Source organism: Alosa pseudoharengus, unplaced genomic scaffold (assembly GCF_046254945.1).
Source record: "Alosa pseudoharengus isolate Yale_2024_CS ecotype anadromous, Long Island Sound unplaced genomic scaffold, YU_APseudo_1.1 YU_APseudo_1.1_scf_13, whole genome shotgun sequence".
NCBI lineage: Eukaryota > Metazoa > Chordata > Actinopteri > Clupeiformes > Clupeidae > Alosa > Alosa pseudoharengus.
Window position 1 is genome coordinate 7,475,746 of NW_027468598.1, and position 54,070 is coordinate 7,529,815.

General features: G+C 41.4%; 3 protein-coding genes, 2 long non-coding RNA genes and 1 pseudogene across 6 annotated transcripts; 4 read left to right on the forward strand and 2 right to left on the reverse strand.

Moving 5' to 3' along the window:
* Positions 1–769: 769 nt before the first annotated feature.
* On the forward strand, positions 770–4,435 carry LOC143122257 (extracellular calcium-sensing receptor-like). The gene is made up of 6 exons (XM_076283113.1): positions 770–906; positions 985–1,276; positions 1,950–2,756; positions 2,845–3,066; positions 3,175–3,298; positions 3,537–4,435. Exons 1-6 carry the CDS (start codon positions 788–790, stop codon positions 4,433–4,435), a joined length of 2,463 nt encoding a protein of 820 aa, XP_076139228.1. The 5' UTR covers positions 770–787.
* Positions 4,436–7,978: 3,543 nt separating this feature from the next.
* Positions 7,979–9,597, forward strand: LOC143121082 (uncharacterized). The gene is made up of 3 exons (XR_012986399.1): positions 7,979–8,548; positions 9,197–9,341; positions 9,507–9,597. It is a non-coding gene; the product is annotated as an uncharacterized LOC143121082 (long non-coding RNA).
* Positions 9,598–9,742: 145 nt separating this feature from the next.
* LOC143121081 (uncharacterized) lies at positions 9,743–10,852 on the reverse strand. Of its 2 annotated transcripts, XR_012986398.1 has the most exons (4): positions 10,778–10,852; positions 10,481–10,548; positions 10,216–10,274; positions 9,743–9,834 (listed from the first exon to the last, which is right to left on the reverse strand). It is a non-coding gene; the product is annotated as an uncharacterized LOC143121081 (long non-coding RNA). The 2 variants fall into 2 exon arrangements; XR_012986397.1 differs by lacking the exon at positions 10,778–10,852 and having other exon boundaries at positions 10,481–10,630.
* Positions 10,853–25,966: 15,114 nt separating this feature from the next.
* Positions 25,967–29,219, forward strand: LOC143121551 (extracellular calcium-sensing receptor-like; annotated as a pseudogene).
* Positions 29,220–35,922: 6,703 nt separating this feature from the next.
* On the reverse strand, positions 35,923–39,402 carry LOC143122258 (extracellular calcium-sensing receptor-like). Its single transcript, XM_076283114.1, has 6 exons — positions 39,248–39,402; positions 38,849–39,146; positions 37,873–38,706; positions 37,458–37,679; positions 36,941–37,064; positions 35,923–36,818 (listed from the first exon to the last, which is right to left on the reverse strand). Exons 1-6 carry the CDS (start codon positions 39,400–39,402, stop codon positions 35,923–35,925), a joined length of 2,529 nt encoding a protein of 842 aa, XP_076139229.1.
* Positions 39,403–40,397: 995 nt separating this feature from the next.
* LOC143121552 (extracellular calcium-sensing receptor) lies at positions 40,398–43,830 on the forward strand. Its single transcript, XM_076281967.1, has 6 exons — positions 40,398–40,600; positions 40,832–41,120; positions 41,247–42,056; positions 42,175–42,399; positions 42,718–42,841; positions 42,932–43,830. The coding sequence occupies exons 1-6, from the start codon at positions 40,398–40,400 to the stop codon at positions 43,828–43,830; spliced, it is 2,550 nt and encodes an 849-aa protein (XP_076138082.1).
* The last annotated feature ends 10,240 nt before the right edge of the window (positions 43,831–54,070 follow it).

Consider the following 54,070-nt stretch of genomic DNA (forward strand, 5'->3'; position numbering starts at 1 on the left):
AACCAGCTATTAGGCTAACTGAAATAAAACCATCCCAATCTCTAGGTATGTTGAAGGGTATGTGATGATGTGGGGGTTATTTTAATTCCAAAAGCCAAGGGAACTTTATCAGGATGTATAGTACCCTGGATCCATGAAATAAATGGCCTTTAAAAATAAAAATCTGCCTGCTTCTATGGGAGTTTAATATAGGGGTATGAATACTTATGCACCCTGTATTTTAATGAAGAACATTTATTTATTTACGATACATTATTCATTAACAAAGAAAATTGGTGTCTTTAAAGACTGGGTTTTTCCTCATTTTTTTAAATTCAGGCATTAAGATCCATTTCCAAAAGATGTTTTTTTTTTATTCTTCTTTTTAGTCAACTTTAGCATGGGGCTGAATACTTTTTATAGGCACTGTAATTGGTTGACCCACAATGCAAAAGGCAAAAGTTTAGGTGCATCATTACTCATTGCCAGAGTCTCTCGTTGTGCAAATGCTTCAGCAAGAACTCCCAGGGTAGTGCGTTCCCATAAATAATGGAAAATATGATGTTGCAAAAACTACTGTAATGACTATGATACTGTATTACACCTGGTGCCTCTAGGGACTATGTCATCCTCTGCATCCAATTAAAACACTTCCTGTGAAGGTTATCTCGGTGAATAAAAGTATAACTGAAATTAAACTCACAACATATGACTGTGATGAATGATCATGTCTGGACATGGAACTCAAATATGCCTCCTTCTTTGGCTGCAGTCAGGCTTTGCATGTAAGTTACTGGGTGAATTTGGCATGCCTAGTTTAGCAAAGGATGGTGATATAGTGATTGGAGGTATTTTCCCTGTGTTTAACAAACAAAATCACGTAAATGCTTCATTTGAAAAACAGCCTCCAATGGTGACGTGTGACAGGTAAGACAAGAATTCTTGATAAATATTTTATAATGATGTTGAATTCAAATGCATTTACACTATATACTGTTTCCTCAGATTTGACAGCCGTGCGTTTCGTTGGACCCAGGTGATGATCTTTGCGATTAATGAAATCAACAATGATGACACTTTACTGCCAAATATCTCTCTAGGATACAAGATCTTTGACTCATGCTCTTCCCCGACTAACACATTACGTGCCGCTCTTTCACTATTGAGTGAGACAGATGGAATTAAGTCTCGGCCTACAGCTCAATGTCAGCCTCCTATTACAGCATTAATAGCAGATGCAGGGTCATCTCAGTCTGTAGCTCTTGCTGGAACATTTGGACCTTTTAACCTGCCGATGGTAATAGACCTACTTAATAAATAATGTAATATTCTGTTGTAGACATTTAGTATCATATTTCAGTATGCTGTTTTGTGTGGTTTAAAGTTCTCTGGCACAGGGCTGGGGCTGTGTCAGATTTGAGAACTACTGTATAATTACAGGCTATGTCTGTAGGGGAAAATATTCTTGTTTGTATTTATTAACTGTTGCATGCAAGAAAATTGCTATATTAAGGAACTCTATATTTTGTATTAATCAAGAACTACTCTGTTAATAATAATCTTTGTTTGACACTGGCTCCGTGAAGTGACAGCTCAGTAATGCACACATGTATTTAATACAGTGATCTAGATTTCGGCAACTTCAATTTAGGGTCCAGGATTACATTTTCAATCCCAAACAAATCTCGCTTATTGTAGTCCAGTATTTATTGTGTAAGTTCTGGTAAAAAACATGTTCATTTGTTCATTTGCAACTCCTTCTCCCCAGTCTTTCTCATGACCTTATTTTATTTTAAGTCTTTGATCACAGTTACTGAACAAGTATGTTGTATCAAAGTAAAGTATGCATGATATAAAACAAATGCATGCTCTGAAATGTTCTTCAATTTGTGAAACATTTACTTTACACATCAGTTTTACAACATATGCATGGCATGAAACTAATATTTTCTGTGTTTTATTTTTTGCAGGTAAGCTACTTCTCAACTTGTGCCTGCCTGAGTGACAAAAGTAAATACCCAACATTTTTCAGAACAATACCGAGTGACTTCCACCAAGCAAAGGCTTTGGCTTTTCTGGTGAAAAAATTTGGATGGGAATGGATAGGAACCTTACAATCTGATAATGACTATGGTAGAAATGGACTGTCAGCATTCATTACTGAAGTGAAGACGCTTGGAGTTTGCATTGCATTTACTGGCACTGTTGGTCGAACTTACCCTCAGAGTAAAATACTTAAGGTTGTTCATATGATCAAAATGTCAAATGTACAAGTTATTCTTGCCTTCACCCCTGAGGGGGATCTTTATCCAGTAATGAAGGAGATGGTGAGACAAAACATAACTGGAATACAGTGGATTGCAAGTGAAGCCTGGATAACAGCATCTCAGCCATCCACTCCTGAATATTTTAAATCATTTGGAGGCACGATCGGTGTTTCAGTGCGCAAGATGGCGATTCCAAAACTACGAAACTTCCTTACTAACATCAGTCCCTATTCTACTCCGGGAGCTGCTTTTATTGGTAGTTTTTGGGAAACTCTTGTGGGTTGTAGGCAATTTCACCATCTCAGTACAGCATCTAGTAGCCCTGTCTGCAGAGGAGATGAGGTTCCTGATTTTACAAGTGTTTTCTTCAATGTCACACAACTGAGAGTGTCCTACAATGTTTACAAGGCGGTGTATGCTATTGCACATGGCATACATGAGTTGATATTTTGCAATCAAAGTTCTCCTCCAGAGAAGTGTTTGAACGTGTCACAGATCAGTCCAAAGCTGGTGAGCTTATTTAATATCATATCATCAGGAAAACTACAAAACATTACATTGTTCAGACATTACATTTGCAATTGTTTTTCTTTCGCAGGTCACCGCTCAACTTAGAAAAGTAAAGTTTGTAGATGAATTTGGAGAGACTGTGTTTTTTGATAGCAATGGTGATCTTCCTCCTTCCTACGATATCATCAACTGGCAGCTAAGGCACGGAGAGGTCCAGCATGTCACTGTGGGATATTTCAGCACGTCTGCTAATGCAGCCTATAAGCTTTTCATACAGGAGGAGAACATTATATGGAGTATGGGGAAAATGGTATGGAAAATGCATTCTTCTGAAACCCACTCTCATGTCACTGAAACAATACCTCTCATCCAAGGTTTCATGTCTCTAAAAACATCCCTTGGTCTATTTTTTGGCCAGGTTCCAAAAGCTGTGTGCTCAGAGGTATGTCCTGTTGGCACAAGAAGAGCACCCATTAAAGGAAGGCCCAGCTGCTGTTTTGACTGTGTTCCATGTGCTGATGGCACTATCACTAATCATTCAGGTATGCTGCATTAACATTAGAACCTGCTGATTATTAGGTTACTATGGATATAACCTATGTAGTAACTTGTGCTTTACCAGTTAATATTTCTAAGATCATCAGGGCCATTTTTTTCAAATGAAGCCAATAATTGATTAAAATACAACAGCAGCACAAAACAGAAAGTTAGTATGACTGTGTGGAGACAAAAGATGTATTTATTTTTCTAAAAATGACAATATTATTGCTTGTTGTTCAGGAGCATTGGACTGCACCCCCTGCCCTGAGGAGTACTGGTCCAATGAGGAGAGGAGTAGCTGTGTATTAAAATATATCGAAGTCTTGTCCTTTAAGGACACACTGGGAACCATTCTGACAGCCGTGTCTTTATTTGGGGCCTCCCTTACTTTAGCAACCACAGTCATTTTCCTTGTGTTCAGGCACACACCCTTAGTGAGGGCAAATAATGCAGAACTGAGTGCCCTGTTGCTGCTCTCCCTCTTCCTCTGCTTCCTCTGCCCTCTCACCTTTATAGCTGAGCCCACTGCCTGGTCCTGCATGCTGCGCCACACAGCATTTGGCGTGACCTTTGCCCTTTGCATCTCTTGTGTTTTAGGGAAAACATTGGTTGTGGTTACAGCTTTCCGTGCCACTTTGCCAGGTGCAACTAAATTTGGGCCTGTGCAACAGAGGATCATTGTATATTCATGCACTGGGATTCAGGTTCTTATTTGTATACTCTGGCTAAGTATTGCACCACCATATCCCCAAATAAGGCACAACAATAGAAAGATTATTGTGGAATGCAACACAGGGTCAGACACAGCATTTTATGCTGTGTTGGGGTACATAGGCTTTTTAGCAGGTATATGCCTAGTTGTGGCTTTCTTGGCAAGGAAATTACCAGATAATTTCAATGAGGCCAAATTCATTACTTTCAGTATGCTTGTATTCTGTGCTGTGTGGATCACATTCATTCCAGCATATGTCAGCTCACCGGGAAAATATACTGTGGCAGTGGAAATATTTGCTATTTTGTCCTCTGCATTTGGTTTACTTGTTTGCATTTTTGCCCCAAAATGTTATATTATAATATTTAAACCTGAGAAGAACACTAAAAAACATATAATGGGGAAAGTACCTAAGAGTGAACATTAATAAGTGCACTGTAATTGGGCAGTGCTGGGTATAACACATTGCAAATACATTACTGTAATCACATTACACATTACTGTTCCTAAATTCTAGCATGAACACGCCTACTTAAATCTCCTGCTAGTCAGTGCTAGCAGGAGATGCTAGTCTGGAACACCATAATTCACTAACATCGGTTGGCAGAAGACTGGGGCCAATGAACGACGAGAGGGGATGACGCTATAGTTTTGAAATCGATAATGGCTGTGGTAAAAGGTAGTATCAAAGCCTGTAAATATAAAAAATAATTGCAGTCGGAAGAATGTGCACATTTATTTACAGCAAAGAGAGACCTATACACTGTGTCCTGACTGCCAATGTTGTTTATTGTCAGTTTGTAAAGTTTAGGTGAAGTAGGAAGTAACATTAAGAGTCCCTGATCAATGTGATTGGTTAGGCTAGACCAATGATTTCAAAGTTAACCCTATGTCTACACTGTCACCGTGTTGAAGAGGTTTTGCAATCATGAGTCCCCAGAAGTGAATGAGTCTGGTTTTAACGAGGCTAGCTAAATTCATCAATCACATTAAAGTGACTGTTACAGTCACTGATCATGTTATAGTTAAAAGGATGAACTTTAGTAGTACTTTATTAAAGATTTTGCTAAATTTCTAAACTGTTGCTTAAAGGTTCTCTAAGTCTTGTTACGCGTTGTCTAAACTAGAATTTTTTTTTGTGAACGTGTTTTGACATACAGCAAACATCTCCCCAACAATCTGCCTGTCCCCTGAATACGCTGTATAAAATCCGGCCCCTGTAGACAGCCCAGGCCCCAAAAAATGGCAACAAAAGTCTAGTCCAGGCTGGACCATGAAACATAACAAACTGTGTTCCAGCCAATCACCAACGACATGTGCGCTTCAGGAAGATTAACAGCTTCGGGAAGAACGGAAGAGAGGGGCGAGCTAGCTCTCTGTTTTGTTTGATAATACTTCAAACGTCAATAGAAGTGACATCACCCAACAGTGCTTAGAGAACCTTTAAGCAGTTCTTGAGATATAGAAATGTGTAAAATTATAGCGCTCCCTTCCGAGAATAGTTATTTTTTAAGAGGTTTGAACTTGAGGCACTACATCACAAATGAGTTATAATAGTCTGTGTTGATGTGCCTCCTTCAGACCAACATACCACAGAAATGTTGTAAACTTTAAGGGTAGACATCATATCAGCCTAGTGGGGCTACAAGCACAGCAAGTTTCATGTACGCTGGTGTTCAGATCGGCAATGTCTCCAGAAACAACCAACAACCAAAAATCTGCAAAAAGCTTTGGCAAAGCTGACTTTGCTGCACTAGTGCTAGGCTACCCTCATTAGAAACTAGATGTACCGCAGAGCGGTACAAAATATGACCGCCGCCCAGTCCAGCACATTTTTTCCACAAAAATAAATCACGCTGAAAGGCCTATATGATTCTAACTGTATCACTAAATTGCATTAGCCACACTCAATTCTCACTGGTATCTGCTAGACAACAAGTACCAAAACATGATTAGTTCATAGATTTCACATGTAAAATTAATTTTATACAACCCCACCCCCATCTTGCCTGTTCATAATTCTGAGAAATTCTTGAATTGTGTGCATGTGTGCGTGTACACGTTTATGTTTATGTGTGTGTGTGTGTGTGTGTGTGTGCGTGCTTGTGTGTTTGCCTGCGTATGTGTGTTTGTGCATGTGCATCTTGCCTGTTCATAATTCTGAGAAATTCTTGAATTGTGTGCGTGTACACGTTTATGTTTATGTGTGTGTGTGTGTGTGTGTGCGTGCTTGTGTGTTTGCCTGCGTATGTGTGTTTGTGCATGTGCATGCATGCGTACATATGTGTACTGTGTGAGTATGTGTCATACGTATGATTACTGTGAATGTATGTGTGTGCGTGTGTATCTGTTTATGCACATGTGTGCACATGGAATGGGTTAACATGACCCCTGGAGGCAAACATACGGAAAAAATTGGTCATCCTAGGCCCTACGGTTCTCAAGATATTCACAGAAAACTGTGTCTGCCCTACCCTCCTTTCGGGGGGTCCAGTACAGCGGGGGGGCTACAGATCAAAACGAAAAACGACGGTTCCATGCTATCCATGTGGGGTTACATGCCTACCAAGTTTCGTCTACCCCGGTCTTTCAGTGTCCAGGGAATCCTTGTTGGTGTACGGTCACTAAATGTACACATAAATTATTTTATTGTAAGGCCCCCCATGAACGAAAGTTCACAAAACGTGGCATGCATTTGGAGGGTGTCATAATGATCCTACACTTTCAATTTCGTGCAGTTTTGACCATGTCAGCCAGAGATATTGTGATGAAAACACCACATTTTTTGCTTTTTAATTTTTAACTAGGTGGCGCTATACATGAAATAAGTGGTAATGGGATGTGTTGACATGCCCCCTTAAAGGGGACATATTATGCAAATTTCCCTTTTTGCATCCTTTTGTACCTCCATTTGGGTCTCTACTGCTCCTAACAACACTCCACGCGTGCAAAAAAGCCATCCATGCATTTTCTGTGAGTCAGTTGAACGATTTTGGTGTCAGGAATCATAGGCTTCTATGAGCCATTTTCTGGCTCCCTTAACCTGACGTCAAAATAAGGGAATTTGCATAGAACCACCCTGGCGCCACCCCTCACCTCTCAACCCTCATATAGCCCCACCCACCCAATTAGTTGAAGATCGCCATTAGTTTGCTGGTTTAACGAGCATGGACACCAAGCTCAATGACTACAAGCAAGAGCAAGTCACACATGAAGGGCTGTATTTTCGGTCACCAGCGCATGGCGTAAAGTTCGTTATTCACCGGCGCGAAGTTGAATTCGTTATTTTGCACCTTTATTTTTTAAGCATTGCGCCCAGGGGTGTGGCAATTAACAACCTAGGGAGGGACCTGGCGCATTGTCTAAAAATCGCTATCATACACCACCTAAACCTGGTCAGAAGTCAATGGCGAGTTGTTCATATGCTATTTTAAGAGCGCATGTCAACAGTCATATTGGCAGGTGCACGCACCATCCTTCTATCATTCATGAACGCACACCAGCGCACGTCCATGCAAAGCATTACAAATTGCACAATTACAATGGTAAAAATAATTAGAATAAAGATATTACGAAATACTGTACATCTCATGATGAGTAGTTATTCACCATCATTTGCAAATTGGTAATGACGGTTAAAAGTGATTAGGGGAGAGGCGAGAGACAAGTATGGAGCACAGCTGAAGACGCACTGTCACGAGATATAAGCAACTCCTCTGCAGGATAAATGTTGTTTTATTTAGTCATTTGAGCAACATTAGGGTAAGTGTTGCTTTTTCCAGCCTATGTTTTCTATGGTAACCCATTGTCAGTCAATAGTGAAAGTAACTGCATATAACTGTCTTGTCGTTGACTGACTCCTTGGTGAAGTTAGTTTCACTTTGCCAATGAGTTCAAATAATAGACGAGCGCAAATGCGTGAAGGCTATGCTAGGTTTTAGTAAAGCATGGTTTAAGAATGACTATTCCATACGGTCTTGCAAGCAGCCTCCTTCAAATGCGCCGTTGAATGCCAAAATACCGATGCATTTATTTGACATATCGCGCGTTGCGCCGTTAAAGGGAATGACAGATGTCATTCTCATTGGTTTAAAATGATGTTACGCCCCAAACACACCCATATGACTGATTAAAAGACCTAGGAACACCTTGTTACGCCATGCGCTCCACTTTTGAGAACGAAACCCCTCCCAATGTGAACTGGACATCCTACTAAATTTGAATAGACTTTTGACGAGTGACGATGCACTTTAGAATGTCATGATAGGGCCCGAAGTGTTGTGTTGTTGGCTGCACAGAACAACACAAATCCTTGCACTTTCTCCCAGCCAAAGACGACAGAAGAACCGAGTGGCTCCACTTCATTGTCGATGGCCATGTTCCAGCAACAGTAGGCAAACATTTTGTGGTGTGTGCGAACCACTTCAAGACAGACTGCTTTGAAAACTTAGGACAGTACACTGCAGGATTAGCCATCAAACTTCGTTTGACAGAGGGATCTGTACCTACTGTTCGTGGCAAGTCACAAGATGAGAGACATGTAAGTACTTTCAAATAATGACTTTTGTGTTTCTATCGCAGTTAAGCATGAACTAACGTTAGGCTGTTCGTGTTTTGCCATTTAGCACAAGCTAACGCAAACATTACGGCTAACTTTAGCCCTGCATCTGCTTGGAGTGAGCATTTCCTCCATTCCAAATTGCAAATGCAGCACACAGCCGATCGAGTCATATTTGACAATCCCAGTCAATAATATCTGAAAGTAATGATTTGAAAATGTTGTCTAGACGCTAGACCTCCATTAAATAATGTCATGTTATCCACAATTGAGGCGACCAACAGCTAAAAGCCCTTAGTATAAGCTAATGTTAGCTTGTAGCCTCACTTTATAACGTTATTCAGTGTTTGCACATTTCCCCTATCCCCTATCTATTTCATTTAAGCTGCGGGTTTGTCACAATTTGTAGTCGTTTTGTCCTTACTGATAAGGAGTTAGATATGGTCATGTTATCTACAATGAAGGTGGCCAGTAAGCTCTTGGTCTAGGCTAATGTTTGCTGTTGTAAATAAAGCGAGATATAGTACTGACAGTGCAAGAAGTTGTAGCCTCAGTTTTTAGCTCAAAGTAAACGTGCATATTATGTGCATGCCATTATTTTCATGTTTGGTTTTCTCTTTACTGCGTAAGACTCTACCTGGCTGCTCTGCATTACAATGAGGATGCTGCACGAGACCAGGCCACCTTATCCTCTGGGGACCCTCTCTACAGGATGCATTTCCCAAAGTACAGGGAGAGTGCAGGGTGAAACCCATCAAAACCGAGACAACATTCCGTAAGTTACATAATTTTTTATTTATCAACAATAAAATATCTGTTCATTTTGCATGCTATTGCACTATGGTGTCTTTACAATGAACAAAACAATAAATAAATGTACAATGAAATACTTTACAAACTATGTACATAGTTACAGAAGTGTTTGTGAAATATTGCACAGGGTATGTCGAACACTTGATGGGCTTCATCATGGGCGAGGTCTTTGTGGACCAAGAAGCATACAGGAAGGAACTCCTGAAAATAAGCATTCCTCCGGACCTGTCCTCAGAGTTTGAGCACCCAGAGAAGGCGGAGGAGGTGATCGCCAACTATGTGTCTTGCTTCAATCCAGGGGAGGCAGTTTGAAGCCCACGTATTGTCCTTGGCTGTCAGGAAACTCCCGACGAACACGCAGGACCACACATGACGGGATGACGACCCTTATTCTGCATCCAAGGAATCCCCAACACCAACTGACAAAGCTCCTGTAGGCAAGCTATCTGTAACGACTAAAAAAAAAAAAAAAACATTGCAGTAGTTAGCAGGTTACATAATCTGTCAGTTCTGTCAAAAGTGCAAAGTGCACAAAGTGCAATTGTCATATTGCATATGTCATGTTTTATTTCTGTTTTGTGTAATAAATATATTGTAATTTTATTTATATTTAAATGTGTCACGAGTGTATGTTTGATACCTGCTGAATTTGCAGACAATAGCCATACATAAAAAGAAAGAAAACAACAATTGGGGCATGTGTTGGTGTGTAAGGCCATTAGTGACCTATGAACATTAGTAAGACTAACATCTGCTTTTGCTGATAAAAATGGTTGCCTGTCACTTCTCATAAACACTGGGGAAAACTAATAAGTAGCTTAATAAATAACACATACTGCTCTATTCCCCGTAGCCGTAAGGCCCCATGGTCAGCTCTGTATATGTTCAGTGCGTTCTGAAGAGAATAAACATTCAGGCACATCTGCTGCAGACGTCGTGTGATCAATAATGGTATGGTAAGGGGAGTGCTATGCTAGCACAGTCCCTAGCATTATTCGTAAATGATTGAGTAATATGGCAGCATACTCGCTAGCTCATTTATAAATAAGTTAGTAACACGGTAAGATATTTGCAGGCCTTTCTGTATCTTAGAAAAGTTACCTGTGTAATCTCCTGGCAGCATATACTCTGCCTCAGTTGGCACTGCCCAACAATTTCCACAAGCACACCTATATAATAATTAAAATAATAATAATAATAAAAGCTAATCAAGTGCTGTGAATCTAGTGAAGTTTCAAATACAAGCAAATGTTAAATATTGTAAAAAGCCTGGCTTTGTCACGAAAAATTACATTACGTTTACTTCGTAACAGGCTGAACAGGGTGAAGGCTAATAGCCAAGACTAATTTGGCACGTAGGAGAGATAGCAAATACATTGATTTAAAAAGTTAACAAACCATTTAGAAACTGCTTGCAGCATTCGTGAAGGTGTTTCTGCAGGTGGCTCCTCTTCATCTTGATCTGGGTCCGACTCTGGGTCGATAATGTTGGGCTAGAGTGCGCCTCTGTATTCTGTCATTTTCACCCAAGCAGTTGAGGTTTTCACGTGAAGAAAACGAACAGCGTAAACATCTGACAGGTGGGGCGTGGTCAGCAGTAGCTTATTTGCATAAAAGTGATAGAGTCCTTAAACGGCTCATTCTGAAAGGGACTGAAGCTGGCAAGAATTAGGCTGCAGAGATCTCTTTATGTGAGATTGATTTTGTGCAAAAAACTTTATGAACATGTTTTGTATAGCCCATAGACCTATTCTCCTTTAATACCAACATACAAAAAAAAGGTGGACCTCCTAGGCCCTACGGTTCTCGAGATATTCACAGAAAACTGTCTCCGGCCACCTAAAGGGCAGTTGGTGTATAGTAACATAAATTAATTTATTGTGTGGCACCCCATGAACGGAATTCCACAAAACTTGGCGTGCATTCAGAGGGTGTCATTATGATCCTACACTTCCAATTTCGTGCAGTTTTGACTATGTTAGGTCACAGATACCTGCGATTACAACACCTCATTTTTACTTTTTTGTGTTTAACTAGGTGGCGCTATACATGAAATGAGTGGTTATGGAATGGGTTGACATGGCCCCTTGAGATCAACATACAAAAAAAAATGGTCCTCCTAAACCTTACGGTTCTCGAGATATTCACAGAAAACTGTGTCTGCCCTACCCTCCTTTCGGGGGGTGCAGTCCAGCGGGGGGGCTACAGATCAAAACGAAAAACGATGGTTCCATGCTATCCATATGGGGTTACATGCCCACCAAGTTTCGTCTACCCCGGTCTTTCAGTGTCCCGGGAATCATTGACGGAAATTTGGACATGCGAAAAAGAAAAAAAAAAAAAAGAAAAGCTGACTAAACCTATATGACCGCCGCTTCGCTGCGCGGCGGTCATAATAAGATAGTCTAGTCAAATGTATGTGGTAGGGCATTTTAAAACGTCTGAAAAGCTACAATGACTGTCAATTTAATTGTTTGGAACAACAGAGAAAGCACTATGGTTTATTCTTCGTTAAAGTGTCCAGAACTCACAGTGTTATTCTTTTCATCTTTCTGGCAAGATCATTACATCTGATGCATTCATCTTTATTTCAGGGGATTGCACAATGCTATGTTCAACAAAGCAGTGGTATTACTTGGTAATGCAGTTTTAATCAAACATTTCATTAATTTACTTCAGTCTAACTCTGGCCTTGAGTTGTCTCTGAGATAATGTTGTCAAGGCCAAGGTCAGTTCTTAGCCTTTTGGTGTTAAAATGAATGGTCAAAAGTGTGATTGGACACCAATAGTCAATTAACAGGGATAATACGGTAATTACTTGTTTCGTCATTGTCATCTCTCTCTGAGTTTTTTATGCAAACAGCTCAATGGAAGCTCAATATCTTCCAAATATTAACTTTCACATAATAGCTCTCAATTGTTCAGTCCATAACTGCGGTAAGCACAGAATCCTCACTACTCATTGATTTCACTCCTTGTAACACTGTAATAATGCCACTAAAAGGTAAAGCTAGCTTTGGCCACGCAGAATTGAAATAAACGTGTCTTCCTGTCCTAGATGTTAGTATGTTAGTGTCTCTACAGCCTTCTACTACTATTTTATAACAATCAGTTGTAAACTTTAAAAATGTATCAAGAGTACCAAGATGAGTATATTTTTAGTCCAGGCTGCATGTTCCCATGAATGAATAAAACTAGATGTACCGCAGAGCGGTACAAAATATGACCGCCGCCCAGTCCAGCACATTTTTTCCACAAAAATAAATCACGCTGAAAGGCCTATATGTTTCTAACTGTCTCACTAAATTGCATTATCCACACTCAATTCTCACTGATATCTGCTAGACAACAAGTACCAAAACATGATTAGTTCACAGATTTCACATGTAAAATTCATTTTATACAACCCCACCTCCATCTTGCCTGTTCATAATTCTGAGAAATTCTTGAATTGTGTGCATGTGTGCATGTACATGTTTATGTTATGCATGTGTGTGTGTGTGTGTGTGTGTGTGTGTGTGTGTGTGCGTGCTTGTGTGTGTGCCTGCGAATGTGCCTGTGCATGCAAGCGTACATATGTCTACTGTGTGAGTATGTGTCATACGTATGATTACTGTGAATGTATGTGTGTGTGTGTGTATCTGTTTGTGCACATGTGTGCACATGAAATGGGTTAACATGACCCCTGGAGGCAAACATACGGAAAAAAATGGTCATCCTAGGCCCTACAGTTCTCAAGATATTCACAGAGAACTGTGTCTGCCCTACCCTCCTTTCGGGGGGTCCAGTCCAGCGGGGGGACTACAGATCAAAACGAAAAATTACAGTTCCATGCTATCCATGTGGGGTTACATGCCTACCAAGTTTCGTCTACCCCGGTCTTTCAGTGTCCCGGGAATCCTTGTTGGTGTACGTCACTAAATGTACACATAAATTATTTTATTGTAAGGCCCCCCATGAACGAAAGTACACAAAACTTGGCATGCATTCGGAGGGTGTCATAATGATTCTACACTTTTAATTTCGTGCAGTTTTGACCTTGTCAGCCAGAGATATTGTGATGAAAACACCTAATTTTTTGCTTTTTAATTTTTAACTAGGTGGCGCTATACATGAAATAAGTGGTAATGGGATGGGTTGACATGCCCCCTTAAGACCAACATACATAAAAAAGGTGGACCTCCTAGGCCCTACGGTTATCGAGATATTCACAGAAAGCTGTCTCCGGCCACCTACAGGCCAGTTGGTGTATAGTAACATAAATTAATTTATTGTGTGGCCCCCCATGAACGGAATTCCACGAAACTTGGTGTGCATACAGAGGGTGTCATAATGATCCTACACTTCCAATTTTGTACAGTTTTGACTTTGTTAGGTCACAGATACCTTCAATTACAACACCTCATTTTTACTTTTTTGTGTTTAACTAGGTGGCGCTATACATGACATGAGTGGTTATGGAATGGGTTGACATGGCCCCTTGAGATCAACATACAAAAAAAAAAAGGTCCTCCTAAACCCTACGGTTTTCGAGATATTCACAGAAAACTGTGTCTGCCCTACCCTCCTTTCGGGGGGTCCAGTCCAGCGGGGGGGCTACAGATCAAAACGAAAAACGATGGTTCCATGCTATCCATGTGGGGTTACATGCCCACCAAGTTTCGTGTACCCCGGTCTTTCTGTGTCCCGGGAATCATTGACAGAAATTTGGGCATGCGAAAAAGAAAAAAAGAAAAAAAAAAATCTGACTAAACCTATATGACCGCCGCTTCGCTGCGCAGCGGTCATAATAATGCCTTTTCATCACCCCAGTCTTAACCTGCTGGGGATTTCTCAAGTTAGTGATATGTTTCAGCATAGAGCAACATTTAGCAGATTTATTGTCCAGGCAACAAAAGAGTTTTTACTTCTATTGCACTAGTGCTGTAAATCTCTGACCTGAAGGAAGAGTGGCAAACTTAGAGTGAAGGGGGTGTTTTGTACAGCCTAATATAGACCTCTGGGATTGCAATTAGCTCTCCACGTCAAAGATGAGGCAAAGGGAGTAGAGATGCAAAGGCCATAAGCCATTTCATGGCCATGAAGGGATTTTTTTCATGGAAAAAAATGAATATGTATCTGTTAGGATTAGGAACTAAGATGATATTTTAGGGGTTAATCCAGGGGTCTCAAACACCCGGCCCGCAGGCCAAATCCGGCCCGCGTCCGGCCCAATTCCGGCCCGTGACGTATGTCAAAATAATAACGTAATCCGGCCCTTGAGACTTTTTAATTGCGGCAAACAACGATACTGATTAAAATAGACGATAGTTCCAAGTACGGTGACAAATCTCATTTGTACTCTGCTCCACTATGTGCTAGACATCCAGAGCTTCATTCAAACCCAAAATCGCTGCACAGTTTTCAGGAAATACTTGTATTACACGCGAGAAACACAAAGACGTGCATTTGTAATGACGCGGAAGCGATGCAGGCCATATGTGCTGCATAAATTGAAGCAGAAATTAAGCAGAAATAGGCCTACACCAAATGTTGAAAAACGTTTACGTGTGATGAAGTCTTAGGTAGGCTATGTTATTCACCTATTCTAAATCTGAAGGAGAAGATCCTTTTGGAGATTATGGTCGATCGTCTATTGAATGGAGGTGCGTCTGCGTGTACGACGGTGTCCACTAAGCATACCATGCTTATTTCGACCCTCTGCCCAACATAGCTTGGAGGTTGCAGTGGTAATCGTGATGATAGTGTCCGTAATGGACGTGGTACAGACAGCAGGGCTAGTAGAAATAGGGCTCTAAACTACAAAGTCACCCGCAATATGATGCAAACTTCTGGGTAGCCTACTCAGATTACCCGCGATAGGAACTGATTTGACCAGAATACTTTATTGTAGGCCTTGTGGTTTAGAAACCATATACATCTTAGGGGTTGGTATACATCTTAGGTGTTTTCCTGTTAAATTGTTATGTGGGTAATATGAAAAAAGGAAAGTAAACCTGCTCAAATATGTTCATCCAGTATTTACTGAAAGGTGCATAATTTGAGGTGCTTGCCATCCAGTGGCAAATTAGATGGGTAAATTTACCCCCTTCATAAACTTTTGTTTTACTCAAAGATTTTTACATTTACAGTAGGACTTTATCTCTCACCACTTTCAAGCCATGGCCTTTTGAAATTTTGATATAAAAATCCAATGGTGTTGCTTTCTTAACCCTGACGCCTATAGTTTGCCAGGTTTAAAAAAGTTATGAGAGGAAAATATTTTTATTTGGTGTGAAACACACACATACCTGTTTTTATGCTTTTTTATTTGTTTTATAATTTGTATTAATATTTATTTTATCATTATTTTATTTAGAAGCTAAGGTTGCTAGTGTCTAAAACTAGATAAAAACACTACTTTCTGTTTGCAGTTTTGTGTGGTATTTGAAAAAAAGAACATTGCATTTTCAAAAATAGCCGGCCCTCCAATGAGATGACGTTGGCAGAATTGGCCCCCAGCTCATTTGAGTTTGAGACCCCTGGGTTAATCAATTGCTGGAGTGATACTGTATATCTCTAAACAAGCAATAAGTAAGCTCTTGTAATGATGGTAGAAATGACCTGATGTATTTGTTCCATTATTGACATGTAAGGGTGTAAAGAGAGTTTCTCTTATAGGGTGGTGCCCGAGCAATTCAGATGGTGGTTCAGGCAAATATAATCAAATATCTCCTCTTTTCACGGAAGACCAACTCTGATTGTTACGGCATGCAGAGGTGAGATAACCAATCCAAATCTCTAAAGGCCCCCTGTGGGAATACTTATAGGCTACTTTTGTTTTATATATTATATATTAACAACACTGTCACGTTTTGCCCCTTTCTCTATCCACCACACCTGTCAGCCTGGAGGAGGTGGATGAGAAGGAGCAGGAGCGTGCTCTGGCCTCTGCTCTGGCAGATATCCTGTGGACAGCTGGAGATGAACAGGCTGCCACTGTTGCCCTGGTAACCTCAGAATGTTGTTTCACCCCACTCTTGGACTACAAACCTGACAATTTCACAGAGAGGGTACTGACACTTCAACGTCTCACTTTTCTTTCTACTGAACAAATGAACCTGAGTGTGGCTGTCATAATAAATTATGTAAACACAACTGTCGTGTGCTGTAATGATTATGCTGCCACCAGTGTTGCAACAGTTACCTTGAAAAAGTAATCTGATTACTGATTACTCCTTTAAAAAGTAACTTAGTTACTTTACTGATTACTTGATTTTAAAAGTAACTAAGTTAGATTACAAGTTACTTTATTAGTTACTTTCAGCAGCTGCCGACAACACCCCCAACGCCTCAACATAAAAATGATAACCGGTTTTGCCAATACTCACTATACTGGAAGTGCATTTTAACAGCAATGTATAGCAGACATCCCAACCTAACCTACTTAGATACTGAAATTCAGATGTTTGTTCAATAATGTCTAAGTACACCAAATAAGGAAGGCCTATTGATAGAAATTGTTATAGTAAAATATGTAGATTTTACTATAACATTTTTTTTCATGTAGCCTTGGCAACTAGCCATCTTGTAGCCTATATAGGCCTGAGTAATATGCAAATGAAATTACACTTGTTAAACTCACCTCAACAAGTCTTTTGCAATCATTTAACCCACCGTGAGCAATGCTAAAGTTGCTGTTACAAACAGTGCAGTGTGAAAGATTATCATTATGTTTTAATCTTTTGAGACAATTGGGTACACTTTTGTGTAGTCTGATTTGAAATGGGTCTTAAATCTTCCTTTTTGAGGGGCACTGACGCTGCCATGACGCTTCTGTTCCCAGATACACTGACTGAACTGATTAATTATGTTTGGGAGAAAAGAGATATAAGCACTTACACTGAAAACGGATTGGTTGATTTAGCAAAACAGACCAGGATGCTCTCTGTCTTGGATGCGCTTCAGGCACAAACGCACCTCTCTCTCCCTCTCCGTTGTGTGCGCATTAAGCTATGCACGTACGCGATTTGAAGCAAAGATTCTGAATCTTTGATTTGCAGTCCGGTCTGGCTTGCGTGCTCTTGTTCGCTCTAGGTTCCGGGAGATTTTATTTAGGCTAATTTGCGGGCGTCAGGAAGCCGTTATCAATATGTGGGAGACTCCCAAAACTTCGGGAGACTTGGGATGTCTAGCTAGACAGCACTTTGTCGCCAGCACAGAATGTACAATGTACCTTAATGTTGTCATGTTTAGGTGACACAAACTCAAAGTAATGACTGATGAAATGTGCATCTCTCTCTCTCCCTCCATTGTTGTTTACGTTTGTGTCGTGCACGTGAATTGTCCTCATGCTGAAAACGTGAGCATAGCCTACATGACATTAATCCCCAAGACAAGATGAAAGCAAAGAATATATCTTTTTATTAAGGAAAATGAAAAAAATAGTAACGCACAGTAACTTAGATAAGTAACTTTAATCTGATTACTGGTTTGTAAATAGTAGCACGTTAGATTACTCGTTACTGAAAAAAGTGGTCAAAATAGACTAATGCGTTACTAAGTAAGGCGTTACTGGCATCACTGGCTGCCACACATGCACTGCATGGCGCCTTAATGCAGGGGCTTACATCCCCACTAACACAAAACGTTAAGGGAACGTTCGGGAACGTTAGTGTATGGTTCACTAAAGGGTAGTTCGAACCAAACCAAAAACTAACGGTTAGGGAACGTTACCTAAGGGTTCCTTAACGTTCTTAAACGTTAAGGGAACCAACCAACCAAAACATTCTCCTATGGTTGCACAGTATACCTTCACACAACGTTCCCGTTTGGTTGTTATTGGTTGTTTTTGGTTGTTCTGAGTGCTGTTTTGACATGTTTATTTTAACCAGCTCCGTTTAAGTTTTTGAAGTAGGCCTAGCATATACAAGGTTTGCAGTCACTTGATATTCACTAAAAATGATTGGCCTTATGTAATCAAATTAAGATAAGGAGTAAGAGAATATATTTATTTTTAGGCTGATATCAATTTTGCTATAAACAATACTTTTGTGCTTGATTTCAGTTTTGTAACCGTATGAAGTAAAAATGCTTAAAACACGAATCTATCAATAAAACAATTTTCACTTCTACATTTCACATTTCACTTAGCTCAATATAAAAGTCCAACCGTTACACCCCCACGCCAGTAGGGGGAAGACAACGCCTGGTCTGCATTCAGAACCGATTGCATTTTCACGTTGGATTAAACAAACAATAATACTTCGGTAAATAAAATATAAAATATTTGGTAACGCTTTAGAATAACATGTGCTTATTAGGTATTAACAGTGCATAATAAGCAGTTAACAATTCATTACTAACAGTTAGTTAACTGTTGTTATCCTTTAATAACATTAACTAACTGTTAACATGCAGCTTGTAAGTGATAATAAGCAGCCTTTTAAGTTACTTACAAGCATATTTGTTAACAGTTGTAAGTGTTAACAAGCAGCTTGTTAATGCTTGTTAATGGTGTATAAGACAAAGAGGTGGATAACTAATACGCTTATAAGACCTTTCTTACCTATTTGTAGTAAATTTTGCAGCCCCCCAATCTAAAGCGAGGACCATGTAGCCTAAAGTTCCACAAGCCCAACCTTCTATCTCTCTATCGAGCTTGGTTTAGCTGTGAGAAATACACCTTCAAAATTGTTGCAGTGAGCAGGAATCGAACCCCGGTCTCCCGCGTGAAATAGTGCATCGCTACTTGTTGAGCTACACTACTGTTCCTAAGTGGCTGATGGAAAATATTCTGATGTTCTATATCATACTAGCTATGCTTTTTACAAATATGTTTCTGATGGAAAAGTGGTGTTTAATTTCCATAATCTTTGTTCAGTGAACGCATAAAACAGTTTGTCAGTTTGTCAGCAGTCTAAAGATATGCCAGCTTTGTATATAGTTTGGTTACCTAGCAACCGAGGCTTAAAGACGATAAGTGGGTGCGTTCAAAGCTCTGGTTTAAAGTTGCAAACATAGGCGAACGTTCGTGATCGATTTGAAACATGTTTCAGTTTGCCTTGAACAGAGGCGAACATTCGTGGTCTGTTTCTGCATTAATTAAACACCACTTTTCCATCAGAAACATATTTGTAAAAAGCATAGCTAGTGTGATATAGCACTTCGGAATATAGAATCAAAATAAACAATTTCATCAGCTGTACAAGAAAAGTAGTGTAGCTCAGTAAGTAGCGATGCACTCTTTGAAGCAGGAGACCGGGGTTCGATTCCTGCTCACTGCAACAATTTTAAAGGTGCATTTCTCACAGCTAAACCAAGCTAGATAGAGAGATATAGTATAGAGAGATAGAAGGTTGGGCTTGTGGAACTATAGGCTACATGGTCCTCGCTTTAGATTGGGGGGCTGCAAAATGTACTACAAATAGGTAAGAAAGGTCTTATAAGCGTATTAGTTATCCACCTTTTTGTCTTATACACCATTAACAAGCATTAACAAGCTGCTTGTTAACACTTACAACTGTTAACAAATATGCTTGTAAGCAACCTAAAAGGCTGCTTATTAACACTTACAAGCTGCATGTTAACAGTTAGTTAATGTTATTAAAGGATAACAACAGTTAACTAACTGTTAGTAATGAATTGTTAACTGCTTATTATGCACTGTTAATACCTAATAAGCACATGTTATTCTAAAGCGTTACCAAATATTTTTATAATAGTTTTCTGCTATCACTAGAATACATTCAGAACATGTTTCATTTGTTCCTGTAGCCTACCATTACCATTTTACATTCACACATGTTACATTATTTGCATTCGAGGCTTCTGATTAGGTGGCAATGACGTCAATGGTAATGCGTCTCTAGTCATTCCAATTCCATGCCGTGTTAAATGTGTTATATAGCATTGTGTGATTGATTGCGCCTCTATCAGCGTTAGAAACTGGAGACAATAACAACACAAGCTCCATTTCAGTTTTTGAAGTAACTGTGGTGGATTTCTATGACTTAAAGGATGCATGTATGTTTTTATAAACTTTGATATTACTGCAATTATTATGAGACTTCAAGGCCTGTACACATCTTAAACAGACCAGACCAGGTGTCAAAGAGTGGGGTGAATGAGCGCACAGTGACACTGGGCCTAGACGGTAAAGAGCGAGAGGATGAGGTAATGGTAACTGGAAAAAAACAGAATCAGACAGTTTTGCATATAATTTTTATGCATGATATGACAAGGGGTCCCACCAATATCCATAACCTTGGTGGATGCTGATAGGCCAACAGGTATCTTTCGAGGGGGCGAGAAGGCCCAACTTCAAGGTTAAGGAGTATAAAAGATAGGCCGCAGCCATTTTAATTGTAGATCTCATCGGGGGCCGCCATCTGATGACATCTCACCTCACCCTATTGCTTGACACCTGTTCTGAACATTGTTTAGACTGGATTATCACTGCAATACGGTGAATAAAGATTCAGCAGTCTTCAGAGATCTCCTGTCTATTCTGTCTCCTTCAGACGCCTTGTCCCAGAGTGCTAATTAGTAACAATCAAGTGATAAATTGCTAGTGGATTCGAAAGTGGACTAGTTTTTCCACAACATAACATACAAAATGTTTGCAGTCACTTGATTTAGATCCACTCAAATGATTGGTCTTATAAAATCTAAGTAAGGTAAACATCATATCAAGATAATATTTATTTTAGGCTAATATAAATTTTACTAAATAAAAAATATATACTTTTGTGCTTTTTTTTACGTATTAGGTGAACTTTAAACAAAAATCTATCAATAGAACACTTTTCACAACTAAGAAAATTCACTTTTCACAATTCACTTCAGTTCAATCAGACAGGCTCTCCCTTACACGTAGGCCTACCCCCACGCCAGTAGGGGGAAGACAGCGCCTCTGCTTTCAGGTGATCGATTGAAGTCTTGCCTGACTTCCGTAAACGGTCTCTGTTTGAATTCCGTGATTCTTGAACACCGCTGGAAGAAGTCTTGGAATGGATTACACTCGTCTTGAATTCGATCTCACGAAAGTAAGTGAAATATGTTACAGTTTCATGATGTAGGCCTAGTGGTTGTAATGCAAGGGTTTGAGGTTTAACCTTAAGTCCTTTCACTTGTAGGGCTTTGTTATATTCCGATTCTGCCAAGTTTGTAATTTACCAGAGCACATTGCTCGTTCGTCTTTGTTTGAGCTGTTCTCAACGTGTTATGTTTTGCAGCATTGTATGTTTTGTGTCATCGTGTTAACCTGCTCACGTTGATGTTACAAATAATAGCACTAGGCTACCGTTTCTTTTAATTCGTTTTAGTGTACAGTCAGTCCTTTTAGGGAAGTCACTCGGCAGCAGTGGTGTAGGCTAGTGGATATAGGCCTACTGTATGTAGCTGGATCTAGGCTACTGTGATGTAGGCTAGTTAGCTGTAGTGGGTAGGCTATACTGTGATCAACCCCAAATGTATCCTAGTCTATTTTAAGTGGGTATACTGAGATGGTGATGCTTTTTAAGTTGGTATAACCTACTGAACAGTCCTGCATATGTAGGCTACACTAGAGCCATAGAGATGGCTATAGATAATGTATAGGCTACACTGTCGGCGGCCATTTTGCAACACAGTTGATCGGATAGACGATTCAAGTGAATAGACCTCTGAATTTTGCCTTCAAAAAGCTGAGATCCGGTAGCCTATCTTGCAATTTTTGCTATGGGAAAATAACATGGGGAGAGAATTATTGCACTCTCCCGTGGACGAAGAAGTCTGAAATGCAGACATTTTGCTCAACACACGTTTGTCCTCTGCCTTCGAGTGGTAGGCTAACTGTGATCTTCAACAGGCCTACGTTAAGACAGCAACTTAGATTTTTGCTACCCCAGACCTAACTTGCAATGTAACTTGTCATAGGTAGTTAGGTTAAATTAACACCCTGATCTCCTTATAGGCAAAGATGGCAGTTTTGGTTCCTTTTTGTAGGCGAACTTCAGAGGTCTGTTGGGAAGCATACAGGAAGGGGCGGAATGTGTGTAGTAGGCTATACACAGCTGCCATACTGGCTTTACAAACTAAGCCCATGCATTTCTATGGATGCTGTGTCTCCCCATTAGAAATTCTCTGGGCTACAATACAAAAATCAAGTCAAAAGCTGGGCCAAATATCCAGTTAAGAAAATCTGGTTGTGTACAGATGACTGATTGCTGCAATACTATCAATAATAGTTTTCTCTATATGGAAATACTGCTTTGCTCTACTACTGGCTCACAAAAACGTTGTTCTCTTAACGTAGATTCATACACCAAAGCTATGGAAAAATGTCAGCGGCTGATGGACACTTCTAGCATTGAGGCGGAAGAAGATGCGAGCGTCCACAAAAGGCAGTGCATGGTCACGTGATGGAGACCTCTTAAATACAGACTACATTATTTGCACAATTCAAATATTCTTTTTGCAATCAGTGCAGATTGTATGGTCTTTTATTTCAGATGAATCCGTTCCGCAAGCAAGAAAGCATTCCAGGATGGTGCGTGTGCCTGGAAGCCCTGTCTGTAAGTTAACATTTATACATGTATTATTTAAGAAAACCAGTTGAGTCATATTTCCTACCATGGAACTACTGACATTCATGTTTATTAACCTAGTGCATATCATGTTACTGTTCTGATGTATTTGTCTCTTCCTGCCTTTTATTAGGTCAGCAGATGTCACTGCCTCCACCACCTGCATGTGAGTTTCTTTTTAGCGATTGTTTAATGTAACAGCATAGGTTTATCTTTTGCAAATGTCATGTGCAAGAAACCTACCATAAATTAACTGACCAATATTCATATTTACTTTCTTTTTAGATGAGTCAACACCACACAGGCAACCAGCTCATTGCCCAGAGCTGGATGGGTCTATTATAACGCCTGCCACTTCATCTTGGGACCCAGTTGAAGGTACAGTGTCTTTGAATTTTCCATTTCCAAGTAAATACAATTTCATGACAAGGAACTTGAGAGTAAGTAACTTTTTTGTTGTTGTAAACAGCACAAGTGACTCATCACACAGAGGGAGGTGGCTTGGCCATGGAGACGGAAATAAGAGGTAAGAACACTCACTTAATTTGTTCACATATGTAGGTATATAATGTATTTAACAACTAAAACTAACACCATCCATTTTCCATAGCAATAAGGACAACCATTACCGCATGGCATAGCGAATGGACGCATTTGAGGAGAAGATGGATGAGCTGCTCGTGCTCTTAAGGAGCTCCCAGTCACCTCCCTCTGCTCCAGTCGATGACATATTGCTGTCGTCCTGCTTGACAGTCACTGAGCTGCAGGAGAGGAGGAACAAAATGCCCTCCCTCCAGGACTTGTACTCTGGGACCTAAGCGGGCAGAGACCATCACCAAAGACTCCACATATCCTGCACACACACTCTTTAACTTCCTCCCCTCTGGCAGGCGCTACAGATCCCTGCACACAAAAACAACCAGACACAAGAACAACTCTTTTCCCACTGCCGTCACTCTCCTGAACTGCAGATAAGTGGGGTCATCCCCACTTTGACCGTTTACCTGCCCATTACATACTTTATCATTCCAATATACGTCTTGCACTCTACATTTGCACTATTACTTTGCACTCAACAGCCCACTCCATGTGTACTTGTATTGGTATTATGTCTTTGTATATTGTGTTGGTATCTGCCACAATGTATATTGTTGTCTATTGTACAGTGTGTCTATTTGTTGAATGTAGCACCTACCAAAGTCAAATGCCTTATGTTAATATACTTAGCTAACACTAAGTCTAATTTATATATATATATATATACACAGTGAGGCCTTTTATATTGTTTTTTTTGTCTTTTGATAATTTTATATTAAAGTTATAAGTTCCATCGATTTTGCCTGTTCATTCTTTCCTGCTAATATATAATAATGCATTCCTACTCGTGCTGTTTAAAGTAATTGGTATGCAAAGGTTGCAATGTTAGGGGAGGGTTCCCTAAAGGTTGCAATATTTAGGGAAGGGAACATTCCCTAAATGTTAGGGAACGTTATGGGAACAGTTAGGGAACGGTTTCTAAAGTTTGCAACGGTTAGGGAACGTTAGGGGAAGGTTTTTTAACGTTTGCAACGGTTGGGGAACGTTAGGGGAAGGTTATATATAACCAAGAACTAACGTTTCCGGAACGTTCAGCAAACTTTCCATGGGAACCAAAACTTGCTCAAAAACTAACCTTAGGGTAACGTTTGGGAACCAAAAACTAACGTTTCCGAAACCAAAAACTATGGTTCCCAGAACGTTTTGGAAACCATAAATTGTTAGCTGGGATGGGCTTCAGCCCAGGGGCCTCGAACAATGAGGGGCCTCCTAATAATAATAATGATAATCAATAATAATAAACGGCGTGTCCGTATTCGTGACGTCATTAGCCTACTCTGGAGCTAGTCTAAATAATTGAGCACATCGTACTGCTCTACAATTACATCCATGCAGAGGCCCCCTTTGTCTTCTCCAATTCTAAATTGTAACAAAATGTAACAAAACGTAATAAATTCCAACGGGTGTAGAGGAGATAGAGGAGAGGCTGAAACTTACTGACAAACTTATCATACAAACTCTGGAGATAACGTGGGTAGGATTGAAGCAACGATAAACGAATGACGTGGATTCCTGTAACTGTCCATAAAACAGAAGGCATAGCAGGTAAATATCGTAGCAAATAGCCTGGAAATGAAACGGCTTTAAAAACATGTATTTCACTTGTCTCATTGGAGTGGACGCAGAACATGGGCTGTGGTGCAAATAAATGAATTAGTGATCTGCATTTCCGTTCACCAACAGCTAAGTTTGTGCTAACCCATTCGCACATATTATAGTCTATGTTATGTTTACTCCATTGTTAACGTGAGATATGTCTCCATGTAGTGTAGTGATAATGCATAAGGTAGCCATGTTCACGTCACATGAGCCAGCTTGTTCTGTAGGCTAAAAGTATTTCTGTCCCTCCCAAACTGCGTTAAACTGGTGTGTTAAGTAGACAGAATTTCAAAAAAACTCCTGGGGAACCCCCGACACGACAAACACATGCACTTTTAAAAAGCTTTTAAACGTCCATATGTGTACCCATCTTTTAATTTAGCCTACAGCCAGTGTTCAACAAGTGTAAAAGTTCAACGCTTTTTTTCGTGCAGTAGGCTAGCCTTTTTGATAAGCGATGTCATGGGTAGGCAGACGTGATTCGAGGGCTTTCTGTTCCTGTTTATGTAAAGGTTTTACATAGGCTGAATAATGATAGGCTACACTCCATGTTATTAACCAAAAGCGCACGCTATGTGTCGGGTCAGATCGCGGGCCGGGTATCATTTAATCATAATTAATATTTGCGGTGTGGGGGGGGGGGGGGGGGCTTAAAAAACATATAGCCCAGGGGCCTCGGGTGGTATTAAGGCGCCCCTGCACACATGGTGCCTTACGGGACTATGCCATCCTCAGCATCCAATAGAAACGCTTCAGTTCAGGATTATCTCAGGGAATAAAAGTATATGAGAAGTACAGCTTATCACATATGACTGTGATAAATGATCATGTCTGGGCATGGAACTCAAATATGCCTCCTTCTTTGGCTGCAGTCAAGTTTTGCATGTAAGTTACTTGGTGAATTTGGCATGCCTAGTTTAGCAAAGGATGGTGATATTATGGTTGGAGGTATTTTCCCTGTGTTTAACAAACAAAATCAAGTAAATGCTTCATTTGAGAAAGAACCTCCAGAGGTGACATGTAAGGGGTAAGACATGAGAATTTAAAATTTTTCATTTTGAATTTTTAAATATTTTATATTGATTGTGATATATGCACTTACACAATATTATGTTTCCCCAGATTTGACATGCGTGCTTTCCGTTGGACCCAGGTAATGATCTTTGCGATTAATGAAATAAACAGTGATGGCACTTTACTTCCAAATATCACCTTAGGGTACAGGATTTTTGATTCATGCGCTTCTCCAACTAACACATTACGTGCTGCTCTCACGCTGTTGAGTGAGGAAAATGGGGACACGTATACAGCTCAATGTCAGTCTCCCATTTCAGCATTAATAGCCGAATCAGGTTCATCACAGTCATTAGCTCTTGCTGGAACATTTGGACCTTTTAACCTGCCAATGGTAATATTTGGTTATAATTATAACTATTTTCTTTTGAGACATCAATTATTATATTTCATTATACTGTTTTGTTTACATCTACTGTTACACATTCTACTTTGACACATAATATGAAACTAATATTTGCTCTATTTCATTTTTTTAAAATGCGCAGGTTAGCTACTTCTCAACTTGTGCCTGCCTGAGTGACAAAAGTAAATACCCAACATTTTTCAGAACAATACCGAGTGACTACCACCAAGCAAAGGCTTTGGCTTTTCTGGTGAAAAGATTTGGATGGGAATGGATAGGAACCTTACAATCTGATAATGACTATGGTAGAAATGGACTGTCAGCATTCATTACTGAAGTGAAGAAGCTTGGAGTTTGTATTGCATTTACTGGGACTGTTTTGCGAACGTACCCCCAGAGTAAAATACTTGAGGTTGTTGAAATGATCAAAATGTCAACTGTACGAGTTATTCTTGCCTTTGTGCCTGAGGGGGATCTTTATCCAGTAATGAAGGAGATAGTGAGACAAAACATAACTGGAATACAGTGGATTGCAAGTGAGGCCTGGATAACAGCAGCTCGCCCATCCACTCCTGAAATGTTTACGTCTTTTGCAGGCACAATTGGTTTTTCAGTGCGCAAGATGGCAATTCCGAAACTACGAAACTTTCTCACTAACATCAGTCTCTATTCTAATCCAGGAGCTGCTTTTTTTGGTAGTTTTTGGGAAACTCTTGTGGGTTGTAGGCCATTTCACCATCTCGGTACATCATCTAGTAGCCCTGTCTGCAGAGGAGATGAGGTTCCTGATTTGACAAATTTTTTCTTCAATGTCACACAACTGAGAGTATCCTACAATGTTTACAAGGCGGTGTATGCTATTGCACATGCCATACATGAGTTGATATTTTGCAATAAAAATTTTCCTCGAGAGAATTGTTTAAATGCATCACAAATCAGTCCAAAGCTGGTAAGCTTATTTGAGATCATATTTCATTTCAAAATTATGTGAGCATTATTCAATATATGCTGATTTACTAACAATTTGTTTCAGGTCACTGCTACGCTAAGAAAAGTAAAGTTTGTAGATGAATTTGGAGAGACTGTGTTTTTTGATAGCAATGGTGATCTTCCTCCTTCCTACGATATCATCAACTGGCAGCTAAGGCACGGAGAGGTCCAGCATGTCACTGTGGGATATTTCAGCACGTCTGCTAATGCAGCCTATAAGCTTTTCATACAGGAGGAGAACATTATATGGAGTATGGGGAAAATAGTATGGAAAATGCATTCTTCTGAAACCCACTCTCATGTCACTGAAACAATACCTCTCATCCAAGGTTTCATGTCTCTAAAAACATCCCTTGGTCTATTTTTTGGCCAGGTTCCAAAAGCTGTGTGCTCAGAGGTATGTCCTGTTGGCACAAGAAGAGCACCCATTAAAGGAAGGCCCAGCTGCTGTTTTGACTGTGTTCCATGTGCTGATGGCACTATCACTAATCATTCAGGTATACAAGGTATTGATTATTAAGTTGCAACTCCAGCATAATGAAGTAGAACTATTAACAAAGTTGTGTTAAAAATGGTTGGTATCAAAAATAAACAATCAGTAACCTTTAGAGTCATTTTTAAATGTGTGCCTTTGAGTTTAGTTTGTGTTGACAGCATTTCATCAACAGAGAGTATTTATGAATACGATAATTTATCATTCTGTATTTAGAAGGACTGTTCTGGTGACATATTTCTTGTGGTATATTTGTAATACTGTGCAAACATTGACAATATTATTGCTTGTTGTTCAGGAGCATTGGACTGCACCCCCTGCCCTGAGGAGTACTGGTCCAATGAGGAGAGGAGTAGCTGTGTATTAAAATATATTGAGGTCTTGTCCTTTAAGGACACACTGGGAACCATTCTGACAGCCGTGTCTTTATTTGGGGCCTCCCTTACTTTAGCAACCACAGTCATTTTCCTTGTGTTCAGGCACACACCCTTAGTGAGGGCAAATAATGCAGAACTGAGTGCCCTGTTGCTGCTCTCCCTCTTCCTCTGCTTCCTCTGCCCTCTCACCTTTATAGCTGAGCCCACTGCCTGGTCCTGCATGCTGCGCCACACAGCATTTGGCGTGACCTTTGCCCTTTGCATCTCCTGTGTTTTAGGGAAAACATTGGTTGTGGTTACAGCTTTCCGTGCCACTTTGCCAGGTGCAACTAAATTTGGGCCTGTGCAACAAAGGATCATTGTATATTCATGCACTGCAGTTCAAGTCTTCATTTGTATACTCTGGCTAAGTATTATACCACCATATCCCCAAAAAAGGCACAACAATAGAAAGATTATTGTGGAATGCAACACAGGGTCAGACACAGCGTTTTATGCTGTGTTGGGGTATATAGGCTTCTTAGCAGGTATATGCCTAGTTGTGGCTTTCTTGGCAAGGAAATTACCAGATAATTTCAATGAGGCCAAATTCATTACTTTCAGTATGCTTGTATTCTGTGCTGTGTGGATCACATTCATTCCAGCATATGTCAGCTCACCGGGAAAATATACTGTGGCAGTGGAAATATTTGCTATTTTGTCCTCTGCATTTGGTTTACTTGGTTGCATTTTTGCCCCTAAATGTTATATTATTATTTTTCATCCTGAGAAAAACACTAGAAAACATATAATGAGGAAGGTGCCTAGGAGCATTTGATAAGATTATATGTTGTGAGTTGGGTCACTGTGCATTTAACGATAGGAACCTGGGCCCACTTCCCCGAAAGCATCTTAAGCCTAAGAGCGTCGTAAAGTCCCTCTTACGAACGTCTTAAGATTTGCCGACTGTTTCCCGAAACCATCGTAGCTTAAGAGCATCGTGAAAACACTCGTAGATCTACGAGTGCTCCAGAGTACTCGTTACCGGCTAAGAGCATCTTAACAGTACTTCTCACTGAGGTCACCAACAGGACATACAGAGGAATTACAACTTAGAATACATAATCCAATTTACCTTCCCATTCTTTATTGTGTTTACCTGTGATGAATCAGATTTTAGCGTGCAAAATAGCCTACATTTAATGGTCATAATAATGTGATGAAAAGCGGACAAAAATGCAATCAAGTTATGAAACGAGACGTTGCCAGAATAGTTTGACATTATCTTTGCTAAGTGAATGTTTTATTAGGCCTATGAGGTAAAAAGCAGAGAAAGCAACATGTGGTTTAGTCTGTAGCCTACTGCATCAAAATCTAAGCCTACACATTTCCTCTCTTTCTACTCGACTTCTTTCTTATCTTCAAACGTGTTTTTAAGTGGCACCGCGAAAAATTATTGCATGGTGCAACAATCTAATCTTAAAATAATTACAATTATTTATGTCTCTGTGTGGTATATAACCTACTTGGGATGCTTACATGCAGATGTCAAAGTGTTTCTATTTTCGTATTGATGTGAATTAATGTGTAGATCCGAAGTTTAAATGGTAGGCCTATATCTGTGACGTGCAGTCACCTGACATCACCGTCAAATCAGAGGATATTTCAGAACTATTAACGTGGACAGCTCCCCTTAAGAGCATCTTAAGAGCAGTGCACGCGCGTTCACGCTACGAGAATGTTCGGGAAACAGTCGGAAAAACCAAACGAACGATCGTAAGATGAATCGTAGAAAACCCTCTTAAGAGCGTGTCTCCGTCGTTATCGGGGAAGTGGGCCCTGATCAATAAATGGTGACTGAATTTGGACTTAAAGGTCTCATCTCATCGTGTTTTCATTAATTTTGCAGTGGTCTGTAGTATTGATGAATGCCCTGTGAGCTGGTTTTGATGAAAAAAATGCTGTCCTGCGTCTGTTTCATGCTGTTCTAGTTTGGTCGCCTCTAGTCATGAATATTAATGACATGCTAATGAATTCACCTCTGATTGGCTAACAGTACTGTGACGCTTCCTCCAGTGCGTCCTCATCCGATTCTGCCTGTGCTAGGCTCCATGTTCAACTTTACAGTGCTAAAACCTGGCTAAAACTCGAGTCAAAACTGTTGCACAAAATGTCTTCGGAGATACAACTTCATGTGTTTGATCCTAGTATCCGAGTAGGAAGAAGAACCGCTTCCTGATCGTTTGTCCGTGAACGTTGGTTAAATAGAATGGTAACAATTGCCTGTCAGCTTAAAATTTCTCCTAAAAGAGGTAAACGTTTGTGACAATCGTCATCTTGCTTTCAAGTAATATAGGCTAGCCTAAGCCTAGCTTGTACCCTTGTCATGCATGCTAATGTGAAGAATATGAACATGCTATTTTGTAACAGACGTTAGGTGGAAAAGTTTGTTTGTACTTACAGCCTGTGAGCTGGTGGTCGATCGTCATGACGGTACAGAACCAGGTTTTTAGAACATCGATGCAAAACCACTTTCTAACTGTAGTCAAGTCAAGTCAAGTTTATTTATATAGCGCATTTCATACACAGAGGTCATTCAATGTGCTTTACATAAACAAAACCAAACAATAATAACAAATAAAAGCATAGAAGGGCAATATAGTCAAAGAATAGTTAAAAGGTAAAGATCATAATAAAAAGAAAACATAAAACACAAGGTAAAATCATTTAAAAATAAAGAATAATTAGTAAGCAAAAACAAAGGCAAAAGTAGTAAAAAATTTCAGATTCAGAATTTGTAACTCGGCACAGTTAGCAGAAAGCATCTGAGAACAGTTTGGTCTTACTGTAAGTCTAGATTTAAAACTGGCTACAGTTGGGGCCTTTTTGATGTCATCCGAAAGTTGGTTCCACAGCTGAGCCACATAGCAGCTAAAAGCTGCTTCACCATGTTTAGTTCTAACTGTAGGTTTTACTAGCAGGTTTTTCATCTGGGACCTGAGAGGACGAGAAGGTGTGTACTGCTGAAGCATGTCTGACAAGTATTTATGGCCTGCTCCATTTACTGATTTATAAACAAGAAATAGTGCTTTAAAGTCAATTCTGTGACTTACTGGAAGCCAGTGCAAGGACTTAAGAATTGGAGTAATGTGGTCAGTTCTTTTAGTTTTTGTTAGAATCCTAGCTGCTGCATTTTGTATCACCTGAAGCTGTTTAATAGTCTTTTTAGAAAGGCCTGTGAACAGTCCATTGCAGTAATCAACCCTGCTGGAGATAAATGCATGAATGAGTTTTTCTAAGTCATATCAGCCCTCTGAGTTTGGCAATATTTTTGAGGTGGTAAAAAGCTGATTTAGTTATCGCTTTCATGTGCCTGTTGAAATTTAGATCACTGTCAATTTAATACACCAAGATTTTTAACAGTATCCTTTGCCCTTCAACCCTTTTGTGTCAAGGAGAGTGGCAACCCTAAGTCTTTCCTTATTTTTACCAAATATAATTACTTCAGTTTTTTCTTTGTTCAGCTGAAGAAAATTGAGACATCCAGGTGTTGATTTGTTCTATACACTAACACATAGATTCAAGAGGACCATAGTCGTTTGGTGATAGAGCTAAGTAAATTTGTGTGTCATCTGCATAGCTATGATATGAAATCAAATTATTTTGAATGATTTGTCCAAGTGGGAGCATATAGAGGTTGAATAATAGTGGCCCCAAGATCGACCCCTGGGGAACACCACAGGTCAAGGACGTTGGTGTTGAGGTACAGTTTCCGATGGCAACAAAGAAGCTCCTTTCTTGTAGATATGATTTTAGCCAGCTGATAACTATGCCTGTAAATCCAACCCAGTGTTCTAGTCTGTGTAGTAAAATATTGTGATCAACAGTGTCAAATGCTGCACTATGGTCCAGTAGCACTAGGACTGATGTTTTACCTGAATCTGTGTTGAGGCGTATGTCATTGGAAACTTTAATGAGAGCTGTTTCAGTGCTGTGATTTGCCCGAAAACCAGACTGAAAGTAATCAAAATACCCATTTGATGTTAGGAAGGTGGTTAATTGATTAAAGACTACTTTTTCAATAATTTTGCCAATAAAAGGTAGATTGGATATGGGCCTGTAATTGTTTAGCATGGAGGCATCCAGGTTCTTGAGAAGTGGCTTTACAACAGCTGTTTTCAGTGACTTAGGAAAAGTGCCAGACAACAGTGATACATTTACAATTTGAAGGACATCCGCCGCTATGAGGTGAAAAACAGTTTTGAAGAAATTGGTAGGCAGAGTGTCTAAGACACATGTGGAAGAGCTGAGATTCTGTACCGTTTTTTCAAGTGTTTCGTAGTCTATCAAGCTGAACTCTGACATCAAGTTTAGTTTCCCTCTGTTTGTTGCTGGAAGTTCAGGTTGTTGAATTTGTAATTGAGCAGATAAGTTGAGTCTGATTTTGTCAATTTTACCTTTAAAAAAAGATGAAAACTCATTGCATTTATTAGTTGAGAGAAGTTCAGGCGCTAATTGTGAGGGGGGATTTGTTAACTTATCAACAGTTGAAAATAGAATACGAGTGTTATTTGAACTTCTATTGATAATGTTAGAAAAGAAAGACTGTCTTGCTTTGCATATTTCAGAGTTATATGTGCGGAGCATCTCTTTATGGATTTCATAGTTGATCTGAAGTTTGTATTTACGCCATTTTCTTTCAGTCTTCCTACACTCTCTTTTTAGAAGTTTAACTGCTGGATTTTGCCTCCATGGTGCATTCTGTTTGTCCTTAACTTTCTTGAATTGTAATGGAGCAATGTCATCCATAATGTTTGCCATTTTTGCATTAAAGTGATCAAATAAGTCTTCAGAGTCTGACAGTTGACTTGACTTTAGTGAAAGTGCTTGCTCAAAGAGAGCACTTGTCTGATCATTTATGATTCTCCTTTTTACCATCATAGCTGTGTTTTGAGTGTGTGGGGACATAGACACATCAAAGAACACGCAGAAATGATCAGATAAGGCCAGGTCTTTAACAGCTGTAGAGACATCGAGACCCTTTGTGATAAAAAGGTCGAGGGTATGGCCGAGAGAGTGTGTTGGCCCCTGTACATGCTGTGTTAGGGAGAAAGTATCGATTAGTGCAATGAATTCCTTGGCATAATTGTTTTCAGGATTATCCACATGCAAGTTTAGATCCCCTGATATAATAAGAAAGTCAAACTCTATGCAAACAACTGATAGCAGTTCACCTAGCTCTTCAAGAAAAACTTTAGCTGAATGTTTTGGAGGCCTGTAAATTGTCAGTAATAAAATCTGAGGAGAAGACTTAATGCATGCACACAGATATTCAAATGAAGTAAAGTCACCGAATGACGACTGATTGCACTGAAAAGACGTCTTGAAAATTGTGGCTATCCCCCACCTCTTTTATTTGCTCTGGTAGCACTCAAAAAACTGAAATTTGGGGGAGCTGATTCGATGAGAGTAGCAGCACTGTTTGCTTGATCTAACCATGTCTCAGTTAAAAGTAAAATATCAAGGTTGTGTGTGCAAATTAGATCATAAATTAAGAATGATTTGTTTGAAAGAGATCTGATATTTAGGAGTGCCATTTTTGCTGTAAGTGTTGGGGAAATATGATCCATGGGGGAAATCTGAGGTTGATGTTGTACGGGTAGGAGATTGGACTGGTTTACCCTATAAGCTCGATGCATTTGTGTTCTATTTCTTGTCAATACAGGAATAGAGAATGTCATGGGCTTACTGGGTCTGTAGGCAGTGAGTGTGGTCGAAATGATTGGAACACAGAACTAATGTTGCACTACTTCGGTGGTGGTGTTCCAACGATAAATCCGAACCATTTCTTCCTCAACTCTTGTTTCTAAGGCAAGACATGCAACATTGATGTGTTATTGCCACAAATAACACAGGCACGATTTTTTTCCGCCATGTTAGCAACTTGCTGTTAGCTCCTACTAGCTGCAGAGAGACAATCCCCTAGCCGCAAAATCTTCCAGTCTTCCTGTAGGCGGTCACAAGCCAAGGTGGGCGAGGCCATGAATAATCAGTTTCCCTTCGGCGTCATTGGGAAGGGCTCTTTCTGATTCGCTTGTTTTTCCGTGTATTTTCTTTCATTGGCTAATGCGGGCAATGGGGGTAGAAGATCATTTTCACGTGCAGCATGCATATGCAACTTGGAGTGAGCTATAGTATTTCGAAAGTAAGAAGTATTAAACGGTTTCTCAGTGAATGTGACCTTTAATGAATTAAGTGTAATAATAGAGCTTTAGCTTTTCACTTTTAACATTGAACTTGTTATTCACACAATTTTCCAACATCATATCTCATCTCAGTTTCTGCACAGATATAGTCAGGAAGCCTTCACAATGCTAATGCTATAATGCAATGGTGGCCAGTGAGTAAGTAAATTAGGTTGGTTAAACAAATGAAATATGTTTTTTCAAAAGAGGTCACAGGTTGATACAGTCCCTTCAACTTTCAGTTGGCAGTATGGCAGCTCATTGAGTCCACTCCACTGTTTGTAGGGGTTATTGTTGTAACTCAACAATATTGTCCTAAATGTACAGTATGATCACAAAACACCTGTCCAGTCTCCAAGATACAGGTGGTGGACCAACTTACCCACTGGCTCCTTCTACCCCTACACTTCTCCACATGTATATTGTCATTGTTTCTCATATGACACAAAGCTTCTTGTGTTTGTGGTAAATATTGAAGATGTTTAAAAGAAGTAAAACATTTTAAGGCATTTCTGCCTAAATATTATATTTTATTTGAATTTGTAAATGAAGTACAGTCCACTTGCTCAGATCTGTAAACTTAACAGCCGTGTAAGTATACAGTAACTGTTAAAATAAAATAACAAACCTCAAGATGAAATATACTTGCATACTGTTGTTAATGTCAGTAAGAAGTAATCATGTGCCTATTGTTATTAGGGAATAAATTACACATTCCCCATTTTTTACCTTGCCTTACTTTCCAGGCTGTTGTTGAAATCGTATACTACATGAGTAGACGTAAATGATCTGCCCTTTTTAACTATATGGAAAATTGCCATGTAATATTCCATTAGACCCTCACTATGTTAAGAGTGTAGTATGCATCAAAGCACCAAACAAAATGGGATGAACATGTACATCAGGCATATGTCCTTATAGAATAAACATCACAGACTGAGGACTATGGTATGGGCTGAGGGAAGACATGATATAGTATGTCTTGAATGTCATTGTGGTATATTGTTACTGATGCATCTGCTTACAAAGCCTATATGATATATGATATATGTATGATAAGTAACAAATTATTTTTTTTTTACTTAAATTCGGGGGTGTCATGATCTCCATGTGAATTTGTATAGTTTGTAGTTTATAGTACCACTGTTTTGGGCTTGCTGAGGTGCTACATTTTCGAAATAGCTTCTAAGGAAACAGTTACCACACAGGTGATTGTCGTTTGCACAAACATTGGCAAATCATGATACATTTTTAAACATATGACACATCTGGTCTGCATACATTTAAGCCATTCCTTTATTTTCGCATCATATGCTGTCTGCTGTTTTTCTCAGGCTTAAGCAATATGATGTAGCATTTTGGGATAAAAATACAAAATAGAAGGCCAAAAGCTGACGCTAAAATGGCAAAGACATGAACAGCCACCGTGTACTTTCCTGACGTGCTGACATACACAGGAATAAAGGTAATCCAGACCGCAAAAAAAATAAGCATACTGAAAGTGATGAACTTGGCTTCGTTGAAATTGTCGGGGAGTTTCCTAGCCAAAAAAGCCATTAAAAAGCACATGCAGGCCAAAAGTCCGATGTAGCCCAGCACACACCAGAAGCCCACTTCTGACCCTACGACACACTCCAGGATGATCGTAGCACTCAGGAATCTAGTATTATGTGCTGCATAAGGGGGGCGAGTGGTGAGCCAAATAATGCATATGAGGACCTGTATGGAAGTGCATATTATAACACTAGCTCTCTGTTTGGCTGGCCCAAACCACTTCATGACATTACTTCCCGGAAGGGTGGCCCTGAACGCCATCATTACTACAACTGTTTTAGCAAGAATGCAGGAGATACAGAGAGTAAAGCTGATGCCAAATGCGGTGTATCGGATCTGACAGAACCAATCAGTGGGCTCCCCAATGAAAGTCAGGCCAATCAGAAAGCAAGCACAGAGAAAGAGAAGCAATAAGAAGCTGAGTTCCATGTTGTTTGCTCTAACCATGGGTGTTTTTCTGTAAATAACAAACACTCCCAAAACAGCTACTGTAGCGAAGGCTCCAAAAGCAGAGACTACCCAGAGGACTATCCCCATGGTTTCATGATAAGATAAAAATTCTATTGTTTTTGGAATACAGTGATTTTGAGCTTGGTTTGGCCATGTGTCCTCCGAACATGTCAAACAATTCACTGAATCTAAAAGAAAGGGTGAAGGGAAGTACAATATTTAGAAATATTTTACAAATATAAATATATCTATATTGCTTTGGTTGAAGATCAAGAAATATTGAATTGGAATTTTCAGCATTCAAACATACCTGTTTCATTGCTAATCTCCCCCTCAGCGCAGGGAATGCAGTCAAAACAGCAAGTGGGCTGTCCTTTCCTGATTGCTTTCCTAAAACCTGGCTGACAGCCTTCACTACATATTGACACTGGTGTCTATCGGTGAGAGTGAAGTAGTGGAAGATAGAGAAGCTAGTCAGACAAATGCAAGCATATGTGTAGTTTAGGAGAATAAATACATACTGGTTTAGCTACTCAGTGAAGAACACAGTAATGAGCATGAATAGCATGAATCACATTCAAGTAAATTAAACCCTGCTAGATTTAATGACAGTAGAGTTATTTTTTCGGACGAAACTATTATTACTATACTTCAATAAGCAATATACTCTCATATCATTATTGCACCACTAACAATACTGTTAATAACAATACTAATGACGGCCTGCATTTTCAGAATGAGACAGGTGCAAGTTTGAGCACTAGATAACAGTACATGATCATTATTTGCCATGTTAAACATTTTGATACTGGTGATAGCCTACAAACCTGAAAGCCTTTGTGCCATCGCACTGCAGACTCGTTTATGATAAGGCCCTTTTCACCAGCTAAAGAGTCATCATAATATCCTACTTTCACCAGGCGCAATAAACCATCCTGCCCCTTTTGCCAGTTCATAAGATCATATGTAGCAATTGGATCTCCATTTTCATCAAATCTCACTTCCTCACCCAGTGTTGTGAATGTTGTTTGTTTCATGTAGTGAAGGAGCTTGAGTGGGAGATAAAGAAGAGACAGGAATGATAAAGTGATATGATGATAAATATGAACCATTATATGTCAGTCAAACGTAAAAATAGGTGCTTAGATTTATTTATTTATTTATCCAGGTCCACATTTATTAATGTAGTCCAATCAATGCAAGTTATGTTCATTTGTTTACCTAAAAATATGCCCTGCTCACCTGCCATGGCACAACAGGTGACAGACTTCCACAAGTCCCATTGGAAAAGGGGCCTTTCCCAGGAACACAGAGGCTCATATTATGCAGTGCATGGGCTATGAGATACACAGCCTTATAGACATTATAGGAGACCCTGAGCTGGGACACATCTGTATAGGCAGAGTACACTTCATTCAGTTCCTCATGTCCACTGCAAAGCTCTCTGTTGTTAGCCCCTTCCCCATGTGTGTGAGTATTTACTGAGCTGTTGAGCCTGCAGTTAAAGGTCTCCTCCCAGAATTCTGCCATAAAATGTAAAGTCAGTGCTTGGGAGGTTTGCAGGCTGGTGAGATACATGCCTAGACCTGGAATTTCACCTCTGCGTATTGCAAACCCCAAAGTCCCCACCAACAGATCCTCAAAATCAGTCCACAGTGACTGTGATGTGGACCAGGCCTCGCTGGCAATCCAAAGCAGATCTGTGACATTCTGTCGCCTACACTCTGTCAGAATCGTACGCATCTCTGAGTCCCCAGCTACACTCAGCACAACTTTAGCAGAGGACGTCTTCATAATCCTTACCAGATCCACAACAGCGTCTTTGATTGGTGGCAGAGACAGAAAATGAACATAGGCCGCACAAACATGATATCTTGCTGCTTCTTGGAGAAAGAGCTGTATGGCAAAGCGGGCATAGTCTGACTCCACGCCAATCACTCCCACCCAGGTCCAGCGGAAATGGCTGACAAGTTTGGCCAGAGCCTTTGTCTGGAATGCATCACTTGGCATTGTCCGCATGAAAGCAGGAAACTCTTTTTCGTCACTCAGGCAACTGCATGATGCAAAGTAGCTCACCTGACATAAAAAAGACCAAGTAAAATGTTTCCAAAGAAATACAAAAAATAAGATAAGAGAAACATAGTTACATAATTGAACATGCCATAGCCTTGTTGAAAAAATGAACAGGTTACGTAACAATTTCATGAAAACATCTCACCAAGGGAACGTGAAAAGAGCCTAAAGTTCGTAGTACAGCCATTGACACTCCAGAGCCTGCATCTCCAACAATTGCAGGAGAAACCTTTTTGTGAAGGTCCGTGCATGTAGAGCCACTGCCCTTGTCGGGTTGCCCATTCACAAGGAGAAGTGCATTTGTCATGGAAACTGGGATATCATCACAGCTGTCTCTTATGTGATAGCCCAGTTTTAGGTGAGGTAGGAGGTCCTGTTTCTGGTTGATCTCCTCCACAGCAAAGGTCATTGTACGCATCCAGCGCAAAGCTCTGGAGCTAAAGCTAGAACAAATACAAACATTTTTTTGTTTTGTTTTAGTCATTTAGGACTATAACACAATTCACTACGTAGAGGCAGGTGAAAAAAATCAGCAGTAACTCACAACTCATATCCAGATGGTATAGGTTTTTTGACAAATGACTGCACAAAAGACTCAGCGTGGTAATGCAATGGGAACAATCCCCCAAGAACAACATCCCCATCCAGGTAAAAACTGTTGGTGTCCTCTGAACCTATAAAGGTGCACTTCTTACTCATTACAAGTTGAAAATGCATACACATAAGAACAAGCCAGATTGCCAGATGTTTATTGGAAATATATGCCATTGCTCACACATTTCACGACATGTGAAGGACTTTATATAGAGCTCTAGAATTAGGGGGCTGGCATAAAGCTTAGTTACCCCATTCTCACTTAGAAAAAAAAAAACGCCAATGGCAGAACATCTTCCAATCCATACAAAAGACATCAACCAAACTGAACATGACAAGCCAGGCAAGATAAAATAATATATATTTCATCAAATAAAATAATGTATATTTCTTCAAATCATAAATAAAACATATGTCAAAAACATATTGTTTATGTAATGAGATGTGCACATTTCCCACCAGCTGTTGACAAGGAAATATTCTGGACATGCCATGCACATTCATCAACTGTAGGTGGCAGTGAACTCCCAGGTTGAGAGCTCTATTTACTGTAAAGTCCAGTTATCAGTGATGACAAGGGACAGACACTCTCTTTCCTTTTTCTCTCTCTCTCTCTCTCTTTTACTCACAACCACACACAAACACATATTTACACAACTTTGTCTTTTTCTGTGTTTGCAACAAACATGCATCAGGATATTTGATCAAATGTCACTCAAATAAATTACCTTTTTCTTATATAAAATATAACCAATTAAATCTTCTGTGATACACATTTTTGTTCTTATGAACAGCAGATTATAAAAATGAAATTATAGATCATAGATGCATTACACAAATATTTGGCATGTATGAAACATTTATTAATACAGTATGGTGTGTGATATGGTGTGTAGGACATAAGCCCTATCACTGGAGTAAACTTAGCAGAGCCTGGTAAACTTATTGAAATCAATGTTAGGGAGAAACTATGCTCTATAACTAAAATAATAAACCTATTGTGTAATCCACTGAGAAATAAAACAATGATGCAGAGGAGGCTGGCCAATAAAAGCCAAACCACTTCCTTAATCCTGCCAATCTGGGAAAGGAGTGTGGACATGACATCTCTCTTTCTGTATGTCCTGTTGTTCCAGGGAGCTCTGTCGACAGCAACCACATGCACTCTTCAAGGAGGGTTTGAGCTGCCTGGATTCATGTCTGATGGAACCTTCACTATTGGAGGCATTTTCCCCATGCATTACCGAGTGGAGCTTCCACACACTGACTTTAAAATGCCACCTGTTTCTGCCCAGTGCAGAGGGTGAGCTTAGTGTTGAATGAAACCACTTTTATGCTCGTTTTATGTCAAATGTGATTGTGTTGTGTTTATTGTTGTCTAGAATTGTATAAACCTTAATTATTTAGTTTAGTTCATTTAGTTTAGTTTAGTTTATATAGGTTATATAGGTTGATTATTGTTACCACAGTTATGTTATATTCTCTGCCATGTAGAAATAGTGAATGTTTATTTTTCATTTCTCTTTGTATGCAGGTTTGACCCACGTGCCTTCCGCTGGGCCTTAACCATGAGGCTGGCTGTGGAGGAGATCAACAACAGCAAAGATTTACTACCTAACCACACACTGGGCTATAAGATTTTTGACTCCTGTGCCACGCCAGTGACAGCACAGAGAGCTGTTCTTGCAGTGCTGAATGGAGAAGACAGTAGAGAGAATACAATGTGTTCTGGTACCAGTCCTCTTCTGGCTATAATTGGGGAATCTGGGTCATCACAGTCCATTGTAGTGTCCAGAACACTTCAACCTTTCAGAATCCCAATGGTAAAATATGCAATGCACACACTGCATATTTCTAAGAGTCACATGAGTGTAATTTAATGATATAATGAAATTGTTAGAAAAGGAACTTTGCTCTCACTGTATTCCTGATGTTTTTTTTTTTTTTAGATCAGTTATTTTTCGACTTGCTCTTGTCTGAGTGATAGGACACAGTTCCCCACATTTTTTAGAGTTGTGCCAAGTGATGATTACCAGGTAAAAGCCGTTGCTCAGCTTCTGAAACACTTTGGTTGGACATGGATCGGTGTGGTAACAGAGGATCATGATTATGGCAGATTTGCATTGCAGGGCTTAAAAAAGGAAATAGAAAATACTGACATCTGTCTGGCCTACCATGAAATGATCCCCAAAGACTACACCACAGAGAGAGTTCTTGAAATACTCGAGGTGATGAGAAGTTCCACTGCCCGAGTGGTGGTGGTGTTCTCAGGCGAGGGGGAGTTTTTTCCTTTCCTGAAAGAGTTTAGGAAACAGAACATCACAGGGATCCAGTGGATTGCAAGTGAGGCGTGGGTCTCTGCCTCTGTGCTGGCTGAGACTTATCCTTTCTTGGATGGCACTATTGGTTTTGCTGTCCGTAAGGGTCATGTCCCAGGTCTTAGAGATTACCTGATGACAGTGGACCCATGGCATTACCCCTCTAATGCCCTTGTACAGGAGCTATGGGAGACTCTCTATGGCTGTTCTCCCAATAACACAACTGGAAATATCCAGTTGCCATCCTGCACAGGGCATGAGATTCTGCTAGAGCAGCACTCTGCCTATATGAACACCACAAGCCCTCGTGTTGCATATAATGTGTACAAAGGTGTATACGCTATTGCTCATTCCCTGCACAACCTCATACAATGCACCCCTGGCCATGGCCCATTCTTCAATGCTTCATGTGCTGATATTAATAACATCCATCCATGGCAGGTATAAAGAAAATAGTGGGGAAATAAAATTATTTCGTTTCTTTGGTTCAGAGTGTAGTGGGATTTATGGTTTGAAAATGCAGTTAATAGTGTTAATTCATACTTGTATGTAATTATAGCTTCAGCACTATCTTCAAGATGTCTCCTTCTTCATCTCAGACGAAAAAGTAAACTTTGATATGAAAGGGGATTCTATTCCATCATATGATCTCATAAACTGGCAGAGGGATGCGAATAGACAGATTCAGTTTGTGTCAGTCGGTCTGTATGATGGAGCAAAGGGTGCTGGGAATGAGCTCATTATTGATATGGAGACAATCAAGTGGACAGGACAACAGAAAGAGGCAAGATGCATCTTTTTGGAATTAAAATGTCATCTTTTGAAGTACTGTAGACAGCAATTGCAGTAAGTGAACCCCTAGTTGTACTTTAATATAATCACAAACAAAAGGCTTTAGTTCTATTGTATATTAACCTCACAATATCTTATTTTTTGTATGTATTATGATAGTGTCAGATCCTCATAAAACAAAATTAAGAAAAAGTAAGTGCTGTAAAATACTGTAATGACATTAGAAAAGTGAACAAACACAGGATACAGATACTGTATGTGCATTGTTGCGGTGGCATAGGTGTGATTCCCTGCGCTCTGTGACAAACAGGTGCTGGTGTCTGTGTGTAGCGACAGCTGCCCTCCAGGATCCCGGAAGGCTGTCCGTTCTGGGGAGCCTCTGTGCTGCTTTGACTGTGTACCATGTGACAGTGGCAAGATTAGCAATGAGACAGGTGAGGCCCCATCACGAAATATTATACTTCTCCTGAACAACCATTTTTAACGTTTTAATGTTTTAAATTAATATTCTTCTCTCCCTACAGATTCAATAGACTGCATGTCCTGTCCTGAAGACTTTTGGTCAGATGCTGAGGGAACTCACTGCATACCCAAGGTTGTTGAATTTCTTTCCCACGATGCAATGGGAGTGACTTTGACAGTGATAGCAGTTGTAGGTGCCTGTCTCACGATTTCTGTTCTAGCAGTATTCCTCTATTACAGAAACACTCCCATTGTCCGTGTGAACAACTCAGAACTGAGTTTCTTCATCCTATTGACTCTCACTCTATGTTTTCTGTGTGCACTGGTGTTTATCGGAGAACCTACAGACTGGTCCTGCATGCTGCGCCACACTGCCTTCAGTATCACATTCTCCCTATGCATCTCATGCATCCTGGGCAAAACCTTAGTGGTCCTTGCTGCTTTCACAGCCACTCGGCCTGGAAACAACATAATGAAGTGGCTGGGGCCGAAGCAACAGAGGGTCATCATCTTCTCCTGTACTCTGGTTCAGGTGATAATCTGTGCTGCCTGGCTCATTGCTGCTCCCCCTTTTCCCTCGAGAAATACCCAGTACCAGCGCTCCAAAATTATTCTGGAGTGTAGCGTGGGCTCTGATTTGGCTTTCTGGTGTGTTCTGGGGTATATTGGACTTCTGGCCTGTCTGTGTTTTGTGCTGGCCTTCTTGGCCCGGAAGCTCCCTGGAAACTTCAATGAGGCAAAGTTCATCACATTTAGCATGCTGATCTTCTGTGCTGTTTGGTTAGCCTTTATCCCAGCCTATGTTAGCTCGCCTGGAAAGTTCACCGTAGCTGTGGAGATTTTTGCCATTTTGGCATCCAGTTTTGGCCTACTACTGTGCTTATTTGCTCCAAAGTGTTACATTATCTTGGTACAACCGGAGAAGAACACTAAGCATCACTTAATGGGGAGAGAAAAATAACAAAAGAAGCTAGTAAATAATATGTAACTATGAGTAACTGAAGCCCCCCCCCCCCCCCCCCCAAAAAAAAAGATATTCGACCTTATTTACAAAATTTGCGCTTTTGGTAAATGTAGGCTACATGTAGGCCTCTCCTTATTGAGCCTAAGAAAAACCTTTACATAAACTGGAACAGAAAGCCCCTCTTAATCACGTCAACCTACCCATGTCATTCATTATCAAATAGCCTATCGCATGAAGCGTCTAACTTTTCTAACACTGGCTGTAGGCTACGTGGGCTATAGGGGTGTTTCAAGCTTTTTAAAAGTTCTGAGATGAGGGAGATTTCTCCCCCAGATTTAAAAAAAAATTCTGGTTGCTAAACACACCATTTAACGCAGTTTGGGATGGACAGAAATACCTTTACAGAGCAAGCGGCTCTGGCTCAAATTAGGTGAACATAGGCTACCTTATGTGCATTATAACTTCACTGCCCAACCCGCGAAAACGGGAAAGAAAAAAAAATAAACCAATGAGTTTGTGTCACGATTTTCGATAGAGAAAAACACAGTTATGGTAACCTACTAACAATAAGGATTTTCTCACAACACTCTAAATACATTGCACTTCTGTTTTGGTTGTCCCAAACTTTTAGATGATAGGCCTATGCACAGTCAAGGACTTTTTAACACCTGCACCTGCACTCGTCATGACGTGCCTTAGCCCCAAAAAGGTTGAGAACCTCTGTTCTACGCATTAACTGAATCCCTGTTCCAAAAATAAAGCACTGATCCCAGTGCGTTATTCGGAATAATGCCAATATTCAGATTGCACATGAGTCAATAAATATAAGCTAGCTGTCACACAAGTTTTCTTTATTGTTGTAGGCTAATATTGAATGATTTCACAAATAAAGCTGTGAAAAATTTGTACGCACAGTGCATACAGGATTACGACTGCCGGCGCCACTGGAGAAGAGTATAGGTAGCATGGCCTTTCCATCCGCGTTGTCCTAAGCGTAGGTCTTGCTGCTGTCTTGTCTTGTCTTAGTTTTGTTTTGTTACTGTTTAGCTTTGCTTGCACTTGGCAACTGCCTGCATTGTACTTGTACCCTCTTGTTTTACTTTACTTTATTATCTTAGTTATCCAGTGTCTGTCTATTCCATAGAGTCTGGGGGCAACAACTTTTAACTGTTTGTTAATTTGGCAGGCAGGGTTCTCGCCAGGGGCGGACTGGGACCAAAAATCGGCCCTGGCATATTTGGCCCAAGCAGCCCTCAAATCGGTCGGGCACACCTAATTAAATACAAAATCCTTGCATTGCCCTTAAATATGCATATATTTTCAACTGTCATGGATCACTGAAAGTGATGTAGGCCTCATTGGCTATCACTCTGACCGATGAGAGATAGCCATAGAGCACATGATCTCCATATTCAAGTAGGCTATACAAGCAATTATTAAAGAAGAGTTTTTGCTTGAATTCAAAGTATCATTTCAAATTATTCAATAGGCTACATTTAAATACAATGTTCAATTGACAGCAGCACCAAACAATTACTGAAGCCTATATGTAAATAGATAATTACCTAGATTGCCATATACATTAATGTAATTTATACCAGTTATCACTGTGGACAACTGAAACAACACAAAATAAACAGGGCTGTTGCTGGAAATATTTTATTCCTGTAGGCTATAGCCTACTACCTACCTACATTGCTGGTACATTTTGGAACAGTATAGCTACATGAACTAATTATCTTTAATGTCTTCCAGTAGCCTATCGTATAGTTTATATATACGATAGGCTACTGGTGGCTTGTGCATGAATGACTTGTTTTGTAGCCTACATTTCCGTCAGTCTACAGTCTTTTAGCCCATCTTTACCATGATAACCCTTTCAAGATAGAACCCTTTCGACGCACTACTTTGAGAGACCAACCACCACTCATGCCATCGATGTTGAATTTTCCAAGTTTGGGCGTCTGACGGAAACGGATCAACCTGACCAACAATTAACATCGATTTGACACTCTTTAGCTGTCCGGGTTTGCAAATCATTAATTTAGAAAATTTAAGTTGCACTATTTGTTATTATAATGACAGCACGGCCTTACTATGTTATCATAACCATATCATTACATTATCGCAATTAATAAGTCGTCATAATCGTCATCGTCAGCATGGCATGTCAAACATAGCCTACCTGCGCCACCATTGAGTTATTATCATGTAGCCTCAACTATAGGCTCTACACTCTCCACCACCTGCTCCCTGTCCCTCTGGTATGCTTGCTTACATCCTCGTTCAAACTCAACGAACTTCAACATGTTGCTGACATATGCTAGCCTACTTGCAATATTGTAGTTTTGAAGCTTCTACATTGGTGTTACTTTTGCATAATTGTCACTACTGGCACCCGCCGCAATTTCATGTAGGCAACTTCGATTAACTTTTGATGCGCTCACAGAATCCTGGCTCTGAGCCAAAATGGGAGGGGTGGAGCCAGAGGTGAGCAGTTATTGGATCAGTCAGAGTGTCAATATGTAAATGTAACCAATGGGCCGCTGATTGTCCTTCCTTTGGGCCGATCGTTGGCCAAAATGATAAAATTATATATATAGCCTATTCTATGGGCCCAAAAAGTGCGTCGGCCCACCGGGAAAATGCCCGGTATGCCAGATGGCCAGTCCGCCCATGGTTCTCGCTTGTGGGAGGCTAATCAGTCACCTAGTGGTGGTGCAGTAAAGATGCACATTTTGGTGTGAATTATCAGAATGTTTGCTGTGGTCTGCGGTGTCATGATTTGATTTTTCTTGCTGTGCGTGTGCATGTGTGTGGGCTCTAGGGCACATTATCAGTAGTCTGCCTCCCCCAGGTAAGCCCCTGCCTTGATTATTTTGCTCCATCGTGCCTCCCCTATGGAACCTGTCTGTTAGTTGTGATCATTTTAAATAAACAAAAGTGCAACAAGAAAACATAATACTGTAACAATCTGCAAGGTTGTCTCAAAATGGTCTTTATTGGTTACGCACCAAAAACACATGAACGTCATTAAACAGGCAACACAAGGGAGATCAATTAAACAAACACGATACACAAACAGGGTAGTCACATACAATACACGGGGTAAACACATGAGGTACAACATAAAGAAAGACTATACCAGCTAACACATACATGACAAGGTAAACGCCATTACTCATACTAAAACCAACATCAACATTACACACACACACACACGCACAGCATTATGGGAGTACAGTAGACTTGTAGTCAAGACCGCCTAAACCGAGACCAAGACACTACCAAGACCAGAGGGTATCAAGACCGAGACCAAGACGAGACCAAGGCCAAGACAGACTGAGTCAAGACCAAGACAAAGTCGAGACGAGACCGAGACGAGACCGAGACCAAAAAAAAAAAAAAACAGCTAGTGAGCTAATTTTACACCATAACTTGCATCAATTGAATAGGAGCAGCGTACTGGGGTAAGAGGTTCAGTCCCAGTTTAAATTCAATTTAAGAAGGTATTATTTCAACTACAGACAGAACAATGCAGAGACAGAGCATGTCATGAATGTGTGTGACTGTGAGCTCACTCACTGTAAATGTTTTCGTAGACTGGTTTCTGTGAGAGAGACTTTGCAAAACTTGCATTTTGCAGAATGCTTCTTTCTTGCCCCTGGACTGCAAATTTCTTTATGTTCCGTGAATGGAAATTTAATGATGCCAGAATTCGCTGACATTATTATTACTAGGTCTGACTGAGACTGACAGCTACAACGTAAACCTAACGTTTCGCGCTTGCTACACTTGCGTCTTTTGATTGAATGAGCGCCAGTTTCTTAATCACAACAAAATACATGTATGTCATTGATTGGTTGCATTTGAAGGGCGTGAAAGGCAAAATAATTTAATGTTGCATTATCGAATGTTATGCTTTGTATCATGGACATTATTTGTTGCAAATCTCCCGACCACTATGACGACCTGAGTAGTGTTGTCACAATACCAAAATTATGACTTCGATACGATCCCTGCCATAAATATCACGATGCTCGATACTGAAATGATACTACACGAAAATCCTAAGATCTCTGGAAAAGAAAAGACTCATACCTCCTCCAAGTGTATTGAGTCATTGTTGAATTTGGTGCACTTTTGTAATGTGCAGGTCAATTCTGGGTTCTAAACTTCTGAACTTCCTACATAATTATTATTTTTTTAGTCAGTAAAATAGTTGGCCTACTTTGTGTGATTAAGTCCTTTTTTGTTTGTTATAGTTCATTTACATTGTGTTGTGTTTTGGCAATAAAGTAGCTTTATAGTAAGTATATAAGTATATATACTTTTTTGATCCCGTGAGGGAAATTTGGTCTCTGCATTTAACCCAATCGGTGAATTAGTGAAACACAAACAGCACACAGTGAACACACAGTGAGGTGAAGCACACACTAATCCTGGCGCAGTGAGCTGCCTGCTTCAACGGCGGCGCTCGGGGAGCAGTGAGGTGCTAACCAGTGGGCCACGGCTGCCCACATTAAATAGCCAAACTAGACTAGATCAAGGTCAGTGTTAAAATTACTGCATGCAAATCACTGAATGCTATGCAGAGGGGCCTAATCTTTAGGCCATCTGATGTACAGTATAGGCTACCCTAGGCCTTCCCGTGTTCATGGGATTTCTTTGCCAGTTGCAAAGGCAAAAATGTAAGGATAGATTTCTTTGGGCCCAGTGTACAAATACGACGTTCCAACCACTCAGGTCTTCGTTAGATAGGCCTACTAGCCTAGGCCTACACCATTACCTGTTGCAAATTGTGTGCACTCCTACATTACGTCTATTTCTTTGATAAAATGATTTGCTACCACGTAACAATAAGCCGCTATTATTATTAGGCCTCAACACGCTTTGGTGGTAGGATGTGGGCTTTAATTAGCGCATTGCATCTGGGCAATAATTATTGAAAAAATTGCAGTCGACATGCCATAACAAATATTACCAGTAGGCCCTACTGACCAAACATGAAATAGATTGTTTACAAGTTATGGCAATGTTATTCTGGCGTGAACATTGCGCTTTCATCACGTTAGCACCCTATGATTAGGCTACAACTAGTTATGTCTCGTCAAAATGATTACAACTCGTTATGTCTCGTCAAAATTTATTCATGAAGGAAGGTTCGCATTATCCCAGAGAACCATACTCGTTTCACTTAGGCTATACTAAAACAGAAGAGAAGAACTTGGCACTAACCATGTAGCCTAGTTGTGTTTTCTATAGCATATTCGTTAACCTGTCGTTCTTTCAACTCTTTAAAAATGTTAGGATATGTTTGCGAGGTGTTTAGCCAAGTTCCATGTGTAGCCTACTGCTTTTAAATGACTTTGAAACATATTTTACAAACGGGCCTCTGTTTACCTGATGGCTTGCGATGTATCCGAAATACTGTAGTTCCAGATTTCATATCACCTTTTGTTTTATCCACAAGGCCGAGGACTGTCGGCAAAAAACTATGTTGACGTTGGCTGCGCACTCACTCACTCAGAGCTGCCTACTTGACACGCCCTAGATGCGTGCAAGGAGCAGTGAGAGCAGCAATTCACACAGACACAGAACGTTATTATTTTAATAAAGTATTGATTCTAAAAACGTCGGAAATCGTATCGTTTTTTTGCGTGAAGGCATCGTGATACATTTTTAGTATCGATACACCATGCAACACTAGACCTGAGACCGCAAGACCAAGACAATGAGACCAAGACAAGACCGAGGGATCCGAGACCAAGACAAGACCAAGACCAAAGACGGTCGAGACTGTGACAAGACCGAGACCACGTAAAAGTGGTCTCGAGACCGGTCTCGAGACATTCAACTCTAGAGTACAGTCATAACAGCTAGGCTCAGATCATTACACAGCCCCCCGAGACTTAGTCCATGTCCCCTTGACTCAAGTCTTACGTCAGTCCATGAGCCTGGCTGGGACGCGACGCTGGCGTTGTGGGCGCCCCGCTGTCGCGGCGGTGACTTCCGGTGAAGGCTGCACGGTGACCGGTGTTAGAGCCACAGCTCCATTGTCACCAAGTTCCACAGAGTCAGTGTCAAAGTCTCCACGACCCTCAGCTGAGGCCAGGGGTCGATACGGGGCCAGTCGATCACGGTGGAGAGCCACAACTCTCCGACGCTTAATCAGTCTCACACGATAGACCACATCAGACAGCTTCTCTAAGACATCGCACGGCCCGACCCACTGGCTAGTGAGTTTCGGGGAAATGCCTTTCTTTCTCTCCGGGCAGTACACCCACACTTTATCGCCGGTCTGGAACTCCTGGCCGCGACAGCGCGTATCGTAAGCTCGCTTTTGACGTATTCCAGCTTCACTCATAGCCTGCCGGGCCAACTCGTGTACTCCCTTCAGTCTCTCGCGTAGCTGCTTGTAGTATTCCAGCCCTGGCTTACCTCCAATCTCCGCTTCCGGAGGCGAACCGAACACCGGCGTGCGTAGCTCTCGCCCGAACATCAGAGCTGCCGGTGTGCATTTCGTTGACTCTTGCACCGCTGTGCGATATGCCCAGAGCACCAGGGGCAAGTGTAAGTCCCAGTCCTTTTGTCGGCGGTCGGCCAATATGGCCAGCCCGTCGCTTTGTGGATGCAGAGGTGTCGTTCTCGTTTTCCGGATGCCCATGCGCTGGCAAACCTCAGCAAACACCTCCGCCTCGAAATTCCGCCCTTGGTCGCTGTGGAGCTCTTCCGGTGCCCCGAACCGGCAGAACATCTCAGTGACCAGTCTGTCCGCTGTCGTGTGGGCGCTCTGATCTGGCACTGCATACGCCTCCGGCCACTTAGTGAAATAGTCCATAGCTACAAGCACGTAGCGATTTCCCCGCTCTGTGACTGGCAGTGGGCCCATGATATCGACGGCTACCCGCTCCATGGGAGCCCCGACTGCGTATTGCTGCAGCGGAGCGTGCGAGCGTCGCGTGGGGCCCTTCTTCGCTGTGCAGGCGTCACAGCAGTGAACATGCAGTTCAACGTCCAGCCTGCATCCCGGCCAATAGAAGTGGCTTCTCAGCCGACGAAGAGTTTTTGCGATGCCGAAATGAGCCGCCCCCACAGCCCCATGTACCTGTTCCAGTACACGGGCTCGTAATCCAGCAGGAACCAGCAACTGGAAAATGTCAGATTGTCGATGGGGGGCTCGCCAGTGTCTATACAACAGTCCTTGACGTGCTACTATTCCCGGCCACTGTGAATAAATCGCTTTGGTCTCTGGATCGAGTGCTGATACGTCAGTCCATGGCGGTCGCTGACCGGCTTCGATCCATGACCACACTCGGCCAAGCGTGGCGTCCTCCGATTGCGCCTTCCGGATCTCCTCCCTTGACATCACGTCCACCGGCGACTGCGCGTCCATGGCCTCAGCTGCCGCTCTGCAGTGCTGTGTTGTGGCGTTGGGCTGCGCTGCGTTGTCTCTCTCGCTGGCGTGAAGCTGGCGAGCGGTGGCTCTCTTGATGGCGCGGTGCTGGCGAGCGTTGAGTCTCTCGCTGGCGTGCTGTTGGCGAGCGTTGACCCTCTCGTTGGCGCGACGCTGGTGAGCGTTGAAAACAGCGACTCTCTCTCTCTCTGCCAGCGGTGATGCAGCCTGTAGCCGACGAGCGGGCTTCGGTTGAGCCGCGGCCAGGCTCCTGGTCTGCTGCACACGGACGCCTGGACAGGGCGTCCGCGTTGCCGTGAAGGCGACCCGCCCGGTGTCGAATCTCCATGTCGTAGTCCTGGAGCGCCTCCAGCCAGCGAGCCAGCTGGCCCTCCGGTTCTTTGAAGTTCAGCAGCCAGGTAAGTGACGCGTGGTCCGTTCTCAGCAGGAACCGTTTGCCGTAGAGGTAGGTTCGGAAATGGCGCACTGCCACCACCACAGCCAACAGTTCTCTGCGTGTCACGCAGTAATTCTTCTCCGCTCGGTCCAGTGAGTGGCTGAAGTATGCGACCACTTTCTCGCCCTGCTCACCTGCTTGTGAGAGGACGGCGCCGACGCCCACGTCGCTGGCGTCGGTGTCCAGGATAAACGGCAGTCGAGGGTCAGGGAAGGCGAGCACTGGGGCCTCGCATAGCGCCCTCCGCAGCCGCCGGAATGCCGCGTCGCACTCTCGTGTCCACTCGAAGAGCTGGCCTTTGTGCGTCAATCGATGCAGCGGGCTGGCGACTGTAGCAAAGTCCCGAATGAAACGCCGGTAATATGACGCCAGGCCCAGGAAGCTCCGCAGCTCAGCACCGTCGCATGGAACAGGCCAACGCCTCACCGTCTCCACCTTAGCTGGGTCGGTGGCCACTCCGGCGGCCCCCACGACATGGCCCAGGAACCCGGTTTGCCTCCGGAACAGGTGTAGGATGTACTTGGTATCGAATGATAGCTCTGTGTATAATTATATGTATATATACTCTTTTGATCCCATGAGGGAAATCTGGTCTCTGCATTTATCCCAATCCGTGAATTAGTGAAACACACTCAGCACACAATGAACACACAGTGAGGTGAAGCACACACTAATCCCGGTGCAGTGAGCTGCCTGCAACAATAGCGGCACTCGGGGAGCAGTGAGGGGTTAGGTGCCTTACTCAAGGGCACTTCAGCTGTGCCTACTGGTCGGAGTTCGAACCAGCAACCCTCCGGTTACAAGTCCGAAGCGCTAACCAGTAGGCCACGGCTGCCCCTCTTGGTGTCTCCTCTTTCATCTGACATGTGTGGCATATCTATGCGATCACGGGTTCACAAGTAATTCAAACGAAAGTAATGGGTGCGATACATGCACAAGGCCGTGCTCTGGGCTCCCTGGTAGTCATTTTGCGCCATCTGTGACTGAATCTCTCTCAGCTCCTGGACAAAGAGAAGAGGGTGCTCCTCAATGCGCCTATCATAACGGAGCGCTTTTTCACAGATACTTATTCTTGCCCAGGAAAGACAGGGTCTATGTGCTGAACCTATGTGCTGTGAACAAGCATCTGACAATCTGCCTTCCATTTTGAATGCTCAAGATGCATACAACTGCCCACAGCACTACAAAGGGATTTCATGGCTACAGTTGATTTGAAAGATGCATATTTTCACCTGGCAGTCACAGAGGGGCACAGACGGTTTCTCCACTTTGACTTTGAAGGAGTCACCTACGAGTATATACACGGCCCTCCCATTTGGTTTGTCAATGGCCCCCTGGACATTCAGAAAGTGAATAGAAGCTGCACTCCACCCTCTATGTCAATGCAGTGTTCAAGTCCTGAACTACTTGGACGACAGGCTGTTGCTGAGTGATTCACTCCACACTGCAATGGTGCTGAACCACCTTGTAGAAAGATGCTGCGACTTGCTCAGGAAGTGGAGTTCCTGGTCCTTCTCCTGAACACGTGCAGCATGAGAGCCACATTCTCTCACAGGCGCCAGGACGACATCCGCACCTGTTTGGCCCAATTTTGTCCGGGTGCCCGGGTGACTGTGTACCTGTGCCTCCGGCTGGCCGGCCTGCTGTGCACTGGCAGCAACACCACACCCCAGGGCCTGTTGCATCCCCATCATTTCCAGCATTACATGGCAAGACTGTGTGTGACCATCACTGTGTCACTGTGTGGTTGCTCAACGTTAACTCTCAAAGTCCACCATGCAGCTATGTCAGCCTGCTAAATAGGTTGGGCCCTAGCCTCTAGACTTCATGAGAGACCTCAGATTCCCAGCAACCATTTCGGTTCCACATTGGAACCTTATGCTTGTTTTAAAGGCATGCTCCAGTGACCCCTGCTGTCTCTCAAGACTGCCCTTCTGGTGGTGTTGACCAGTGCATGCATGCATGCAATTTGCAGTGAGGGATTCCAACGTCATCCTACACCCAAATTCGTTCTTCCAGCCTAAGGTCTTCACTTCAAAACACAGGTCTAGGGTCATTGAGCTTACCCAAGAAACAGCTGACAAAGGTCTGTCATCCGAAGCTGTGCCTTGTGAGGGCCTGGTGCACTTATATGCTTTGAGACAGACAGAACAGCTTTTCATGTGTTATGGTGCGCAGGCGGTATGATATGGCTTTGAGTGTGTTCTTGGCCTCTCATGCCTAATTCGGCACCTGCCACCACCAACCCCATGTCATGCTCTTTGAAGCGATATGGTATATGTCTCTCTAAGTGTTGACATCGAGCCAAAAGAGACCATCATGGTTACTCAGGTAATTTTGGGTCTCGGGGGGAGAATGCAAGATGTCAACACTGGTTACCCTTA

What these genes read in the sequence shown, in the direction of transcription:
- LOC143122257 (XM_076283113.1), top strand. Translation starts at nt 788, where the DNA reads ATGCCTAGTTTAGCAAAGGATGGTGATATAGTGATTGGAGGTATTTTC. An exon ending in TATGGAGTATGGGGAAAATG is followed by an intron (nt 3,067 to 3,174) that starts GTATGGAAAATG and finishes TTTTTTGGCCAG; the next exon opens with GTTCCAAAAGCTGTGTGCTC. An exon ending in CACTATCACTAATCATTCAG is followed by an intron (nt 3,299 to 3,536) that starts GTATGCTGCATT and finishes CTTGTTGTTCAG; the next exon opens with GAGCATTGGACTGCACCCCC.
- LOC143122258 (XM_076283114.1), bottom strand. Translation starts at nt 39,402, where the DNA reads ATGAGTAAGAAGTGCACCTTTATAGGTTCAGAGGACACCAACAGTTTT. An exon ending in ATACCATCTGGATATGAGTT is followed by an intron (nt 39,147 to 39,247) that starts GTGAGTTACTGC and finishes TATTTGTTCTAG; the next exon opens with CTTTAGCTCCAGAGCTTTGC. An exon ending in GATGGCACAAAGGCTTTCAG is followed by an intron (nt 37,065 to 37,457) that starts GTTTGTAGGCTA and finishes TCTCACCGATAG; the next exon opens with ACACCAGTGTCAATATGTAG.
- LOC143121552 (XM_076281967.1), top strand. Translation starts at nt 40,398, where the DNA reads ATGACATCTCTCTTTCTGTATGTCCTGTTGTTCCAGGGAGCTCTGTCG. An exon ending in ATAACATCCATCCATGGCAG is followed by an intron (nt 42,057 to 42,174) that starts GTATAAAGAAAA and finishes ATGTAATTATAG; the next exon opens with CTTCAGCACTATCTTCAAGA. An exon ending in CAAGATTAGCAATGAGACAG is followed by an intron (nt 42,842 to 42,931) that starts GTGAGGCCCCAT and finishes CTCTCCCTACAG; the next exon opens with ATTCAATAGACTGCATGTCC.